At 37.6% G+C, this 72,089-nt stretch overlaps 1 protein-coding gene and 1 long non-coding RNA gene across 4 annotated transcripts; both read left to right on the top strand.

Moving 5' to 3' along the window:
- The first annotated feature begins 47,009 nt into the window (after positions 1–47,009).
- LOC110928366 lies at positions 47,010–49,538 on the top strand. The gene is made up of 3 exons (XR_002586320.1): positions 47,010–47,129; positions 47,700–47,786; positions 49,348–49,538. It is a non-coding gene; the product is annotated as an uncharacterized LOC110928366 (long non-coding RNA).
- An 8,280-nt stretch (positions 49,539–57,818) lies between these two features.
- LOC110930968 lies at positions 57,819–65,506 on the top strand. 3 transcript variants are annotated; one of them, XM_035987791.1, is made up of 7 exons: positions 57,819–58,317; positions 59,603–59,713; positions 61,476–61,635; positions 62,391–62,567; positions 62,669–62,758; positions 62,839–62,920; positions 64,935–65,506. In XM_035987791.1, the coding sequence occupies exons 1-7, from the start codon at positions 58,031–58,033 to the stop codon at positions 65,357–65,359; spliced, it is 1,332 nt and encodes a 443-aa protein (XP_035843684.1). In that variant the 5' UTR covers positions 57,819–58,030; the 3' UTR covers positions 65,360–65,506. The 3 variants fall into 3 exon arrangements, with proteins under 3 accessions (XP_035843684.1, XP_035843685.1, XP_022030047.1); XM_035987792.1 differs by having other exon boundaries at positions 57,821–58,317; positions 61,482–61,635; XM_022174355.2 differs by lacking the exon at positions 59,603–59,713 and having other exon boundaries at positions 57,824–58,428; positions 61,482–61,635.
- The last annotated feature ends 6,583 nt before the right edge of the window (positions 65,507–72,089 follow it).

The following is a 72,089-nucleotide window of genomic DNA, read 5'->3' as shown; positions in this document are numbered from 1 at the left end:
GAAGTAACTCGAGAACCAAACGTAGATGTTACGCGTGTTTGGCTTTCGACCTGGAATAGATCAAGACATCGTCGATGAACACAATGACGAAACGGTTTAGAAATGGCTTACACACGCGATTCATCAGATCCATGAAAACCGCGGGTGCGTTGGTTAAACCAAAGGGCATAACAACGAACTCATAGTGGCCATATCGAGTACGAAATGTAGTTTTAGGGATGTCCTCCTCTTGAATCCGCAATTGATGATAGCCTGAACGTAGATCGATCTTTGAGAAACACTTGGCACCTTGCAATTGATCAAATAAGTCGTCGATTCGAGGCAAAGGGTATCGGTTCTTGATGGTTAACTTATTCAACTCCCGATAGTCGATGCACATCCTGAACGACCCATCCTTCTTTTTGACGAAAAGGACTGGTGCGCCCCAAGGAGAGGTGCTCGGGCGAATAAAACCTTTTTCAAGTAATTCCTGGAGTTGGTTTGAGAGTTCCCGCATTTCGGATGGAGCGAGTCGATATGGGGCTTTGGCAACAGGGTTGGCTCCCGGAATAAGGTCGATACGAAAGTCGATATCACGACTTGGCGGGAGTCCTGGAAGATCATCAGGGAACACCTGAGGAAATTCACGAACCACTGGAACGTCTTTGACCTCGACCTTCCTTTTCTTTTCCTTCTCTGCTACTACAATGTTAGCCAAGAAAGCCCTGTATTCCTTGCGGAGATACTTACTGGCTTGAACACATGACATTAGCTTGAGACATTTTGAAGCAATTTCACTGTACACACATAACAAATCACCGTTCGCGAGAGAGAATCGAATCATCTTTTCAAAGCATACAACTTCAGCATGGTTTTCGCGAAGAAAGTCCATGCCTACTATGACGTCAAAACTTCCAAGTTGCATTGGAATAAGGTCGATAGGGAAGATATGATTGTTGAGCTCGAGAGTACAATCATGAAGAACAGAGTTAACGGCGACAGTTCTTCCAGTAGCGACTTCAACTTCGAATGACGAGGGGAGATAAGAGCGCTTACGACTAAGAAGCTTCTCGAATTCAAATGATACAAAGCAGTTATCGGCTCCAGTATCAAACAAACATGATGCATAAATACCATTCACAAGGAACGTACCATTAACCACGTTGTTGTCAGCCTGAGCCTGACGGGCATTGATGTTAAAAGTTCGGGCACGGGCTGCTTGCTGTTGTTGCTGGGGCTGCCGCTGCTGCTGGGGTTCTTGTTTCACTACCCTGTTTGGGCACATGTTCGCGAAGTGGCTAGGGTCACCACATGCAAAACAGACCCTGGCATTGACCGCAGGTGCTTGAGCTGCTGGCTGGCCTTGAGGGGCTGGAAGTAGAGCTTGATGAGCGGCGGCTTGAACTGGGGCTTGACGGGGACCATAGCGACAGTTCGCAGTGAAATGACTGTAAAGATTGCAGTGAGCGCAAAAACGACAGGCTAGTCCCACCGGATGATGATATGAGCATGTCGGGCAGAGCGGGTGGGGACCTGTGTAAGCGCGCTTTGCTGGCGGCGCATTAACCACTGGAGCTTGTCGGTGGTGAGTCTGCTGCTGAGCCGGTATGGCTTGCAGAGGAGCAGAAGTGGTTGTCACAGCACAGTTCTTGCCGCTGGAGTTGTTTTTGTTGTGCTTCTTTCTTCTTCTGGATGACTTGGAGGGTTGAGTAGTGGCGGTGTCGGTGGATGCTGCTGTAGTGGCTTGGTGTAGAGACTTTGATGGCTTATCCCAAAAACCAGACTTTACCCGCTTGTCATTCATCTCAGCGGCAAGTAGGTAAGTCTCTTCGATTGATGCTGGCTTGGCGGCTTGAAAAAATGGGCTACACAATCTGGCAAAGCCCGAATGTACTTCTTGATGGTCTGTTCTGGAGTCTTGACCTGATCGGGACAAATGATGCTAAGCTGCTTGAAACGAGCGGTTAAAGCAGCGTTGTCTCCATCTTTCTGCTTGATGGTCCAAAACTCGTCCTCCGGCTTTTGGCGTTCATGGGGAGGGCAGAATTCGTCGATCATGATTGCCTTCAATTCCTCCCATGTCAGCTCATAAGCTGCATCATTTCCGCGCTTGTTTCGTTCGGCCGTCCACCAGTCTAGAGCACGGGACTGGAAGGCGCCTGTTGCGTTAAGGGTGCGGTGATTCTCAGGACAGCCGCTTTGGCGCAGAGTGACTTCAACCGACTCAAACCAGTGAAACATGGCGGTAGGGCCATCCTCGCTTGTGAACTCTTTGGGTCTGCATGCTTTGAACTGCTTGAAGCTGAAAGCAGCCTTGCTGGCATCTTTGGGAGCGTTGGTTCGCGACTCTTCAGACGACTTGCTAGCGTTTTCATACACATCGCTTACAGCCTTTGCCACACTCTTGGCGATAAGAGTAGCGAGACGCTTGTCTCTCTTCACTTGGCGGGTCAGATGTTGTCGGGATCCAGACGACGACATGGTCTGCAATAGACATCGTCACAGGACTCAACACAACGTAATCGAATCTCACCTCACACGTTTAGATTACTAAAGCTCAGGAACACGAGTAAGGCACGAACATATAGGCACATAATCACCAAAGGCACAAATCCACATAACCATAGAAGCACATAAGCATGTAGAGCACAGATTCACAGAGGCACATAGACACATAAGCACAGAAGCACATACCACATACACATTTAGCATAGAGTCAGTCAGAATACAGAAACCTATCCTTCCAAGCTCGCGTGTCGCTCGTATAGCGATCGCGTATAGCATATCGGGTAGCATAGTATAGTATGTGTAACACCCCGAAAAATGCAAACCATTTATTTAAATAACCCAGTTAGGTGAAAGCCTTGTAGTAACCTACAAATGGGTTAAAATGCTACATTAGAACCAAAGGAAAGTCTAGGGACCAATTGTGTTCAAAATGAAACTAATATTGATATAATCAAAAAAAAATAATAAAAACACAAACATTTGTCTGTGTTCTTGGTGGAGATCGACCAGGAGCGACCCCAAGCTCCTTCAAACCCTAGTCAGCATAAAAACTCTAAATTGAAGAATCAAACTCAGTCCAAATCAAAATCCAAACATAGATTATCAATCCTCATCATAAGAAGATCACAAGGTATGTAAAATTTTGATAAATCTCTCAACTTGAAATTCTCATGAATTGGGAAAAAATCTGAAATTAGGTTTGCATGTGTATGTTATGATGATTAAGGAACAACTATAGTGTCTAGGGACAAACCCTAGACCAATAGAAGTTGAAATCATAAGAAATTTTGGTGAATCCATGAACACCATTGTAGGTGATTAATGGGTTATGTGTAAATTGATGAATACTAGGATATTGGGTGTTAATCTTATGTAATTTGACAATTTGGAAGTGATTTCAGAAATCTAGTAGCTAACAATCATGTAAAATGTGATTGAGGTGAAATTAGGGCTAAATGATAAGCTAAAAACTTGTCATATAATCATGCGAAAAATCTGCCCTTAGGGTGTTTGTGAAAATGCCTCAAAGAAGGCTTAAAATAGAAATTTAAAGATTAAACGCATAATTATGGTGTTTCGGTGTATTATGCGATGTAAGATTTAAAAAGAGTTCTAAACATGTCTTGAATTGAACTCTTTAGGCGAATAATCCAGAACGTCAAGCGGACAAGCCGGAGGTGATACACGCTTGAAAGGTGTGCTTTGAAGGTACGCAACTTCGGTTTCGTTACATTATGCATAAACTATAGTCTTAGAAATGTTAATAAGAATGTAGTGTCAATTGCGAGTTGGTATGTCATAGAAGTGACGAAGTTCACTCGACAAACAAATGGGTCAAAATAGTTAATTAGAATTGTTGGTTGATAATGTTGTTTAGTTATGCAAGTATGTAACTTGATACGTTACATTGATGAATTGTTGTTAATTTATGCGTTGTTGATAAAATTGTGTTGATGATAGCAATCATGTACGTTACTTAATTCCGCAGATTAAGAATTGGTTGTAGTCGTTTGGTAGTCATCAAAATGGAGGATTTTCCATAGATGAACCAAACGGGTCGAACAATGATACTTTGTAATGTCAATATTGTAAGTAGAAAGAAGTGGCGGTAATGGTCACAAGAGCACGAAGCCATAGGTTTGGTATTGAAGTGCCGGTGATAATAAGCCCCGGAGTTTGGGTAAAAAGCGCCTTAGGTTTACTAGTTAAATGGTAGTAAAATGGCTAAGTTAGAATGGGTCGAATAATTTTATATGGACATATAGTCTTTTGGTTCGTAAACAAACTTTTCGAAATGAAATTATAGACGCATAGGAAAAAGAATCACTTAAAACGGACTTACAAGTTAAAAGTTATGGCAAATTGAAGTTAGGATTGAAAATAATTGGAGCTGGGAACATACAGCAGCAGCAACCATAACATTCTGTGAAAAACAGGGCGTCGCGCGACGCCAAGACCCTACGCGTCACACGACGCCTCATGAAACGATTTTTTTTTTATTTTCTTGTGTGTTTAACCTTTGGAACTTGTTTATACTCATTGTAACTTCAATAAAACTAATGTTTGTTGTGGTTTCCAACCTTAGGGGATCTTGGAACTAATCGGAAAATGAGCGAACTAACTTTTGAAGAACCGAACACTATCTACAAGCTTCCGCATTAGTTTATCTTTTAATGGATTATGTTTTGGCAAATGTAAACAATTAACAATTAATTTTCGAATCTTTTAATTTAGTGCTTAGTCGACTAAACTTTTGCTACTTTTGAATTCCATGTAAGGAATCTATGTTATCTAAGTATGTTTTTACTAAAATTGTTTTAAATTGTTATTATATTAAGTATATATAAACGGGTGTTACAAGTTGGTAATCAGAGCTTAAGGTTGTCAACAAAGTGTTCGGTTCAAGCTTGATCGATCGTCCGGTAAGGATTAATTAGTTATTTCAGTAGATCTTATCCTATGTAAGTGAAAGAGATGGAAATAAATGTGCACGGGAAGAGTGCGTTAATACACTAAAACCGGAAAGTGCACTAAAAAGAGAACGGTCAAAGCAAGTTACGAACTTGGCTAAACCGAAACAAACAAAGTTATATTATAAATGAAATGTTTAATAATCGATGTAAACATTTCAGTTTCAAGACATCTGGTAAGAGTTACTTATAATTGAGATTAAACGATAAGAATTATGTGAAAAGTGTATGTGGGGAGTGTATAAATACGCTCGAACCCGGGAAAATACACTAAGTGAGAAAGGTAAGGCAAGATATATACTTGACCAAACCGAAAAAGAATAACACATTAATTATGATTGAGTGAGAATGATATAAATTTCCGTATAATAAGATGGAAATGAATTAAATAATTATTGATAAATCATGATGGATGTTTCAGTTGAAGAAATGTCTGGAGTAACCGGAGATGATTCGACATCTCAATTGACTGAACAAATGAAAGCTAAGATTTCCGAGGAGGTCGGAAAAGCTCTAGAAAATAGTCTATCACAGTATATTGATAGACTACAAACCACAATCGTGCTGGTGGTGAACGATATGATGGCTGAATTGAAAGATAGCATATTAGAAGAAATAGAAGAAAGGAGGGTGCTGGATATGAACCCAAGATCTGTAAAGAAGTCCAAATCTAATAAAGCTCCCAAGAAGAGAGTTACAAAAGGTGTGTTACATCAGTGCAAATTTTGTGGAAAATTTCACAAGGGCACATGTGGTAAGCCAAGACATAAGAAGTTTAAACGTCCAGAGAGGCTTGGAACCAAAGACGCAACTGACACAGTGTCTGATGCCCAGAATTCAAGGACAAGGTCGTTTTATATAACAGCCACAGAGGCTAAAGCTGAACCTGATGTTGTTCCAGATATGCTTATTACAAATTTAATTTCACTATGAGTTTTATACTAGCATGAACGATAGTTGCATAGGGGCATACATGAGTAGTGAAACGGGCGAATTATGTTCAAGAAATACATATACGTAAGAAAATAAACAATGGTAAGCACGTGAAACCAAGGCAAAAGTAATCATGGTCAATATTGTCGAGGGAAGGAGTGCGCGAACACTCGAACCCGGGAAATTAATGAAGTGAATAAATCTTGTGTTGGGAAGGAGTGTAATTACACTTGAACCCGGAAATTGCAATAATAATAAATGGCGAAGACAAGGTTATAGATCAGGCTGAACTAAATAAAACGTGTAGGAGCGTCATTTACATCAACAAATGATGTGGATAAATTTCATGCAACGATAAACAATAATAAAATTAAATGAATTAATTTTGTTATTATTGCAATAGGATTAAGGGTAAAGATAAGAAATTAAGACTCGGACCGAGAATATCCGCGAAAAAGAAGTTAAATGAATGATATGTATTATTCGCTATTATGAATAATAAAGTATCAACGAATGCAAATTTAGAAACTTGGGTAGGGGTAACTATCCAAGTAATACATTATTAATCAAATCCTCATGAGGAAGAAAGATGATCGCAGTGATGAATGTGATTATATAAAAGCCTAGTAAAATAAACTTTATGAAAGCATTAGAATAAGAACGAGAAAACCCTAAAAGTCGTATAACCATAACAGTGGTTTTACCAAATAAAACACAAGAAATGGGCTTTTGAAATGCTAGTAAAAGAGACAGACCTAAGGGTCGCTAACAACAGAAAGGTGGTGTTACGATCAAATAAGCAAAATGCTTAATAATGAAAGTAAACGGAATACGCTAACACTACTGAATAAATCAAAACGAAGTCTTAATACATGCCGGAATGGCTGCTTTGATAGTGACTCCGGTAAAATACCTGATAGATGGGTAGGAATATGGATCTATGCGTAAGCCAAGAGATGGTGACGCGGATTAAAGGTCAAAAGACTCGGATTAATAGTTAGGACTAAAAGACGATAAAATTTCACAAAAAAAAAACAGATATTTCGATAGTTATGTTCGACTCTTGCAATGCTGGACGGACTGAATAATGTATAGTACCTGATATTCCGAGTAAGCGTGAAACGAATAATGGAAGTGTGAACTATTACTGAACCTATGTGATAGGTCGTAAAAGAATATGGAAAGGAAAACGAAAACTAATAAACCGGAGCGTTAAAACCATTAAGATGAAGAACCCACGTAACGGGTTGAGAGGAAATAGAGGCATAAACCAAATAATAATATGAGTAAAATAAACCGACATGAAGGACACATAAGAAGTCATAGAGTCGGAAAGATAATTCGAAAGAAAATGAATGTAGCCTTAGACTATGGTCAAGGTCAAACGAATGGAATATGATCCATGGGATCACCATAACCTCCAAATTATAAACAATGTAAAGGCCTACGGGAACAAAATGACCATAGGGTCGCAAATACAAATGGAACCTACGGGTCGATAATATGAAGCGTGGGAAAACCAATTAGGATTTCTCGTGTAAAATGATAACCTAGAATAATAATCCTTGTTGTCAATTCCTTGATATGATTAAAGAGAAAACATTAAACTAAAATTCAGTTTTAGTAAGGAAATGATGTCCTAGTACCTATAAATACCGAAAGAGAGACTAGAAAATGGTTAGTACTAAAGAATATAGGTCCTAATGCCGAAAGCATTCGGAGGAAAGATTCTTAGGAATGAATAGTTAATGTAAACCTAAACACGTTGTGACATGATCACGGACACGAAAGTAATATAGAATGTAATTACGTTATAGTGTGAATGGCTAGATATGAAATTATAAGCACGCAAAAGGCCGATGACGGCAATGTTACATACTCGAATGACGAGGTATGAGGTAAAATGGTGATCGATTAGTTTAGGCAATAAAACAAGTTGTAGCCTAAATAACACTGTGACCTATAAAGAGCGCTTGTTAATATAAAATTAGCGTCAAGTAAGTATGCTCACGGACTCGGTGACTGAATGGTCTAAGGATAACCCGATCTAAAAAGCGACAAAGGATAGGAAATAGGTGATATAGTTATGCTAAAAGTCTTCCCCAAGGAAAGGTGTTATCCAATTCAGAAAAAAGAGGGAAATTAAGCCCGAGGTTATTTGGGCAATTCCAAGTTATAGGGGGATTGGTAAAGTAGCATATCGTCTCGAACTGCCTGAGGAGCTGAGTAGAATAAATAGCACGTTCCACGTATCACATCTCCGAAAATGTCTAACCGATGAAACCGCTCGTACCCACTACGGTGACATCGAGGTGGATAACAGTCTCAACTACGCGGTAAAACCAATCGCAATTTTAGACCGAAAGGCAAAAGGTTCGAGGAACAAGTGATCAACCAAGTAAAGGTCAAATGAGAACACAGAAAGGGTTCGGGTACCACCTGGGAGACCGAAGAATAGATGCAAAGGCTCAAACCTACACTATTTAGTACGTATTTCGGTTTCGGTTTCGGGGACGAAACCCTTTTAAGGGGGGTGGACTTGTAACCCCCCGAAAAATGTGTCACACCCCGACCGCGTATAACATGCAACCGCGGCGGAAAACGTCGGGGAGTGTTGTGAACAGAATTAAATTGTTTCATGACCATGGCATACAAGTTGTATTTTATTTATAAACAAAGGTGTTACATTGTCTTGGAAAGAGAGTACGGAAATCAAAACATAATTAAGCTAGTTCAAACTTCATTTTTAGGCTCTAAGGCACAGGTCCGCCCTAGAATCATGATCATCGTCCTATGGAATAGCTCCTGAAAACACATGTGAAAGTAGGTACGTCAGCATAAAAATGCCTGTGAGATACATAGGTTTTGTGAAAATAGGATTCATGACTTGAGGTTTAAAGAATGTTTAATAACAGTCAGTCATGAACCTTGTAATTTGTTTTGCTTTGTAAATCATTTGAAAAACGATAACATCAAACGATATGTATAGATAAGTGCAAGGTTAAACGAATAACCAAGTAAAATGAGTTGAACAAGATAAGTTGTTTGTGAAAATAATGTCTTGTGAAGAATATGTTATTTATGTAAAATGTAATGTGTCTAAACTGAAATGACTTAGATAACGCCACGATATGTAATATTATACAAACATTTATATATAGGAAGTACCAGCGGCGTATCCACCATGTTTGTATCATATTACATACGCCCCGTTACTTGAATCATTTACCCAAACCAATCCACCATGTAAATTGTTCATGTGTAAACCAAATGTCAAGTGTTATTGTAATCCATGTCAAGTGTTTATGTTCAAGTGTAAACCACCAAATGTATATGTCAATGTCGACGTGTTTATGTTCAATGTAAATCATGAAATGTGTAATCCCAAAATGTATCATGTATGGTAAGCGAAATGTATCAACTTAAACCATATGCACAAAACAAGTCGTTGAAGTAAAACGTGGTTTAAATCAGCGTTATGTTCTGCGGGAAATGCATGCTCTATTGATATTAACATTTATGTGGTATTGTAAACTATGCATACATCCAAGCCTTGAGACTGCGGCGATAAACCCTTAAACAAATTAAAGGTTTATCTAAGTTATGTATATCGAATTCGGTCATTCCTTCCAGTCCTATCAAACCCAGGACTTCAGGAATGGGAGTTGTCAATTCCTATGGTACCACTACCTACTAACGAACGGCGTAGCTAATGTTAATGAATGTATTGTCCCATGTTAAACAAACCAAATGTCATAACAAAATGAAGGCATGTGATGTAAACAATTGTACTAAGTATGCTAAGTAAACATACGAAGCAGAAATGTTCATGTAAATCAATGTGCCCATATGCTGAGTAAACATATGCAGCAGAAATGTTCATGTAAATTAATGTGCCCATATGCTGAGTAAACATATGCAGCAGAAATGTTCATGTAAATCAATGTGCCCATATGCTGAGTAAACATATGCAGCAGAAATGTTCATGTAAATCAATGTGCCCATATGCTGAGTAAACATATGCAGCAGTAATGTTCATGTAAATCAATGCACTAAGTACGCACACAATGGGCATACATAGCATAAAATGTAATAAAATCGTGTACTATAATGTACTAACAACATAGCAGGCATATGATGTGAAAACATGGAAAGCATGAATGTAACAGATAGGCACATGTGTTTCACCCCAAAACAGTTTGGAAAATAGTAAAAGAGGGGTTCTATGTACTCACCTGAGGTTGCTTTGTTGTTCTTGTGAAATAATCAGGAAATGCGAGAGATCACGGAATATCAACGGCACCTAATAGGTAGCTATGTTAATATACCGGACCAAATCGGAAGGATCGGACAGTACGCGGGTTCGTAAACCAAACGAGTATGGAGACTCGTGTAATATGGTTTAAACAAGCCTACATACTAAAATGAAACTTAACCTAAGTGCTTACGGTCCATCACGACCCGTTTAGGTAGCTTATGCTACCCTAACGCGTCGTTCGCGTAGAACGCGTTCGGAACGCCTAACATCGTGACTACAAGGTATAACCTCGAAAGGTTATAGCTATGGTCACCTAATGTGTTTGGTCGGATCCTAATGATCGACCAAATGGGTCGGGTTCGAAAGTATAAGCGATGGTTTAGATCGCTTACCTTACGACCCTATATAAGCACTACACTAAAAGTGACGAGCTAAGCATGTTTGAACATGCTTAACTAAGCTTAGAAAACAGGTTTGGCATCAAAACAAACGGCTTTGATGCCCACGAGTAGTTTGGTTACAAAATACGCAAGAATGCGCATTTTGGCTGAAACTACGGCTCGTCACTGAGCCTAGATAACGGGGTAATCAGTAGGTATGGTCACTACGGACCATAACCATCGTGATCACGCTCACGTTATGAAGTTCCATGAACTTCGCATCGACCATAAGCTGGTCAACGCAGAAAGTCAACTAAACGTCGACTTTCGGACTCGAAAAGCGAATAAAAGAGCGAAAGAAGACTTACGGAGGGTCCCCGAGTGCTAATCAAGATCAAATGGCTCAGGTATGAAACAATGGTTTCAACTTAGAGCTTTAGATCTGATTCTTGTGGGTTTTTACACAAATGGGGGGGGTATTTATAGGAAAAGTGGAACCGTTAGGATCGTTTTATCGAATATCGTGCCTTGATCTCGTGCGTACATGTGTCCAGGGGTTAAATACACTGAATTTGGCCCTTGGCCTTTCATTGGGTGAAAAGGCATTCGACCCTTTCGCAATCTGAAGAGCCAATCAGCATTAAATGTTGATTCTGCTGATCTGGGGACCCTTTACGGACCGTATGGGTTTTGCCTTACGGTCCGTAAGGCCCTAGTTTGGCAGAATTACAACTTTAGTCCCTGCAGCGCCAAAACTTGGTATTTGATGCGTTTTTGGCACGTTTAAGCTCCGTTAACCTCATTTCAAAGCTCTAAAATGATGTTAAAGTATAGGGAACTGAAAATGTGCTCAAAAATATGTCGGATGTCGGTTCGTTTAGCCGTACGATCGCGATGTTCGCTTAATTACGACGAAATGCGCATAAGCGTGAAAGACGATCCAAATGACGCGACGAATGGATTTTTCTCATGCCAAACACTAAGGCATAATATAAGGATGCCTACATAAATTTTTGGATGTCCGGATGTATTCAGAACGTAAGTTATGCGCGAAAGTGCAAACTTGTGCACTTTTTGACACTTTTAGTCCCTGAATGATCCAAAAGTTTGTTTTTAGCATACCAAACCCCTCAAAGCCTATTTCTAAGCTATGTAAAGGATATTTATGGTATGTTTAACTTATGGACATGTTCCGGAATGTTCGTTACAGTTCAAATTGGCATACTTTCGCAGTTTGTCAAGTTTAGTCCCTGTAAGTGAATTAACTTGTTTTTGCTATACCAAAGCCTTCAAAACTTATTTCTAAGTTATGTAAAGGTTATTTAAGGTATGTTGAGTATATGTTGATGTTCCGGAGTATTTGTCGCATTAAACTGAGTACGTTTACGCACCAGTTTGCGTATAATGCTCCAGAAAGCGATGTAGAGTTTGAAATTGAACGAAAGTCAAAACACGAAAAATGTAAAACACAATGAAACAAACATTGGGATCAAATAACATTATTTTATTGATAATTGAACTGTTCATGATGATTACAGGCACAAATGTTACAGTCTCCCCTACTTGTGGAAATTTCGTCCCGAAATTTATTTAGAGGAAACTGATTGAAAAAGATGCGGATATTTTGCCTTCATTTGATCTTCACGTTCCCAAGTAAACTCGGGTCCACGCTTAGATTCCCAACGAACTTTGACCAAAGGAATGCGCTTGCGTTTGAGCCACTTGACTTCACGTTCCATGATTTCTACCGGTTTCTCGACAAACTTCAGTGTTTTATCGACACGAATTTCGTCAAGCGGTATGTGGAGGTTTTTATCAGCTAAACACCTCTTGAGATTGGACACGTGAAAGGTTGGATGGACATTTCCAAGTTCAGGAGGTAACTCAAGTCTGTAGGCTACCTTACCGATTCTTTCGACGATCTTGAATGGTCCAACGTATCTAGGTGCAAGTTTTCCTTTCTTTCCAAATCTGATCACACCTTTCCAAGGTGAGACCTTAAGTAATACACGATCACCGACTTGAAAATCCAAGGGTTTGCGTTTTAGGTCCGCGTAACTCTTCTGACGGCTTCTAGCTGTCTGAAGGTTATCACGTACTTTCTTTACCTTTTCTGTTGTCTCTAAAATGAGGGCAGGTCCAGTAAGCTGAGCCTCGCCGATCTCATTCTAGCAGACTGGTGAACGACATTTTCGACCATAGAGAGCCTCGAAAGGAGCCATGTTGATGCTGGAGTGATAACTGTTGTTGTAGGAGAATTCAATCAACGGAAGATGTGAATCCCAACTACCACCAAAGTCGATCACACAAGCTCTAAGCATATCCTCCAGTGTCTGGATTGTTCTTTCAGATTGACCATCCGTTTGCGGATGATAAGTTGTGCTCAAATTAAGTTGAGATCCCATAGCAGACTGCATGGTTCTCCAAAAATGAGAAGTGAAACGAGCATCTCTGTCAGAAATGATGTTCAAAGGAACACCATGTCGTGCTACAATTTCATCTACGTAGATTTGAGCAAGTTTGTCAGCCGAAAAATCCTCACGGATTGGCAAGAAATGCGCTGACTTTGTAAGACGATCAACGACTACCCAGATGGCATCGTGGCCTTTCTTTGTGCGCGGGAGTTTGGTAATGAGATCCATAGTAATGTTTTCCCATTTCCAAACTGGGATCTCTGGTTGCTCTAATAATCCGGAAGGACGCTGATGTTCAGCCTTAACCTTGAGACAAGTAAGGCATTTTGATACGTATAAGGCAATGTCTTTCTTCATACCAGGCCACCAATACTGAATACGAAGGTCCTTATACATCTTATCTGAGCCAGGATGAATGGAATAACGAGATTTATGGGCTTCATCCATAAGCAAGGTACGAAGATCATCTTGGCTTGGGACCCACAAACGGTCCATGAAATAGTACGATCCATTGTCTTTCAGTTCTAGAGCAGGAGTTATGTGATAAGGAAATTCCTTATCCATCAAACCTTGTGAAACACAAGCTTGTTGAGCCTGAGAAATACGGGCTTGGATATCAGTTTGAATAACAGATTGGACACGTACACAATGAAGCTTAGTATGTTCCTTGCGACTCAATGCATCGGCTACGACATTCGCCTTACCAGGATGGTAGCGGATCTCGCAGTCGTAGTCATTCAGAAGTTCAACCCAACGTCTTTGCCTCATGTTGAGTTCCTTTTGATTGAAGATATGTTGAAGACTTTTGTGGTCAGTGAAAACCACACATTTTGTACCGTACAAATAGTGTCTCCAAATTTTGAGAGCGAAGACAACTGCACCCAACTCAAGATCATGAGTGGTGTAGTTCCTCTCATGTATCTTTAACTGCCTTGATGCGTATGCTATGACTTTGTTTCTTTGCATTAGGATGCAACCGAGACCTAATTTAGATGCGTCACAATAAACGACGAAATCATCATTGCCCTCAGGCAATGTTAGGACAGGTGCGTCGGAAAGCTTTTGTTTCAAAGTCTGAAACGCTTCCTCTTGTTTGACTCCCCAATCAAATGGCTTGTTCTTCTGAGTTAGAGCAGTTAGAGGAACTGCAATCTTTGAGAAGTTTTCAATGAAGCGGCGGTAATAACCCGCTAGACCAAGAAAAGAACGAACTTCAGTAGGGGTAGTAGGTGTATCCCAATCCTTAATCGCGCTGATCTTGGAGGGATCTACATGAATACCTTGTTCGTTGACAATATGTCCTAAGAATTAAACCTCTTTAAGCCAGAATTCACACTTGGAGAATTTAGCGAAAAGTTGTTCTTTCTTTAGGAGTTCCAATGTAAGACGAAGATGTTGCTCATGATCAGCTCGCGTCTTAGAGTATATCAAAATGTCGTCAATGAAAACGATGATGAACTTATCTAAATAAGGCTTGCAGACCCTATTCATTAAGTCCATGAAAACAGCAGGAGCATTAGTCAAACCGAATGGCATGACTGTGAACTCATAATGTCCATAACGAGTACGGAACGCTGTCTTGGGAATGTCTTCTTCATGTACACGAAGCTGATGATATCCAGATCGTAGATCAATCTTTGAAAAGTAAGATGCGCCTTGTAATTGATCGAAGAGATCATCAATGCGAGGTAGGGGATATCGATTTTTGATGGTAAGCTTGTTAAGCTCACGATAATTGTAACAACTCTCATTAAAATTAATAAATAGAATGGTAATTAGCTATTAAGAAAACCCTAATTGAGATACCCAAGTAATTTTGCACTAACCCTAAAATTTTCATAACAATCGGAATCAGGATCAGGGCCCCTAAAACTCAGAGGGGATTAAACCCCAGTTGATAAAATCCTCACAATTTTACTTGGGCAGTAAGTTTTTGTCGAAATTGACTCATCAAGGCTAGTTGGGACACGAAATAACCTAGGCTACGAAATAGACCCGTCGCGCCACGCGACGGGTAAACAGGTCGTCTTCGCATGGCGCGAGGGAGGCCAAAATCCAGATATAAATAGGGGGCAGTGGCACTTGAATTCTGCTGAAAATTCGACGTTGAACTTCGAATTATACACTGAGTTACAATAGAAATCGTTCACACACACACTAATATCGAATCGCTGCCGCAGAACAGGGTAATTACTCAATCGCTATTACGATTTAGTTTCCGGGATCAATATACCCAAAGAATGTCTAAGTGCCACCCACATTGGGCTATGCTTTATCATTGTCGATAATTCGATAATGAGCCGAAGCATTGTACTTTGTCGTTGTCGATAATTCGATATACGAGTTGAAGTACTATACTTTATCGTTTGTCATTTTGATAAATGAGCCGAAGTATTGCACTTGGACATTCATTGTCAAAATTGATCTCGGGGAATTATCGTAATCATTGTATTGATCACTAATCCTGTTTTGTGTGCTTTATTGTGAAATTAGGTTAACAGGGATTAAATCTAATTCTATCAATACTAAATCTGCAATGTGAGTTATTCTCTTTTTATAAATTCTTTTATCACAGTTTGTGACTATTTACAATACTCCAAATTATTTTCAGAATTATAACTTACAGTGATTAAGTTTATGTGAATCACCAAATTACAGCCGGTATGTGGGGTATTGTGCACATTACTTGATAATCGTCACCATTGGGGCAGCCATTGGGTGATATGACCATAATCACAGATACCATTGGACGTAAGGGCCAATGGATCGAGTGGTAAAGTACTGTGGGTAGTTGGTTGATATCAGGATACATTGTAAAAGATCTTATCACTGTGAATTATAACAAATGTGTCATTTTCAGAAAATAGAATAATTCACTCAGTATTTCCCCGCTGACAAAATCTTTTTCAAACCTATTTCAGGTGATCTGCTGTAATTCAGGAAAAATGCAGGGGAAGCATTTCAAGCTTAAGATAGTGGCTCGATATAAAATAAAGAAATGTGTTTTATTACTAAAAACTTGTTATTGTAAATTACCCGGGGTTTTAACCCGAATTGTGAAATAAAAATAATCGGGAAAAGTTTTAACTTAGCCGATCCTGTGAAATAAATTTTCCGCTGCTAAACTCACAATAAACAGATTACCGCAGAATTTCTGTTCCGCGAATCCTGAAACGGGTCAAACCGGGTCAGGGGCCGTGACAGAAACAAGGTGGTATCAGAGCCACTAAGTTAAGCTAATTAAGTATTTAAACGATACTTAATTTTTCCTGATTACTATATGTGATTATGTGTGTATATGCTTCTAACTGATTATTTGTTAGTTACAGTATGGATAAACAGAAGTTGCAAGATATCTATCTTAAATTAAATAGATCAATTTACGAAGAGAGTAGTTCTTCTAAAACTAAAATTTCAAAGCTCCCTACGATTCCTGAGGAAGGAATATTTGTGCAAAAAGCGAATTACGAAAATCCGCTTTCTCCTAGAAAAAGGAGTATGATTATTAAGAAAAGTAAGGAGCAAATCAGGGAAAGGAAAATTAAAAAGGAAACCCTGGAATTACTTAAAAAATCCCCTTGGGAGGATAAACTTGATGAAAAATGGGCTAATTTATATATGTTAGCTACTGTAGCAGAAAATGCGAATCTTTAAAAAGTATCTTGAATACAGTACTAGTAATTCTCAGTAAGTAGATAAATAAAACTGAGTATTTCCTGTATTTTGTACAAATAAGTATGCAATAAAACTTCTGTATTTATTTGGTAAACTTTGTTCCAAAGTTTTAACTTGATATTTTGTGCATTTTGCATATATGCTACACAGCATGAACGAGATCTCTGAAGCTTTTCAGAACCTCAATCTGTACCCAGTAAATATTGAAGTTTCTCATGAATTTACGGGATACGTTGCTGATGTGGATGAACCTGTAGAACTCCCTACTCCACCAGTAACCAAACCAAAAAGAAGGCCAAAGAAAAATTATGTATGGGGAAGCCGTATACGTAAGAGAAAGACAGTTACAAAAACCCCTAAAACTAGTAAACCCTTAGACAAAGGAAAAGCAATTATAATTCAGGAAAACCCTAATCCACAAGAACAGGAAACTGACGTTAATGAGGTTAGGCAAATGGAGGAGCAGTTCGAACAGTACTCTCAGGAAATAGCAATAGAAATAGGAAAAGATTCTAACCCAACTCAGGGAGAAGTCGGAGAGAGTTCTAATCAAACCAGGAGAGTTACTTTTCAGGATCAAATAGATATTTTACTAGAAAAGTGTGAAACTATGCAACCTATCAACTCAGGTATCTTTACCTATCCTGTTGAAAACCCAATACCGATGAACCTTACACCAACAATCACTGAACCAATAGTCCATGACCAACCTATAGAACCAGAAGAATGGTGGACTAACGATTGGCAATTCCAAAACATTGTCAACAGTCCTTACTCGTTTCTTCCACAATTCGACCCAGAACCCCTACCTAATCCACCGATGAGCAATGAAAACCTGGCTGAACTTCGCCACTTTGGTGAAGAGTTAATGGATGCAGGGAATAGAATTAGGGAAATAGGGGGACAGATTGTCTGGAAATACGACGAGAGGGAATTCCGTTTCTGAGATGACGAATAGGAGGGTGGTGGAATTATCCTTGTATAATAGTAAAAGTAAATAGTGAAACCAGTTGTAACATAACAAATAAAACATTATAAAATATCGGTGTGTATTGATGCATACTATACTGATATGAAATGCAATCGAGAAATCGATAATTTTGGCTTTATGTGTTATAATTTGTTTAAATGATTTATTGTTAATTGCTAATTGTTCATAATAACTTATCATCAGATGGCAAATAACGATAACGAACCAGTAAATGAAGTTAATCAATCGGAGCAACACCCAGAAGATCAATATATGACTAAACAAGATATTGAAAATATGGTTGCCCAAGGAATAGCCAACGCAATTCCAATGTTCATTGCTGCTATGAAAAATCCAAGTAATCCGCAACATATTGTACCTAGCAAACATACTACTGAAGATAATTTCAGTAATAGCATCAACGGGGGCAATGACCATATAAATCATGACAATGAATCTCAGCACACCCAGCGCCCTAAGAAGCGAAAGTCTGCAACGCCTGGTTGCACTTTCAAAGAATTTCTTGCTTGTAAACCCGCTGAATTTGCAGGCAACGAAGGAGCAACTGCAACACTGCGATGGTTAGAGAAAACCGAAGCAGTAATTGCAATAAGTAAATGTGCTGACGAAGATCAAGTCATGTATGCCTCAAACCTGTTTAAAGAAGGAGCACTAGAATGGTGGAACACAGTGCTACAGGCAAAAGGCCGACGGGTAGCATATACTATGACTTGGGACGAATTTAAAAGTCTTGTCGAAAGAAAATTCTGTCCTGAGTATGAAAAGGAACAAATGGCAAATAAATTCCTAAATCATCGAATGACCGGGGTGGATTGTCGTGGTTATACTTCAACATTCTTCGAATATGCGAGAGTGGTACCTAACTTGGCTTCGCCAGAACCGGTACTCATTTCTCGATATATTTGGGGATTAATTAGCGAAATTCGCAATATCGTTAAAACTGCGAGACCTCGCACTATTGACGACGCAGTCGAATTAGCTAACACCTTAACTGATGAACTAATCCGCACAAGAGATGAAGATAGGAAGAAAGAATTGGCTCAGAAAATTACCCAAGGATTTAAGGTGGGTAACAGTAATAATTTCAGGAAGAAAGGAGCAAGACAACCTTCCATTCCGCCATTTTGCAGAAATTGCAGAAGGAAGCATTTTGGAAAATGCAATGCAGTTTGTAACTTCTGCAAATCCATAGGACATAGTGAAGAAAACTGTAAGAAGAAAACTGTAACCTGTTTTCACTGTGGAGAAACGGGACATTACAAAACCGAATGTCCTAAACTGAACAAAATCACTGATAACAAAGGCAAACCCGTTGAAGGAACTGTTAAGAAGAATGTTAGAGCATTTCAGCTAACTACTCAAGAAGCAGAACTCATTCCGGATGTGATCGCCGGTACGTTTTTAATCCACAACGTCTATGCAAAAGTATTATTTGACTCTGGTGCAAACCAAAGTTTTATAAATACTTCATTCTGTCAAGCTCTTAAGTTACCATTAACTACAGTTAGGCAGATATTTACAGTCGAAACTGCAGATGGAAATTCCATAGAAATTAATCAGGTTTTGCAAAAAGTAGAAATAGAACTTTCAGGTCATAAGTTTGTTGCAAATCTATTACCTATGAAATTAGCTGAGTTTGATGTGGTGTTAGGAATGGATTGGTTAATAGCCAACCATGCTCAAATCATATGTGATAGAAATTCTATAGAAATTCAAGCACCTACTGGAGAGGTAATTAAGATTTCAGGAGATAAACCTAGGAAGCCATTAAAGTTCATATCAGTAATGAAAGTTGCTAATTATGAACGAAACCAAGGAATAGTATATATGATTTCCGTAATCATTTGTACTAAAGGAAAAGAACTCAAGGAAATTCCTGTAGTCTCAGAATACCCAGATGTATTTCCAGAAGATTTACCCGGGTTACCACCAGACAGAGAAGTAGAATTTAGAATTCATCTAATTCCAGGAACTACACCAATAGCCAAAGCACCTTATCGATTAGCTCCTACCGAAATGTTAGAATTGAAAAAGCAATTAGATGAATTACTAAGCAAAGGATTTATACAACCTAGTTCATCCCCTTGGGGTGCACCAGTGTTGTTTGTAAAAAAAAGAAAGATGGATCAATGAGAATGTGTATTGATTATAGAGAATTGAATAAAGTCACAATTAAGAATCGATACCCATTACCTAGGATTGATGATCTTTTCGATCAATTGCAAGGAGCTAGGTATTTCTCTAAGATAGACTTAAGGTCCGGATACCATCAATTGAAAGTTCAAGAGGAAGACATACCTAAAACTGCTTTCAGAACTAGGTATGGTCATTATGAGTTTACAGTCATGCCCTTCGGATTAACTAATGCCCCAGCTGCATTCATGGACATGATGAACAGAATCTGTAAACCATATTTGGATAAATTTGTGATCGTATTCATTGACGATATATTCATTTATTCCAAAAGTCAAGTCAAGCATTGTCAGCACTTGCATGCACTCTTAACTTTGTTAAGAAAAGAAAAGTTGTACGCGAAATTCTCGAAATGCGAATTCTGGCTACAAGAAGTGCAATTCTTAGGCCACATGGTGAATCACGAAGGTATTCACGTAGATCCTGCTAAGATCGAAGCAATTACCAACTGGAAGGTTCCACAAACTGCAATGGAAATTAGAAGTTTTATAGGTTTAGCCGGTTATTATAGACGGTTTATTAAGGATTTTTCCAAAATAGCTGTACCATTAACTAAGCTAACCTGTAAAGCCACTAAGTTTGAGTGGGGTCCAAAGCAAGAAGAAGCCTTTAGAATCTTAAAGCAGAAATTAACCAATGCACCAATCCTAGCCTTACCAGAAGGAACAGAAGATTTTGAAGTATACTGTGATGCTTCAAAATTAGGATACGGATGTGTGTTGATGCAACGCAAGAAGGTAATTGCGTATGCCTCCAGACAGTTGAAAAAGCACGAAGAAAACTATACGACTCATGATTTAGAACTAGGAGCCATAATTTTTGCCCTTAAGATTTGGAGACATTATCTGTATGGAAGTAAATTTACTGTTTATACAGATCATAAGAGTTTAAGGTATATATTCGGGCAAAAAGAATTAAACATGAGGCAAAGAAGATGGATGGAAGTTTTGAGTGATTACGACTGTGATATTCAATATCACGAAGGAAAGGCCAATGTAGTAGCAGATGCCTTAAGTCGTAAGTTCCGTGAAAAACAAAAGCGAGTCCGTGCTCTTAGAATAAATCTACAAGTAGATTTACGGGAACAAGTGAAAGAAATCCAGAAAACGGCAATCAAGGACGATGCCGAAGGAATGAAAGGTTACCTAAAAGAATTAAAACAAGGAAATGATGGAATTTGGAAATTTCATCAAAGCAGAATATGGGTACCTAAACAAGGAGATTTAAGATCGAAAATCTTAGAAGAAGCTCATAAATCTAGATATACTGTACACCCAGGAAATAATAAGATGTACCAAGATTTAAGGAAACATTTCTGGTGGATAGGAATGAAAAAGGACATAGCTGAATATGTATCTAAGTGTTTTACTTGTTCACAAGTTAAAGCAGAACACCAGAAACCCTCAGGCTTACTGCAACAATTAGAAATGCCTGTATGGAAATGGGAACTGATAACAATGGACTTTGTTACTAAGTTGCCCAAAACCAGAAAAGGTAATGATGCTATTTGGGTAATCGTGGACCGATTAACCAAATCAGCTCATTTTCTACCAATAAAAGAAACCTTTAGCATGGAAAGATTAGCCAAGCTATATGTGGATGAAATAGTATCCTTACATGGACTCCCGCTCTCCATTATATCGGATAGAGATAGTCGTTTCACTTCCCGATTTTGGACCAGTTTCCAAGAATCAATGGGAACCCGACTTAATCTCAGTACTGCATATCATCCACAGACCGACGGACAAAGTGAAAGGACAATCCAAACTCTGGAAGACATGCTCAGAGCATGTGTAATTGACTTTGGAGGTAATTGGGATAACCATTTACCATTAATTGAATTCTCCTATAACAATAGTTATCATTCAAGTATCGAAGCTGCACCATTCGAAGCACTATACGGACGTAAGTGCAGAACTCCAGTATGTTGGGCAGAAATCGGAGAAAGTCAATTATCAGGTCCTGAGATTGTACAAGAAACTACTGACAAGATAATTCAGATCAAGGAAAGACTAAAAACAGCAAGAGATCGCCAGAAGAGTTATGCAGATAATCGTCGCAAACCGCTTGAATTCCAAATAGGAGACAAGGTACTTTTAAAAGTATCTCCTTGGAAAGGTGTTGTAAGATTCGGTAAGAAAGGGAAACTGAGTCCCCGATATGTTGGACCATTTCCAGTGATTCAACGAATCGGACCAGTTGCTTATCGTTTACAGCTACCAGAAGGACTAGCTGGAGTACATGATGTATTTCATGTATCCAATCTCAAGAAATGTTTATCAGATGAATCTCTGATAGTACCTCTTCAAGACATAGAGGTAAATGAGAAGCTGAAATTCATAGAAAAACCTTTACAAATAGAAGACAGGAAAATCAAGTTTCTCAAACACAAACGACTCGTATTGGTGAAAGTCAAATGGAATTCCAAAAGAGGGCCAGAATATACTTGGGAACTGGAATCCGAGATGAAACGCAAATATCCTCATCTATTTCAGTAAATCTCGAGGACGAGATTTTTCTTAAGGTGGGGAGGATGTAACAACTCTCATTAAAATTAATAAATAGAATGGTAATTAGCTATTAAGAAAACCCTAATTGAGATACCCAAGTAATTTTGCACTAACCCTAAAATTTTCATAACAATCGGAATCAGGATCAGGGCCCCTAAAACTCAGAGGGGATTAAACCCCAGTTGATAAAATCCTCACAATTTTACTTGGGCAGTAAGTTTTTGTCGAAATTGACTCATCAAGGCTAGTTGGGACACGAAATAACCTAGGCTACGAAATAGACCCGTCGCGCCACGCGACGGGTAAACAGGTCGTCTTCGCGTGGCGCGAGGGAGGCCAAAATCCAGATATAAATAGGGGGCAGTGGCACTTGAATTCTGCTGAAAATTCGACGTTAAACTTCGAATTATACACTGAGTTACAATAGAAATCGTTCACACACACACTAATATCGAATCGCTGCCGCAGAACAGGGTAATTACTCAATCGCTATTACGATTTAGTTTCCGGGATCAATATACCCAAAGAATGTCTAAGTGCCACCCACATTGGGCTATGCTTTATCATTGTCGATAATTCGATAATGAGCCGAAGCATTGTACTTTGTCGTTGTCGATAATTCGATATACGAGTTGAAGTACTATACTTTATCGTTTGTCATTTTGATAAATGAGCCGAAGTATTGCACTTGGACATTCATTGTCAAAATTGATCTCGGGGAATTATCGTAATCATTGTATTGATCACTAATCCTGTTTTGTGTGCTTTATTGTGAAATTAGGTTAACAGGGATTAAATCTAATTCTATCAATACTAAATCTGCAATGTGAGTTATTCTCTTTTTATAAATTCTTTTATCACAGTTTGTGACTATTTACAATACTCCAAATTATTTTCAGAATTATAACTTACAGTGATTAAGTTTATGTGAATCACCAAATTACAGCCGGTATGTGGGGTATTGTGCACATTACTTGATAATCGTCACCATTGGGGCAGCCATTGGGTGATATGACCATAATCACAGATACCATTTGACGTAAGGGCCAATGGATCGAGTGGTAAAGTACTGTGGGTAGTTGGTTGATATCAGGATACATTGTAAAAGATCTTATCACTGTGAATTATAACAAATGTGTCATTTTCAGAAAATAGAATAATTCACTCAGTATTTCCCCGCTGACAAAATCTTTTTCAAACCTATTTCAGGTGATCTGCTGTAATTCAGGAAAAATGCAGGGGAAGCATTTCAAGCTTAAGATAGTGGCTCGATATAAAATAAAGAAATGTGTTTTATTACTAAAAACTTGTTATTGTAAATTACCCGGGGTTTTAACCCGAATTGTGAAATAAAAATAATCGGGAAAAGTTTTAACTTAGCCGATCCTGTGAAATAAATTTTCCGCTGCTAAACTCACAATAAACAGATTACCGCAGAATTTCTGTTCCGCGAATCCTGAAACGGGTCAAACCGGGTCAGGGGCCGTGACAATAATCGATACACATCCTAAAAGATCCATCCTTCTTCTTTACAAAGAGAACGGGAGCACCCCAAGGTGAAAAGCTAGGACGGATAAAACCTTTGTCGGAGAGTTCCTGCAGCTGTTTAGACAACTCTTGCATCTCGGACGGTGCAAGACGATATGGAGCTCTGGCAACGGGATTTGCACCAGGTACGAGGTCAATACGGAACTCGACTTGGCGTGCTGGAGGTAGACCAGGTAAGTCTTCAGGGAATACTTCGGAATAATCCCGAACGACACCTTGCCTTTATCTGCTGTAACATGTGCTAAGAAAGCCACATAGTGCTTTCGTAGATACTTCCGTGCCTTAAAACAAGACATGAGTTTGAGACCACCGGCAGGCTTCTCACCACGAACCTGTAGGATCTCGCCTGTAGACAGCGGTATACGAACAATCTTCTCAGAACATACTATCTCTGCGTGATGCTTAGATAACCAATCCATTCCCACAATAACGTCGAAGCTTCCAAGTTGCATTGGCGTGAGGTCAATAGGAAAAATGTGGTCGTTAAGGTTTAACTGGCAGTTGCATAGAACGGAATTAAGAACAATGGGTTCACCACTGGCAACCTCTACTGTCAAAGGTTTACCTAGTTTCGTTCTAGACACGCGAAGCATTGTCTCAAAAGACAATGACACAAAGCTCTTGTCGGCACCCGAATCAAAAAGAACAGATGCTGGCTGATTATTAATAAAGAACGTACCGTTCACCACCTCGTTGTCTGCTTGTGCTTCTTGTGCATTCATGTTAAAGACTCGGCCTCGAGCCGGTGCCGGATTCTGATTTGCATTCTGGTTCTGGTTGACTAGTCTTGGACACCGATTTCTGTAGTGGGTCAGATCCCCACAATTATAACATGCACCTGGTGGGTAGTTTGGTCGTGCAGCCTGACCCTGTTGCTGAGCAACCTGTTGAGCAGGGTTCTGGACTGCGTGATTCTGAGCAAACCGACAAACATTTGCAAGATGACCTGACTTCCCACAGTTAGTACAGAAACGGCATTGATATTGCGGCTGATGGTGACTGTTGCATTGATTGCACAAAGGTGCACTTCCTGAGTAGGGTTTCTTTGCTGGAGGCTGGTTGGGAGCTGCCTGGTTAGCTTGGGCAGTGACAGCAAAATTTTGGGAAGCCTTACGCTTCCTTAACCCCCTTGAGGAACCAGAGTCCTTTCCCTTCTTGTTCTGACCTTTCTTACTGTCCTCCTTGTCTGCCGACTGCTTCTTGCCCTTGTCACCCTTCCTGTGTAGTTTATTCTTTCGGATCTGCGACTCAGTCAACGTCGCCGATAACTCGATTGCCTGACGGAGGGTGGTAGGGTTGCTACCAGTAAGGATATCTTGTACTGAGTCAGGTAGGCCGTCGATGTATCTTTTGATGGCCTTATCGAGTGGGGTAACCATAGTCGGGCAAAGAAGACTCAGCTCCTCAAACCTATCTGTATAAGCCCTGTGCTCGCCACTATCTTGCTTCAACACATCAAATTCTTTCTCCAACGCTCGTTGCTCATGACGAGGACAAAACTCCCTCATCATAAGAGCTCTCAGTTCAGCCCATGTTTGAGCTAGAGCAACTTCTGCACCTTGATCTCTCATAACCCCATTCCACCATGTAAGAGCCCTCTTCTGAAACACGCTTGAAGAAAACTCGACTTTGCGATTGTCAGGACACTGCACATGACGAAAAGTGTTCTCGATGCTCTCGAACCACTGAAGAAGCCCAGTTGCTCCCTCAGAACCGCTAAACTTGAGTGGCTTAGCCTGGTTAAAATCCTTGTATTTGCATGTACCATTGTTGTTGTTGGCCTGGTTCCATTGAGCAAAGAGATTCGGAAATTGAGCAGCCATCTGCTGCGCAATAATCTCCGCCAGCTCGGCAGTAGCTATTTGGTTGTCGCGTCGAGGAGGCATTCTAGAAGAGAAAAACATGAAATGAAACGAGTGAGATGATTGGATGAAGAGAATGAGATGAAGCAAAAGCAATCAAAAGCAAAGATGGCGGTTATGCATCGCAAAGCAAATAAGCGACGTGAAATGTCTAGTCAAAGTAAATGGGTCAGAATTAGTGTATCGCGAAGACATGCTCGCCTATAAGTGAACACTCACCCCAAGAGTTCCCAGGTAAGAGTGACTGGTCCGATTATGTGGATTTGTACGAACACTCTAGCCTTAGACAGAAAACTCAGGGTACAGGCATTCACCCTTCCAGTTCGCACGTGTTCACACTATTAACCCAACACTTTGACGGGATTTTTGAAAATCCAAAGGGGTTCAAAACCTTATAATAGAGGGTTCAAAACCTAGTAATCAATCATCCTAGAACAGATGATTAATTTTCAAAGCGGATTCGGAATCGAAGTTCCCGTTGTGGTTATCACCTAAGGATAGGTGATGTGCATGTTTTAAACTCTAAACACAAGATAACTTGTGTTAGGGTCCTAAAGTTATAGTCTAGGTCAAAGCATTACTAATAACCTAGTTCCCTATAACCATTGGCTCTGATACCAACTCTTCTGTCACACCCCGACCGCGTATAACATGCAACCGCGGCGGAAAACGTCGGGGAGTGTTGTGAACAGAATTAAATTGTTTCATGACCATGGCATACAAGTTGTATTTTATTTATAAACAAAGGTGTTACATTGTCTTGGAAAGAGAGTACGGAAATCAAAACATAATTAAGCTAGTTCAAACTTCATTTTTAGGCTCTAAGGCACAGGTCCGCCCTAGAATCATGATCATCGTCCTATGGAATAGCTCCTGAAAACACATGTGAAAGTAGGTACGTCAGCATAAAAATGCCTGTGAGATACATAGGTTTTGTGAAAATAGGATTCATGACTTGAGTTTTAAAGAATGTTTAATAACAGTCAGTCATGAACCTTGTAATTTGTTTTGCTTTGTAAATCATTTGAAAAACGATAACATCAAACGATATGTATAGATAAGTGCAAGGTTAAACGAATAACCAAGTAAAATGAGTTGAACAAGATAAGTTGTTTGTGAAAATAATGTCTTGTGAAGAATATGTTATTTATGTAAAATGTAATGTGTCTAAACTGAAATGACTTAGATAACGCCACGATATGTAATATTATACAAACATTTATATATAGGAAGTACCAGCGGCGTATCCACCATGTTTGTATCATATTACATATGCCCCGTTACTTGAATCATTTACCCAAACCAATCCACCATGTAAATTGTTCATGTGTAAACCAAATGTCAAGTGTTATTGTAATCCATGTCAAGTGTTTATGTTCAAGTGTAAACCACCAAATGTATATGTCAATGTCGACGTGTTTATGTTCAATGTAAATCATGAAATGTGTAATCCCAAAATGTATCATGTATGGTAAGCGAAATGTATCAACTTAAACCATATGCACAAAACAAGTCGTTGAAGTAAAACGTGGTTTAAATCAGCGTTATGTTCTGCGGGAAATGCATGCTCTATTGATATTAACATTTATGTGGTATTGTAAACTATGCATACATCCAAGCCTTGAGACTGCGGCGATAAACCCTTAAACAAATTAAAGGTTTATCTAAGTTATGTATATCGAATTCGGTCATTCCTTCCAGTCCTATCAAACCCAGGACTTCAGGAATGGGAGTTGTCAATTCCTATGGTACCACTACCTACTAACGAACGGCGTAGCTAATGTTAATGAATGTATTGTCCCATGTTAAACAAACCAAATGTCATAACAAAATGAAGGCATGTGATGTAAACAATTGTACTAAGTATGCTAAGTAAACATACGAAGCAGAAATGTTCATGTAAATCAATGTGCCCATATGCTGAGTAAACATATGCAGCAGAAATGTTCATGTAAATTAATGTGCCCATATGCTGAGTAAACATATGCAGCAGAAATGTTCATGTAAATCAATGTGCCCATATGCTGAGTAAACATATGCAGCAGAAATGTTCATGTAAATCAATGTGCCCATATGCTGAGTAAACATATGCAGCAGTAATGTTCATGTAAATCAATGCACTAAGTACGCACACAATGGGCATACATAGCATAAAATGTAATAAAATCGTGTACTATAATGTACTAACAACATAGCAGGCATATGATGTGAAAACATGGAAAGCATGAATGTAACAGATAGGCACATGTGTTTCACCCCAAAACAGTTTGGAAAATAGTAAAAGAGGGGTTCTATGTACTCACCTGAGGTTGCTTTGTTGTTCTTGTGAAATAATCAGGAAATGCGAGAGATCACGGAATATCAACGGCACCTAATAGGTAGCTATGTTAATATACCGGACCAAATCGGAAGGATCGGACAGTACGCGGGTTCGTAAACCAAACGAGTATGGAGACTCGTGTAATATGGTTTAAACAAGCCTACATACTAAAATGAAACTTAACCTAAGTGCTTACGGTCCATCACGACCCGTTTAGGTAGCTTATGCTACCCTAACGCGTCGTTCGCGTAGAACGCGTTCGGAACGCCTAACATCGTGACTACAAGGTATAACCTCGAAAGGTTATAGCTATGGTCACCTAATGTGTTTGGTCGGATCCTAATGATCGACCAAATGGGTCGGGTTCGAAAGTATAAGCGATGGTTTAGATCGCTTACCTTACGACCCTATATAAGCACTACACTAAAAGTGACGAGCTAAGCATGTTTGAACATGCTTAACTAAGCTTAGAAAACAGGTTTGGCATCAAAATAAACGGCTTTGATGCCCACGAGTAGTTTGGTTACAAAATACGCAAGAATGCGCATTTTGGCCGAAACTACGGCTCGTCACTGAGCCTAGATAACGGGGTAATCAGTAGGTATGGTCACTACGGACCATAACCATCGTGATCACGCTCACGTTATGAAGTTCCATGAACTTCGCATCGACCATAAGCTGGTCAACGCAGAAAGTCAACTAAACGTCGACTTTCGGACTCGAAAAGCGAATAAAAGAGCGAAAGAAGACTTACGGAGGGTCCCCGAGTGCTAATCAAGATCAAATGGCTCAGGTATGAAACAATGGTTTCAACTTAGAGCTTTAGATCTGATTCTTGTGGGTTTTTACACAAATGGGGGGGGGGGTATTTATAGGAAAAGTGGAACCGTTAGGATCGTTTTATCGAATATCGTGCCTTGATCTCGTGCGTACATGTGTCCAGGGGTTAAATACACTGAATTTGGCCCTTGGCCTTTCATTGGGTGAAAAGGCATTCGACCCTTTCGCAATCTGAAGAGCCAATCAGCATTAAATGTTGATTCTGCTGATCTGGGGACCCTTTATGGACCGTATGGGTTTTGCCTTACGGTCCGTAAGGCCCTAGTTTGGCAGAATTACAACTTTAGTCCCTGCAGCGCCAAAACTTGGTATTTGATGCGTTTTTGGCACGTTTAAGCTCCGTTAACCTCATTTCAAAGCTCTAAAATGATGTTAAAGTATAGGGAACTGAAAATGTGCTCAAAAATATGTCGGATGTCGGTTCGTTTAGCCGTACGATCGCGATGTTCGCTTAATTACGACGAAATGCGCATAAGCGTGAAAGACGATCCAAATGACGCGACGAATGGATTTTTCTCATGCCAAACACTAAGGCATAATATAAGGATGCCTACATAAATTTTTGGATGTCCGGATGTATTCAGAACGTAAGTTATGCGCGAAAGTGCAAACTTGTGCACTTTTTGACACTTTTAGTCCCTGAATGATCCAAAAGTTTGTTTTTAGCATACCAAACCCCTCAAAGCCTATTTCTAAGCTATGTAAAGGATATTTATGGTATGTTTAACTTATGGACATGTTCCGGAATGTTCGTTACAGTTCAAATTGGCATACTTTCGCAGTTTGTCAAGTTTAGTCCCTGTAAGTGAATTAACTTGTTTTTGCTATACCAAAGCCTTCAAAACTTATTTCTAAGTTATGTAAAGGTTATTTAAGGTATGTTGAGTATATGTTGATGTTCCGGAGGATTTGTCGCATTAAACTGAGTACGTTTACGCACCAGTTTGCGTATAATGCTCCAGAAAGCGATGTAGAGTTTGAAATTGAACGAAAGTCAAAACACGAAAAATGTAAAACACAATGAAACAAACATTGGGATCAAATAACATTATTTTATTGATAATTGAACTGTTCATGATGATTACAGGCACAAATGTTACAAAATGCAAACCATTTATTTAAATATGAAGTTGATAAATAAACTAGTTAACTAACTAGGATTTTAAATAACCCAGTTAGGTGAAAGCCTTGTAGTAACCTACAAATGGGTTAAAATGCTACATTAGAACCAAAGGAAAGTCTAGGGACCAATTGTATTCAAAATGAAACTAATATTGATATAATAAAAAAAAATAATAAAAACACAAACATTTGTCTGTGTTCTTGGTGGAGATCGACCAGGAGTGACCCCAAGCTCCTTCAAACCCTAGTCAGCATAAAAACTCTAAATTGAAGGATAAAACTCAGTCCAAATCAAAATCCGAACATAGATTATCAATCCTCATCATAAGAAGATCACAAGGTATGTAAAATTTTGATAAATCTCTCAACTTGAAATTCTCATGAATTGGGAAAAAATCTGAAACTAGGTTTGCATGTGTATGTTATGATGATTAAGGAACAACTATAGTGTCTAGGGACAAACCCTAGACCAATAGAAGTTGAAATCATAAGAAATTTTGGTGAATCCATGAACACCATTGTAGGTGATTAATGGGTTATGTGTAAATTGATGAATACTAGGATATTGGGTGTTAATCTTATGTAATTTGACAATTTGGAAGTGATTTCAGAAATCTAGTAGCTAACAATCATGTAAAATGTGATTGAGGTGAAATTGGGGCTAAATGATAAGCTAGAAACTTGTCATATAATCATGCGAAAAATCTGCCCTTAAGGTGTTTGTGAAAATGCCTCAAAGAAGGCTTAAAATAGAAATTTAAAGATTAAACGAATAATTATGATGTTTCGGTGTATTATGCGATGCAAGGTTTAAAAAGAATTCTAAACATGTCTTGAATTGAACTCTTTAGGCGAAGAATCCGGAACGTCAAGCGGACAAGCCGGAGGTGATACACACTTGAAAGGTGTGCTTTGAAGGTACGCAACTTCGGTTTCGTTACATTATGCATAAACTATAGTCTTAGAAATGTTAATAAGAATGTAGTGTCAATTGCGAGTTGGTATGTCATAGAAGTGACGAAGTTCACTCGACAAACAAATGGGTCAAAATAGTTAATTAGAATTGTTGGTTGATAATGTTGTTTAGTTATGCAAGTATGTAACTTGATTCGTTACATTGATGAATTGTTGTTAATTTATGCGTTGTTGATAAAATTGTGTTGATGATAGCAATCATGTACGTTACTTAATTCCGTAGATTAAGAATTGGTTGTAGTCGTTTGCTAGTCATCAAAATGGAGGATTTTCCATAGATGAACCAAACGGGTCGAACAATGATACTTTGTAATGTCAACATTGTAAGTAGAAAGAAGTGGCGGTAATGGTCACAAGAGCACGAAGCCATAGGTTTGGTATTGAAGTGCCGGTGATAATAAGCACCAGAGTTTGGGTAAAAAGCGCCTTAGGTTTACTAGTTAAATGGTAGTAAAATGGCTAAGTTAGAATGGGTCGAATAATTTTATATGGACATATAGTCTTTTGGTTCGTAAACAAACTTTTCGAAATGAAATTATAGACGCATAGGAAAAAGAATCACTTAAAACGGACTTACAAGTCAAAAGTTATGGCAAATTGAAGTTAGGATTGAAAATAATTGGAGCTGGGAACATACAGCAGCAGCAACCACAACATTCTGTGAAAAACAGGGCGTCGCGCGTCGCCAAGACCCTACGCGTCACGCGACGCCTAATGAAACGAATTTTTTTTTATTTTCTTGTGTGTTTAACCTTTGGAACTTGTTTATACTCATTGTAACTTCAATAAAACTAATGTTTGTTGTGGTTTCCAACCTTAGGGGATCTTGGAACTGATCGGAAAATGATCGAGCTAACGTTTGAAGAACCGAACACTATCTACGAGCTTCCGCATTAGTTTATCTTTTAATGGATTATGTTTTGGAAAATGTAAACAATTAACAATTAATTTTCGAATCTTTTAATTTAGTGCTTAGTCGACTAAACTTTTGCTACTTTTGAATTCCATGTAAGGAATCTATGTTATCTAAGTATGTTTTTACTAAAATTGTTTTAAATTGTTATTATATTAAGTATATATAAACGGGTGTTACAGTGTGACCTAGCTTAGTCGTATAGCATAGCTTAGTATAATATCGTCTAGATTGCAACAACTTGGATATCGAATTGGGATAGAATAACGATGCGAGTCGTGTGTGTTGATTGAGATAATAGCAAAAATCGAATACCATTCAAAAATATAAACACATAAACAGGTAAAGCACACATAAACACACAAAATCAATGAGTCATCAGAGTACGCGGTTGCGGTTCTCAGAATCGAAACACATAAAATTGAGAGATAGATTGTCTGCGGCTACTAGACATCGACTACCCAAAGCAATTCGACTATTCACAATAGACTTGTCGTCACTTTCGACTCTAGGGGTCGTGTTTCTGCCTCGATTCTTGGGCATTCCACACGCACTCCCTAGGTCATACTTGTGAGTTCAGGTCGTTGGAGTCCGTCGAAGCTTTGGTGAGATGAAATAAGTCTGGAATAAACTGCCAAGGTTAGGGTTTCACCCCTGGCTTAGCAATTTCTTCCTTGTTTTTAGGAAACTTGAGGAAATTATTCATTAAAATATGGATTTCACTCCTGTTTTGGTATAATTCTCCTCGTTGTTATTGAAAGAGATGAGAAATTCATTCATTAGCCAGGCAATTTAGTCAAGAGTTTACGGTTTTCACACCTAATCCTGACCAAGTAGCTTGGCTTGAATTGGAAATTTCGAGTGTGGTGATAGTGCAGGAAATGGCAATAGAAGGCACTTAAACTTGGTCTGTAGGTTCTTAGCTATAGTCTAGGTCTCTAAGACAGCGACCCGGACTAGGTCGTGTCTAGCCTAATTCCCTATAGTTATGGCTCTGATACCAATCTGTCACACCCCAACCGATGGCGGAATCATTAGGGCAAGGCACTGAGCGAAACAGATTGTCCAGAAGTTTCCATAACAACTATTTATATAATCCAGTTAAAGATACGTCCCATACCTTATCCCGAATAAACAAATACATTATTATAGATAACATCCAAACAAGTAATTCTGTTTCGACAACTCAGATTTAAATAATACATAACTTAAATATTGTTCAAATGCTTCTAAGACCCAGCCTGACAAGATCTACAGACAACTATGCCCTAGTTGCTTGTTCTTGACAGACAACTATTTGTTGGGGGCCTCTAAAGCTTTATTCTAGCTTTGCTTCCCTAGCAAGCAAATATCTTAACCACCTGTCACATACGTTAAAATAAAGTCAATACATATAATGTAAAGGTGAGCATACAAGTTTGATAATAGCATATAGAGTTCGAATAGTTTATGCATAACCAGCACGTACACAGAGGAAAACGAAGCATGTTAATTATCGACATGGATCTATCGATACCAACGACTGCGGGTTGACTGTCCGAGACAGTTCGCAATACATGATTACCACCGTAATCCATGCAAGTAATTGTCCTTAACAACCCCCGTTGAACGGGTGCTGAGTCCAAACTAGAGTACTATGTTGCTAAGGCAGGTAGACAGCATTCCACGTGTAAAAATAACAACAAGCATTCATTTAGTCATGTAATACATGCAATCGGTTAGCGTTCAAATAGTTTGAATAGTGTGTTCGATTGTGATTTGATAAGTAACGTATGTAACACCCAAAAGTGCTAAAAGCAAAAAGGGATCGAGTATACTCATAGCGATTGGTTTAATGGATTGAAGGGAGCGCTTAAAAGTAGAATTAGCCTTAATAGTTCGATAGCATAACGATGAATATACGTAAAATGGAAAACAAGAGTAATGGATCGAATAGCCTGGTCGATCGAACAGTAGGTTCGATCGAACGGGCTGCTCGTTTGGTTTGAAAGTCTGTTTGGACAGTCCTGTTCGATCGGCCGGCAGGCTCGATCGACTGGGCTGTTCGAGTTGATTGTTTCTTCCTCTAAGGAGGATGTGTTTGTGTATGATGGTTTGAACTTTTGAAGTTTTCGTTGTAGCATGTGAGAACACTGAAGTGTTCTTACCTTTCAGGTCATCCTTGAATGCCTAGATCTTGGTGATTTCACGGTTAGAAATCAAGATTTGAAAGATGGAAAGGTGTAGAATCATGCATTGATAAAAAACGTACAAGGTTTAGAGTGAAAACTTACCGGAGTTTAGAGAAATCTGAGAAAAGGTGAAGAACAAGAGCTGGTCGGTCAGAGCTTTCCAAAAGTGGTAAAGATGACAATGACAGGGCTATTTATAGGCTCCAAATGGGGAAAGTGCTGACCAATCGGCCAGGACCCCTGATCGACTGGCCTGCTCGATCGAACAGCATGTTCGATCGGTTGGCCTGTTCGATCAGCGATGTCCTGATCGATCAGCTTCCTTTTTGAGTGTTTTGCGACGATTTTTTTTTATATTTCGATTTCGATGGAGGATGATACGAATACGATAGAGTTTCTAATCAAATTACTTTCAGTCCCAACTACTATATCTAACATACAATCATCTAATATTCACCTTATCCCTACGCTACCATTCGTCGTGATTCGGTCTTGTTTGCATTCGATTTGAGATTCGAGTTTCGATTGATTCGATTGAACACCACACCAAAACGTAAAGTAAGTACGCACAAGTAACACGTAAGGCACACACACACATAAGTATTATCACACCAATTTCGCATAGCTCGAGCCTCGAGTTTGATTGATGAGTCGATTATCTTGATTATTGATTGATTGACTTTATCGCATTGTTACTTCCTATTATTCGCAGTCGTAAGTCGGACGCATTGATTAAACATTCGATCAGTTTATTTAGACAACACTTACTCCACATAATATAAAAACAAGAAAAGACTATTTATAGTCAAAGAAATCAAAGTTGACTTGGACTTTGACTTTGACTTTGACATTCGAAAACACGGGGTGTTACACGCGTAGGCTTCCCTTAAGACTTACGCGGCCCGCGAGCGACCAAAAAAGTTGAATTTCTTGGTTTTTCTCAAGGATTAGGGTTTTAGGGGTCCGGGTTTCTACTTACGGGTCGTTTCGGGATAATTTTGCAGGTCCTTACATCCTCCCCACCTTATTTAAAATCACGTCCTCGAGATTTACTGAAACATGTGAGGATATTTTTGTTTCATTTCTGATTCCAGTTCCCACGTATACTCTGGTCCTCTTTTTGAATCCCACTTAACTTTGACTAGTACCGGTCTTTTATGCTTGAGAAACTTGATCTTTCTATCTTCTATTTGGAGTGGTTTCTCAACAAATTTCAACTTTTCATTTACCTCTATGTCTTGAAGAGGTACTAGCAGGGACTCGTCAAATAAACATTTCTTGAGGTTGGATACATGAAATATGTCATGTACCCCGGCTAGTTCTTCTGGTAGTTGTAAGCGATAGGCAACTGGTCCTATGCGTTGGGCCACTGTGAATGGTCCTATGTACCTTGGAGTTAGCTTTCCTTTCTTACCGAACCAAACTATTCCTTTCAAAGGAGAAACTTTTAAGAGTACTTTATCTCCAACTTGAAATTCTAGCGGCTTGCCGTCGATTGTCTGCATAACTCTTCTGGCGATCTCGAGCCGTTTTCAATCTTTCCTTGATTTGAGTTATTTTGTCGGTGGTTTCTTGTAGAATTTCGAGACCTCATAACTGGCTTTCTCCTATTTCTGCCCAGCAGACTGGAGTTCTACACTTTCGTCCATACAGTGCTTTGAACGGGGCAGCTTCGATGCTTGTATGATAACTATTGTTATAGGAGAATTCAATTAAGGGTAGATGGTTGTCCCAGTTTCCACCAAAATTTATCACACATGCCCTGAGCATGTCTTCCAGGGGTTTGGATTGTCCTTTCACTCTGTCCGTCTGTTTAGGGATGGTATGAAGTACTTAAATTTAGTCGGGTCCCCATTGTTTCTTGGAAACTTGTCCAGAAATGTGAAGTGAAACGACTATCCCTATCCGATATAATGGAGAGTGGAACTCCATGTAAGGATACTACCTCGTCTACGTATAAGTTTGCTAATCTTTCCATGCTAAAAGTTTCCTTCATGGGTAGAAAATGAGCTGATTTGGTTAATCGATCCACAATTACCCTATCGCGTTGTTACCTTTTCTGGTTTTTGGTAACTTAGTAACAAAGTCCATTGTTATTAGTTCCCATTTCCATACATGCATTTCTAATTGTTGAATGAAACCTGAAGGTTTCTGGTGTTCTGCCTTAACTTGCGAACAAGTTAGACACTTAGATACATATCTAGCTATATCCTTTTTCATTCCTATCCACTAGAAGTTGTTTTTTAAATCTTGGTACATCTTATTATTTCCAGGGTGTATGATATATCTAGATTTATGGGCTTCTTCTAAAATTTATTTCTTAAATTTCCTTGCTTAGGTACCCAGATTCTTTTCTTGTGGAATCTCCAAATTCCATCAGTCTCTTGCTCTAATTCTTTTATACTTCCTTTCATTCCTTCAGCATCGTCCTTGATTGTTGTTTCTTGAATGTTCTTCAGTTGTACCATTAAAGCTAACTGTATATTTAATCTAAGAGCACGAACTCGTCTTTGTTTTTCATGATACTTACGACTTAGGGCATCTGCTACTACATTTGCCTTTCCTTCGTGATATTGAATATCACAGTCGTAGTCACTTAGAATTTCCATCCATCTTCTTTGCCTCATGTTTAATTATTTTTGCCCAAATATGTACGTTAAACTTTTATGATCCGTATAGACAGTAAACTTACTTCCATACAGAATAATGTCTCCAAATCTTAAGGGCAAAAATTATTGCTCCTAATTCTAAGTCATGAGTTGTATAATTTTCTCCGTGCTTCTTCAGTTGTCTTGATGCATATGCAATTACCTTTTTGCGTTGCATTAGCACACATCCTAATCCTAGCTTAGAGGCATCAAAGTAGACTTCAAAATCTTCTCTTCCTCCTGGTAAAGCTAGAATTGGGGCGTTTGTTAACCTTTGCCTTAAAATCCTAAAGGCCTCTTCTTGCTTGGGTCCCTATTCAAACTTAACTGTTTTACAGTTTAGCTTAGTTAATGGCACAACTATTTTAGAAAAATCCTTAATGAAGCGCCTATAGTACCCAACTAATCCTAGAAAACTTCTAACTCCCGTAGTTGATTGTGGGACTTTCCGGTTCGTGATCGCTTCTATCTTGGAGGGATCTACGTGAATACCTTCATGATTCACCACGTGTCCTAAAAATTTCACCTCCTGTAGCCAAAATTCACACTTCGAAAATTTGGCGTAAAGCTTTTCTTTTCTTAAAAGAGTTAAGAGTACACGTAGATGCTCATAATGCTCGTCTTGACTTTTGGAATAAATAAGTATATCGTCGATGAGACAATTACAAATTTATCCAAGTATGGCTTACAAATTCTATTCATCATGTCCATGAATGCTGTAGGAGCATTCGTTAATCCAAAGGGCATGACTGTAAACTCGTAATGACCATACCTAGTTCTGAAAGCAGTTTTAGGTATGTCTTCCTCCTACACCTTCAACTGATGATATCCTGAGCGCAAGTCTATCTTAGAGAAGTATCTAGCTCCTTGAAGTTGATAAAAAAGATCATCAATCCTAGGTAATGGGTATCGATTCTTAATTGTAACCTTATTCAGTTCCCTATAATCGATGCACATTCGCACTGAACCATCCTTCTTTTTCACAAACAACACTGGTGCTCCCCAAGAGGATGAACTAGGCTGTATGAATCCTTTACTTAGCAACTCGTCTAATTGCTTTTTCAATTCTAACATTTCAGTGAGTGCTAACTGATAAGGTGCCTTAGCTATTGGTGTAGTTCCAGGAATTAGATTAATTCTAAATTCTACTTCCCTATTTGGTGGTAATCCTGGTAGTTCTTCTGGGAATACATCCGAGTATTCTGATACTACAGGAATTTCCTTAAGTTCCTTACTTTTAGTGTTAATGATTACCGAAATCATGTACACTATTCCTTGCTTTCGTTCATAACTAGCAACTTTCATGACTGAAATGAACTTCATTGGTTTACGTGGCTTATCTCCTGTAATCCAATTACTTTTCCTGTGGGTGTATGAATTTCTATGGAATTCTTATCCCAGAGGATTCGAGCATGGTTGGCTACCAACCAATTCATTCCTAGTACAACATCGAATCCGGCTAAATTCATAGGTAGCAGGTTTGTAGAAAATTTGTGGCCTGAAAGTTCTATTTTCCCTTTTGAAGAACCTTATCTATACTAACAGCATTACCGTCTGTTGTTTCTACCGTATAAATCTGCCTAAGTTTGGTTAAGGGTAGCTTAAGAGCTTGGCAGAATGAAGTATTTATAAAACTTTGGTTTGCACCAGAGTCAAATAATACTTTTTCATAAACCTCGTGTACCAAAAACGTACCAGCTATTTCATCGGGAATCAGATATGCTTCATGAGTAGTCAACTGGAAGGCTCTTGCATTTTTCTTATTAGTTCCTTCAGCAGGTTTGGCCTTTCTTGTCAGCTGGCTTGACCAGTTTTGGGAAGTCGGGCCTGAAGTGCCCTATTTCGCCGCAGTTGTAGCAGATTACTGATTTCTTCTTGCAATCCTCTTCGCGGTGACCTGGTCTCTTGCAAAAATTGCAATTTTCCCTACACTTTCCAAAATGTTTCTTTTTACAATTTCCACAGAATGGCGGGGTGGAAGATTGTCCAATACCCTTTTTCTTGTAATTACTAGTATTACCCCCACGGAAACCTTGGGGAATCTTTTGGGCTAATTCCTTCTTCCAGTTTTCTTCCCTCGTGCGTACCATCCTGTCGGTTAAGGTGTTGGCCAATTCCACCGCATCGTCAATGGTGTGGGGTCGCAACTTTGACGATATCACGAATCTACTAATTAAACCCCAAATGTAGTGAGAAGTAAGTACTAGTTTTGGTGAAGCGAGAGATTGTACAATTCTAGCATACTCGAAGAATTTCGAAGTATACCCTCGACATTCAACATCCACCATTCGGTGGCTCGAAAACTTATTTGCCATTTGTTTCTTTCCATACTCGGGACAGAATTTCCTTTCCACCAATTGCTTAAATTCTTCCCAATTCATAGCATAAGCCATGTCACTTCCTTTGGCTTGCAACACTGTATTCCACCATTCTAATGTCTCTTCCTTGAAAAGGTGAGAAACATACATGACCTTATCTTCCTCGGTGCATTAACTTATTTTTATTACTGCCTCGGTCTTTTCCAACCAACGCAGTGCAGCAATCGCCCCTTCATTGCCTGCAAATTCAATGGGTTTACAGGTAAGAAATTCCTTGTAAGTGCAACCAGGTATTGCAACTTTCATTTTCTTGAGTATTGGGGCTTGAACCACATTATTATCTTTGTTGCCACCTCCATTAACACTACTACTGAAATTATCATCGCGTGTGCGTTTACTATGGTTGGCATGCGAAGGTTCAACAGGGCTTTTAACAACAACGACGATTGCTGGGATAACATTGGCTATTCCCTGGGCGACGATGTTTTCTATATCTTGCCTATTAAGGAAATGATCCTCATTGTTTTGCTCATATTGGTTAACTTCGTTAACTGGTTCATTGACGGCGTTTTCCATCTGATAATTAACAATATATATAAATTATTGGTACAAAATATATAACAACCAACACAATAAAGCAATCACACATAATCACGTCAACACGTATAGCCAAAATTTTTGACTTTGCGACTTTTATATTTCTATATATTAGTATGCATCGATACACACTAGTTATATTACAAAAGTTTTATTTTGAGTTATTTTACATGATTATATTTTTTTATTTATTATTATTATTTTATTATTATTAAACACACAACCACAGTTAACCGGCCCTTCAGAAACGACGCTCCCTCTCGTCGTATTTCCACATGATTTTCTCCCCCACTTCCCGAATTTTCCCGCATCCACCAGTTCCTCGCCATAGTGTCGGAGTTCAGCCAAGTTTTATGTGCTCATAGGTGGGTTTGGTGCAGGCTCAGGGTCAAATTGGGGAAAATAGACATTGGGGTTATTCATGAAGTTCTGAAATTGCAAGTCGCTCGTCCACCATTCTTCCAGCTCTTCGGGTAGAAGTCGGGGGGTTGACAATAGGATCTGGGATAGCAGGTTCCAAATTAACTGGAAGTTTTGATTCAGCGGGGTAATTGAAAAGGTTTTCATCGGCAGGTCCGATGAGGTCACAATTTGCCAGTTTGCAATCAAGCTCCTCCCATGGTGGCATCTCCTGGGCTTGAACAGAACTTTCCCCGATCTCCTTACTTTTCCCTTTGTCTTTCGGATCCTCGGTCTTTTTAACCTTCTGTGCAGCTGGCTTCTTCCTACGCCCACGTTTCCAGTCTAAGATTCTCCTCCTCTTTTTCGGATTTGGTTTCTCCTGGGCCTGGGCTTGGAATGTTAGTGGTTCCTCAGTATCCGCCTGGTAGCCAGATGGGTTTCCTGTGGTATCCATATCGGTGGTATGGATAGTAAAGTTTCGGAATGCCTCAGACAGTTCATTCATGCTGTTAGCACACATGAAGAAACACACAAAATTTTCACAGAATCACAGAATGGCAATCAGAAAATTTAAGTATTTCTAAATACTTAATTGGCTTAAATCAGTGGCCCTATACCACATTTTTCTGTCACGGCCCCCGACCCGGTTTTACCTAGTCCAGAAGCCGTGGGATAGAAACCCGTGGTATTTGTATTTAATTTGGCAGCGGAAATATTACAGGATCGTTTAAACTGAAAACACCCATTTATTTTATTTCACATTTTTGGGATAAACCCCATAATTTACAATAAAGGAATTTCAAGGGGAAATTCCCTGGTTTACCAAAACCATGTTTATTTATTTTATTTACTGAGCCACATTCTTCAAACCGTAGTGCTACGCGGCACTCTTTCCTGGTTCACAGTAAATCACCTGAAACATGATTAAAAGATTTTTATCAGCGGGAAGTACTGGCGAGTCATTCAATTTGCACAAAACGACACCGTGTTACAAATTACAGCATTATGAGTTTTTACATTTGCCCTTATCTATTAATTATCTGGTCCAGCTGTCACTCGACCGGATCTATGACTGTGGACATATCACTAATTAGGCTCGCCCACCTAAGAGTGATAAATCATTAGTAGTAATGTGCACAAAACCCCCACATACTGCCAGTAATTAAAGATTAGCAAAGACTTAATCACTGCAAAGTATAACTGGAAAACATTTAGAGTTTTGTAAAGTAATTTGATAAAAAGAGAATGACTCACAAACGGTGAGAAAAGAGAATGGACTCACATTACAAGTTTAGTTGGACAGAATTTTGCCTACTGATTTAGCCTCGTAACCTAGTTAAATAACAATGCACACGAAACTAGGTCAGTAACTTAATACAACATTTACAATAAACTTACGAAATCAAAACCCTCACGACGAATGAAAAAGTATAGCCCGAATTCGGGCAGCACTTAAACATCCATTGGATCGGTTTCAATCGATCGGATATTGTATCGTAGCAGTGATCGAGTTAATACCATGTACTCGTAGCAGCGTTTCCCTACTTAAAATTTCAAATTTGAGCAGAATACTTCGTTTTAGAGTAAATTTTTCGAACACAGATGAAAGCCCCATGCACGAGCAATTTATAGCAAAAATTTAGGTTTTACGCGGCCCGCGTAAACCCAAGAAAGATCTTACGCGGCCCGCGAGGGCCGCCCTAGCTACGATTAAGGCTAGCGCGTCACGCGTAGGCCTGCCACGTGTGCGACACGTGGCCTAAAGCTTATCCGGTCGAATCACCTAGCTGTCGCGACCCGCGTAGGCTTCCCTTAAGGCTTACGCGGCCCGCGAGCGACCAAAAAAAAATGAATTTCTTGGTTTTTCTCAAGGATTAGGGTTTTAGGGGTCCAGGTTTCTAATTACGGGTCGTCTCGGGATAATTTTGCAGGTCCTTACGGTATGTAAATATTAACACCAAAAAAGTAACTGTTTATAAGAGGTTTATTATATAAAATTTATTAATTTATTAATAATAATTTTTTTAGTGACTAAGAGCATTCACATAATCACATCCATTCCACCATTTTTTTCACCCTAAATTACACTAAAATACACTACATTTTCTCTCTCCTTTTCAATTAAATAATATATTTTTATACCTTTATCATTATCTTTTCTCTCTCCTTCACTCACAACCACTTTCAAAATATATTAAAAAATTATAGGGGGTGAACAGTGTCTTTTCAAATATACAGATGAACAGTAACATTTTCTCTCTCCTCCACTCACAACTACTTTTTATACTCTTCATATTATAAAAACCCCACTCACACAGTTTAGTGGAATGGATGTGAATGCTCTAAGACTTTCATATATATTTTCAGACAACTTGATACGACTATGCAAGACATGTAATAATTAATATGATAGTAATAGTAATTGCTTATTGAAATTACCTTATTAAATTAATATGTAACTTTTAATTTCATGTTTAACCCTATGTAACTTTTATTTTCAAGTTTAACCCGTTTGACAAATGTGTTGTGTTTGAATGATTGATCAACAACCTAGCAAATTGCATCGGCTAGATTAGATTCGGTACATAATCAGTGTAAATACAGAAGAAAAACTATTATATATACACTTGTTTAATTCAACAAAGTGAGAAATTTTGTTCAAATAATGTTGGATGTTGTCAAACTATGTTGTATTGACGTATATGGTTTATTCTCATTTTAATATGTTTTCCAATATATTATAGTTAAAATCTTATATCAGGGGAATGTTCAAATGAAAACCACTAGTTATTGTGAAAACTAGAAAACTAACTAAAACCCACTAAAAAGGAGGGAGGGAAGACTTTTAATGAAGGAGGGGTAAAATTGAAATAAAAAATATTTAACTTTTCAAACATTTCTCATTTCTCCATACGTTATCATTTTAAAACAAAAATGGCACCATAAGATCACAAATTTTCTTATCTTTCATTCAAGTATATTCGAGCATATTTTTTATGACATAAAAAAAGATTTATGGTGTCGTCTTGTTTTCAATACTATTATTATAGTAGTGCACATGTGCAATATAACATGTACTACAATGTGCATTACATGCTTAAAATTAGTTTTTTGATTATAGTTTAGCTTTTAGGGTTAGTTTTTTTGGAGGTTTAGGATTAGGATTAGGTTTTTGGGTGTGGGGGGGAGGGGGGTTTAGGTTTTTGGGGGGTGGGGGGTTAGGTTTTTTTCGGGTTTATGTTTAGGGTTTAGTTTTAGGTTTTCGGGAGGGTGGGGGGTGGGGGGTTAGGTTTTTTTTTTTTTTTTTTTTTTTTTGGGGGGGGGGGGTTAGGCTTTTGGTGGGAGGGTGAATTTAGGTTTTGGAGGGGGGGGGGGGTGGGGGTTTAGGTTTTTGGGGGGTGTCGGTGGGGGGTGGGTTAAGTGGTTTAGGCTTTCCGTATTAGTGCACATGTGCAGTACAACCAAATTTTTTTTTTTTTTTTGAAATTTTTTTTCCATATATAAAAAGTAGCGATTTTTCTAAAAAAATTGTAAAAAAAAAAAAATTGTATGTTTTTTAGGCTTTTTTAGTTAGTTTTCGAGTTTTCACAATAAAAGTGGTTTTCATTTGAACCATCCCCTCTTATATCAATGTTATTAGAAAGAAAAGAAGACAATATGATGTGTTGGTCTCAAATTTAGGAGCCTCCTTCGTTTACAAATTACACAAAGTTTCAAGAATGGTCCCAAAGCAAGAGGAAGTTATGATGACAGTCAAAGAGATAAGGAATGAAATCCTCAAGTATTGATTAATGATTGTTTGTCGATATATATTATGGATTTACTATCTAATGAAAGTTGTGTGCAATTGAATGATTGATCCATTATAATCATACGGCTTGAAGTGAAAGCATATAAGAGCCTGTACCGATATTTACTGCGAATATAACTTTGTATTCAAAGAATTTTATACCGTCACGTCTAAATAACCAGTAGCGGATCCAGAATTTTTTTTCCTAAAAGTCAATTACTATGCCAGGTGTCGATATCATGCTGTTACTATCATAAATCAAACCGATACTGACCGAAAGCCCACCACGAAGCGTGAGGTAATCCCACTAGTTATTAATAAAGTTTGATAATGGATATAAATTGTTTTTTGGGCTGGACCAAGCCGCCATGTGCTTTGTCCGTAATAAAATTTTAGTGTTTTAACTCATGCTAAAAGTGTGTATATAATTATATTTAATAGGTTTAACATGTTACCAAACAATCATGTTTTGCCAATCTAATATTCATGTAATTAAAATTTATATCTCTTAAGAGTATCTCCATTTGATGCTTTAAAAAACACCTTCACTCTTTCATAGCTAAAAACGTTGTCTCATTCGCTCCTACTCCCCTCACATACTCCGCCTGACCCATAGTCGTACCTAAAAATGGGGCACCAAAAACGCCTAAGGATACCACATGGGTTATTGGAAGTGCTAAGCATGTAGTGAATGTACTAATTAAAGTAACTGTTTTTTTAGTTTACTATGAAGAGATTTAGAAATATTTAATATTTATTATTGAATTTGTATGCAAACAATGTTGAAAAAAAAACCTTGGAGTAGTACACACTAACAACTAACATATAGTGGTATTTATTTGACTCTCTTGAGTGATGTTGAAAAAAATTGGACTAGTACACACCAACACCTAACATACAGTGGTTAGAGATATTGTTTTGACTTAATGGCCTAGTTGATTTACTTTATATCAAATACTGAAATATTGTGTTAAATGTGTAACTAGACTTTTTAGTAAATTAATATTCAAATAGATCAAACATGGAGAATGTAACTAAGGGGCTCTTTGTTTACCTCTTAATAAGATTCTTAATGATTCAGACATTTTACTGGTTCAACACTTACTGGTTCAAATTGTTTGTTTCAAAAGCAGATGTCTGCATGGTTCAGATATTTGTCTCTGAATGGTTAAGATTTATACAGAGTCTGAATAAATAGGACCTCTAATCCGAATTTGTCAGACACTTGTCTCTGAACGGTTAAGCATTATACAGGCTCTTAGTGGTTCAGACCTTTTACTGATTCAGCACTTAATGGTTCAGACCTCTTATTGGTTCAGCACTTAATCATTCAGATGTTGCCAAACAGCCCCTAAAATGTGTACAAACTTTATAAGTCCTTTGCTTTACAAACTTTAAATTATCTGCTCATCACCATATTGAACGACTTGGATTTAAGCACACGCCTTACAGTATCAAAGTGAGTAAGTGACCCACTAATAAATAAGCTAATGAGTTTAATTCCCAACAAAAAAAAAAGAATAAAGTTTAATATTTATTATTGAATTTGTATGATGGATTCGATGATGAAGGGTGGCTCAAAGCATGTAAAAAACGCATGATTGAAAGTTTGAAAAATTCCCACGCGAAGATCCGTTTAGTCTCTTGGTCCCTGCAGGGTTTGATCTTGATAAGGTACCCCCAAAATTTCACATATTGATTTGCTTAGGTGGCAACATGAACGGGTCAGTAACGAGTCAAAAAAAGGCTTGGTTCAAAACAAATTATATTTGGAGTGAAGTATACGGATGGTCCCTGTGGTATACCAAAATTTTGGATTTGATCATTAGTTTTTCAAAAGTACATGGATGGTACATGTGGTTTGAACTTTGTAACGTATTTAGTCACCAACCGACAAATCTGAAGGTTTTAGCATATGTCCAAGTTAGATACTAAATATGTTACAAAGTGCAAAGTACAAGGACCATCCATGTACTTTTGGAAATAGCTGGGGACTAAATGCATTATAAAGTGCAAACCACAGGAACCATCTGTGTACTTTTGATAAAGCTAGAGACTAAATTCAAAATTTTTGGTAAACCACATGGGCCATTCGTGTACATTACTCTAATATTTGTCTAGGTCAAAATGTGTTACTGTCAGGTTAGAAATCAGAATAGGGATAGAGAAAGAACTCCGAAGCATTTGAAACGGGTGTCCATGTATGTGACTAGGTATGAAGTTAGTTTTAAAAATTTCGTGTACTTGGGACGGGTATGGTATTAGGTGATAACCGTCCAATTACCCAAACCCGTTGCCCGCATCAAAACCGAATACATTAATATTTTTTTTATAATCCTAAAAGATATAGTGTGTTGAAGTTGTTATTAAAATTATAAATTGTTAGAAATGTAATTGAGCATTTTATTATTTCAAGCCCAAATTGTACGCGAATTTAAGATCGGATTTCGGGTAATGGGCATCCCAACGAGGTAATTTTTATCCGTATAAGGCCATAAAATGGGTATCAATACCCGTGAATCGATAGATAATGACGGGTACACGATGGATAGGGTACTTGCCATTTTTTGTTTTAATTAGGGTTGTAAACGAACCGAACGAACAGGAACAAGACCTTGTTCGTTTTAACAAAACATTTTAGGGGTTGGTAAACACAATTTAGTAAACACTTATCTCATTCGATCCATTAGATTAAGTTATAAATGCAAAGATAACAAGAAATCCACTTCGGGCTATATCTTTATGTTAGCGGGCGGACCTATCTCATGGGAGAGTAAAAAAAAAGTTAACCTGTAACACCCCAAAAACGGGTTTGGTAATCAAACACCGTTAATACTAAAAGACGGGTAAAGTACCGTTAGTGGTAAAAGTAACCCGGTAAATATTAGGATTTAAATAAATAACCCTAATATTAATTAAAAAGTGGATAAAAACTTTCAAGAAATAAAAACAAGGCATATAAAAGGCTCGAGTTAACGGGACTTAAAATAAAATGGGTCCCGAACTCATTAAGTTAACTAAGAATAATTGACCTAGTTGGTAATATGTCATTAAGTGATAAATAATGAATTATAGCCTACTTGGTAACAAACCAAAACAAGGCTAAAGGTGGGTAATTAGGAAAGTGTTTTAATTAAACATTTATAAAAAAACTAAAACACACACACACAAGAGGTGTGTTCGATCAACAAAAGCAAGAGAAAAAGGGGATGAACCCTAATTCAACAAAACCTTCAAATTGGAGGATCAAACGAAGGCCAAATTCAGATTGGAATATATATAAACGATCACCAAGTCAAGGGGATCGTAAGGTATGTCAAATTTTGACATTCATGAAGTTGTGAAAATTAGTTAACTTTGCATGATGCGATCTATGTATGAATCGTAGAGGCGTTGGCCGAATTAATGAGGTGTGATTGCTTAGGAACAAACCCTAAGTAGAACTTAGAAGTAAAATTGTTATGATTTAAATAAATTAATGATTTACCACACTTAGACAAATGGGTTTTGATTAAGTAGTGAAGATGATGATATACACATGTTTAAAAATCATGATACTTGATAGTAAAAACAAGCACTTGAACAAATTACATGATTAAGTATTTGTTCTTGCATGATAGAAAAAGGGGTTTTGATGATTTGATGAAATTGACGTTGTATTGGTGTTTATAAACACCATACTAACTAGTATGAATGAACTACTTGAACAAAATAGGGATTTTGTTAAGAGTTCATAATTGATTAGAAGTGGGTCTTGACACAAGAATTAAACTCATGATTTATGATTTAGTTCAATAAGAAAAGTAGTCAAAGATTCATAAGATGTGAAAGTCATGATCAAGAATGACTAGTCTAACAACCTTGTGAATGATGAATGATAGTTGGCGCTTAACAAGCTAGGTGAAGCTTGGGGAGAAAGCGGGTCGATCGAATCAAGTATGAAAAGAAAAGCGTAATCTGGATGTGAGGTAAGTGGAACTTACATCTTTTGTAGAATATGTGTTTATTCTAAAAGTTTCTTATACGATTAAGATGATATCCAAGATATGGTTCCGACACGAAACGATATGGGTCGGAGCACATCTAATGATGAAAAACCATGTTTAATGATAAAAGAGGCAAAATGGTCATTTGGTCATGAAGTGACATAAAAAATGCGTTTTCGAATGGCTACTTTATAAGTAAGCCTAAACGAATAAAAGGGGTAAAAGGGGGTGATTTAGTCACGTATAAATGGATAAAAGTCGAGGCTTAAAAATGATACCCAAGTGGCTTAAGCTATGTTGAGTTAAACGCGTAAGAAACGGATTTAGTAGGCGTGACTAGATGGTAAGAAACAAGAAATGATAAATAAATTCATTTAATGATAAGCGCGAAATGTTGGTCGTCTAGACCAAATGGGTCAAATGGTAACGTTGATACCATTTGACAATTAACGAATAATAAGCGTTTGTTGAGATTTACGCTCACAGTATAAGACGGTTTATGGATTAGTGATGCAATGGATTAGCAACCTTGAGACAAGGTATTAAAATTGGTCAATATGTTGACCCGAGCAAGGTACGCATGTGTGAACTTATAGTTAAAAGTGCAAAGAGGGTCAAACATTTAGTTGAAGTCCTTCATCGCAAAAATGAAGCATTAAATATGACCAAAAAGCCCTTGATAGGTAAACCGGGTAAACGACCCTTAGAGGTTGTTTAGAAACTTATATTATGACTTTGTAACCCTTAGATGTGTATAAAAGTTCTAGGCAAAAACATTTGTGGGTCGAATGACTAGAAATAGTCGATTGCGAAAAAGGACTAGCCGAAGGGTGAAATTGGGATTTTGGGTTCCTTATGTTTAATCCACCACAAAAAATAGTTATGTGGAAGATAAGTAGTTATTTAGCAAGAAAAGACGATGTGCGAAAAGAAAATAGTGAGTTTGATGCTTAAAAGTTTCCTAAACGGGTCAAAATAGACTAAGAAGTAAATTGTGGTTAAATGCTTAGATAGATACAAATGGATCGGTGAATGTAAACGCCTACATAAACTCTATGATGGGAGCGAAAACGTTAAGGTTTGACAAGCCCGTGATGGGTAAAAATGATAGGAATTAACTAATTTTTTTTCTAGAGCATGTAGTGAGATGATAATGCCAAACGGGTCGAATAATCACCTAAAGGAATTATGAGCCAATAGTGGATAAATCAGATTTTTATGCAAACCAAGGTGATAAACGGGCCCGTAATTTAATTACGGACACGTAGGAAAAAGAATCGTGTAAAACGGATTTGTGAATTGAAAGTTATGCACGTTTTGTGTAACTAAAATTGCGAGAAGTTGCTGCAGTTCAGCAACAAACATTCTGGACAAAACATAGAGTTGCGCCACGCGACAGCAAAAGCAAGGAGCTGTCGCGCGACGCGACGGGTTCCAAAATTTGAAAAAAAATGTTTATTTTAATATTATATGCATTGTGAGCCCGTTTAAATACGTTTTAAGCTACGTATGACTAATCCAACTCATGTTTTATGAGCTGTAGGTAAAATCTAGTACTAGAGGATGGTCAAGCTCAATGAAGAACCAAACACGATCAAGAAACAAGCTTCCGCACGTCGCTACTTAGTTTTTTTTACGACAACTCAATTAGACTATGTTGTATAACTTTTAAATTATGAAAGTTTTAATAAACTCGTAGTGTCATACGTATGTGTAATTGTATAAACATGTATTTATATGGAACTTATATAAAATATTGTATAAACCAAGCAAGGGTGTTACATAACCACAACTTTCACAATGATGGCAGAATACATTGCTGTTTATAACACAACCTATCATGGAATGTTGCTTAGGAATCTTATTACTGAACTCAAAATCGTTAATTTCATTTCTAGACCATTGAAGCTTTACTGTGATAACTCAGCTGCCGTTAGTTTCTCAAACAGGAACAGTTCGACTGGAGCTAGTTTATATCTTGATACAAAGTATTTGTTCGTACGTGAACGAGTTGAGGAAAATAATCTTTGTATTGAGTATATTAGTACTAAAAATATGCTTGCGGATTCGATGACTAAAGATCTCCCACCTAAAGTTTTCGAAGAATATGTTTCGAATATGGGATTTACTAAAGACCTTATTTAATAGCATATTGTACTTACTTACATTTTAATTAATGAAATTTCCTCAGTTTTGATATTGTATGTCTCTAACATATGTTCTGCCGTTATAATGACATATAGACGAATATAAATACAAATCAAACGTTAAACGACTTATTTGCGTATTTTGATCATAACTGTTAGGTTTTAAATTGAGGTTGTAGTATGACTAATGGGGGTCCTGAGTCGAATGATGATTCAACGAGTGCTAAAATGAGTGCTAACTCCTGATCAGACTTATCTAATACTCATGATAAATGATTACTCGGCTAAGTGGCAAAATGTAAGATTAAATATATTATAATGTGATATTTAATCTTTGTAGTCATATAATCATTTATATAATATCTAGATCAAAATATATTAAACCTATTATATAATTAGTTGGTAATTGTTGATGAACAATATTACCCTTATTAACTAACTGGGTTTCCTCTTGTGTGTATATATAAGGAGATAATTAGAAAGGTTAAGGGTTACACAATTATCATAACCATAACATCATCAAAATCGTTTCATCTACATCTCTCTCTCCATACGAATTCTCTACCCTAGGATTCGGAATTACCATCAAGAACTTACACCCTAATGAGGAACTAGATCATCCCGACAACTATGTCGAACTCCATGGTTGCGTGTCTGGCTGGATTCTCTGCTGGCATATCTGCTGTCACATGTATTTCTACATGTTTTCAGTTATGTTTATACAGAACTGATCAACACCCAAAATGTTTTTAGCTAGTTGTCGAATCGCATATCTTGTTGTAGAGTTCCTATCCATATCTTATGGCCTACAACTGAAACGAAGTAAAACTTAAATGATCTCCTTATCAATTGATGTGCTTGTACGTTCATGGTCTAGCTGGTGATAATGTTGGGCCTGCTCTTGAGGACCACCACCTGTTCCACTTGTGATATCTATGAGTATTTAATGGCACTTGGTTGTATTTTCAATTGAATTAAGGAAACATTATAAAAATTATTTTCATACTCTATTCGTTCAAGCAATAATAAATACAACTTAATGAAAATTACCTAAGGATTCTAGATAAAATGAACACTCAAGTTTTAATCATCTACATAAACATTAGGCCACTCGGGGCGGTAGCGTGATGATGATCCATCACGCGTTGAAAACAAACGGAACACCGCCGCCGGTGTATCCATCACGCGTTGTATTTCTAACGCGTTAACCACACAACGCGTTGAACTTTTGAAAATGGAACGTTTTTTTTGACCGTTGTAAATTTTTTGACCGTTTAATTGATTAAATTTTTTATATAAATCCCACCATCACTAGTGATTCCACCCCTCCTACATTTCTATCACTAGTGATGGAAATTGGATTGATGACATGACATTACTTGATTGGATAGTGGGAGTGATGGAATTCCATCACTAGTGAACCACCCCTAGTCCCCTTAGGTGTAAAATGAACACCGAAGTTTTAATCGTCTACATAAACATTAGGTGTAACGATTAATCATCGTGCCTTTTGTTTGGAAGCTTTGATGTGTGGGAGATTTAGAAGTATTTAATATTTATTATTGAATTTGTATGCAAACAATGTTGAAAAAAAAACCTTGGACTAGTACACACTAACACCTAACATATATATGCATGCAAACAATGTTGAAAAAAACCTTGGACTAGTACACACGAACACCTAACATATAGTGATACTTATTTGACTCTATGTTGAGTGATATAAATCATGCTCCCAACAAAGAAAGCTAATGGGCTGGTTATGGGGCTTTATTTTGACTTTGGTTAGACGTATTGTTTTGACTTAATTGCCTAGTTAAATTACTTTATATCATATAATATATACTGGAATACAATTACCTAGTGTGTTAAATTTGTAACTATAATTTTTAGTCGATGAATATTCATATTGATCAAACATGGAGAATGTCAACTAAAATGTGTACAAACTTTACAAGTCCTTAACTTTACAAACTTTAATTATCTTCTCATAACCCTATTGATCGAGTTGCATGTGTGAGAGTATCACACATTATCGTTAAGAACACAGTTGGGATGGCAATGGGACATGTTTAGATTGAGAGTGTCAAACTGGCTCCCGAATCTGATAATCAAAATTGTCCCCAAACCTGTATCGATCCCCATGAGATACCCAATGAGGCCATGGGTTTTCTCAAACCAAACCCAAACCCAAACCCAGTTCCCACTGGCAATCTACTCTACGTACACAACCCCTTTTGCGAGTAGATTTAGGAGTCTAAATTAATCATTTAAAAAAGAAAAAGAAAAGTTAATTTCTAGCCAATATATTTTGAGTTATCTATCTACATGATGATATTACTTTTTTGTCATATGTAAAATGTTTTAAAATTCTAATGATATTACTTTTCTTTTCTTTTTTGTCATATGTAAACGTTTAAAATTCTATATATGTAAAACGTTTTAAAATTATATAGTTAAAAAACAGAAGTTGTACATTGCGGATTAGACCGGTGCGTGACTTTTAGGCGTTGATGACCCATCAATGCCGGGTGTTCCACCATGTGTTGGTGTTTTGGTGGATGTTGCCCGCTTGACGTGGGGCGCTGGCCTGGGTGACATGTCTGGCAATGGTTGGTTGGTTGTTGATGACCGTTTGGCTAGCCCCCCTCCCACAACGCCGGCCTGGTCATGCCGCTTTCACACCCCATTTTTTTTGGGTGTGGACTGGTGAAACCCACATCTGCCACGTGTCGAGCAATGCCCCTAACCTAAGCCCCTCCACACCCCATAGTCTTAGGCCATGGAGTATGGGGCTTGGGTTGGGGCGTGGGTTGGCTGAAAACACCCAAGCCACCACCCCGGGGGCTTGGGTTGGGGCGTGGGTTTAGGCGTGGCCCCATTGGCGTGGGGCGGGCTAGTAAGTGACATGGCAGGCTCTCAATGGCCAAATCAAACTCATGCCCCCAACGCAAGCCCCCAACCCAAGCCCCACCATACCCCATGGGCGTGGATTTGAGTGGTGGGAGGCTCCCATTCCACGTGTCAACAAATACCCCAACCCAAACCCCACTATACTCCATGGTCTTAAATACTGTACGATGATGTAGCTATCGGAGTTAAAGAACACCTACTACTCATATGGGGCCATTTTCCAGGTGTAAACCCTAAAGGCATATTCCTAAAAGAGTAAATTGTCATTTTAGTCCCTGAGTTTTGTCCAAATTTGTCATTTTAGTTCAAATAGTTTTTTTTTGTCTCTGGGTCCCTGACTTTTCCCTTTTATTGCCATTTTGATCACATACACTAACTCCATCCAAAAACTCCATCTTTAACCAAGGGTATTTTGGGATTTTCATTTTAAATGTTTTCAATTGCCATTTTGATCCAATTCCAAAAAATAAAATAAAAAATCCAAAAAATCAAAAAAATTCCAAAAAATTCTAAAAAATTCTACGCGAACCGTTTCGACCGTACCGTTTCGACCCGAACCGTTTCGACCCGTACTGTTTCGACCCGAACTGTTTCGATCCGTACTGTTTCGACCCGAACCGTTTCGAGCTTTCGACCCGTACCGTTTCGACCCGTACCGTTTCGACTCAAACCGTTTCCAGCTGAACCGTTTCGACGCGAACCGTTTCGACCCGTAGTGTTTGGAGCTGAACCGTTTCGACGCGAACCGTTTCGAGCTGAACCGTTTCGAGCCGAACCGTGCGAACCGTTTCGACCCGTTTCGAGCCGAACCGTGCGAACCGTTTCGAGCCGAACCGTGCGAACCGTTTCGAGCCGAACCGTGCGAACCGTTCGAACCGTTTCGAGCTGAATCGTTTCGACGCGAACTGTGCCTCGAAACGGTACGGGTCGAAACGGTTCAGCTCGAAACGGTTCAACTAGAAACGGTTCGGCTCGAAACGGTTCGGCTCGAAACGGTTCGGCTCGAAACGGTTCGGCTCGAAACGGTTCAGATCGAAACGGTATGGGTCGAAACGGTTCGGCTCGAAACGGTACGGGTCGAGAAACAGTTCGCGTCGAAACGGCTCAACTCGAAACGGTTCGGGTCGAAACGGTACGGGTCGAAACGGTTCGCATCGAAACGGTTCAGCTCAAAACGGTTCGGGTTCGAAACGGTTCGCGCCGAAACAGATCTTTTGTATTTTTTTAGAATTTTTATGATTTTTTAGAATTTTTATTATTTTTTAGAATTTTTGGAATTTTTTTGATTTTTTTGATTTTTTTTGATTTTTTGGAATTGGATCAAAATGGCAATTGAAAACATTTAAAATGAAAATCCCCAAAATACCCCTGGTTAAAGATAGAGTGTTTGGATGGAGTTAGTGTATGTGATCAAAATGACAACAAAAGGGAAAAATCAGGGACACAGAGGCAAAAAAAATCTATTTGGACTAAAATGGCAAATTTGGACAAAACTCAAGGACTAAAATGGCAATTTACTCTTCCTAAAACTTCAACTTGTGTGTAAGGCCACCGGGGGCAGTCAGTTAATATTCCGTGATGGCACTTGTTCCACGGTTTGATGATTTTGTTATTTTTTTCAACGCCGTGATGGGTTTTATTGTGAAGGTAATTGTTGCTTGGGGGGAAATTGTTGGGTGTGGTGGTGAATGATGACCATTGCCACCAAAAAGGCTGTGAGTGATGGAAAAATAGTTGATGACATGGCATGAGTTGATTGGATAATGTGAGTGATAGAATTATATCGACCACCCCCTCTCCGTAATGCACCGACAATCCAGGCGATATTTTCTCGAAGAAAGACTCCTTTATATTATCATCTAACACGTTTAAGTTTTTAAACGCATATCTCCTAGTAAATATATTTGTTAGGATTTAATTTACTTTTAGCAATGATGGATAGATTCATGTATTGTAAACATGATATGTGGATTAAATATTTTTTTTTGAACGGTCAGCTTTTATTAGATAATCGGCAACTAGCAAGACACTAAAAGCTCTAACAGTTTAAATCCACTCTCACTTTTACAAGACCTAATAACCTTGCCACTAAGACTACTTGGTGTGGAGGAGAGTAGTCCTCAAAGGATGCTCCGTCACGTATGATGGGTATGAGGATGAGCTCGAAGGTAATGGACCTAGGGAAATGAAGAATTGACCTAAATATATATATGTGTTGTATGTATATGTGTGTGAGAGAAGAAGTAGGACGGCAAGAACGTCTGTAGGCCGACGGCGACGACATCGACAGACCAGCAGAAATCGTGTGGAGGGGCGACGCCAGAGCTCGACGGAGTGGGGACGTCCCCCATACCGTCTAACGAACCCATTAGCTTACGGATAAATATAGGGTAAATTACATTTTTCGTCCTTTATGTTTGTATCGAATTGCAGTGGATAGCCTTTAACTTTAATAATTACAGTCACAATCCTTTATTTGGAAAACTCATTACACCATTCGTCCTTTAGCTCTAACTTGGTTAAATTTTTCAGTTAAATCTATTCACTTAAGGGCAATTTAGTCTTTTAATTAATTAATTATAATATTTAATAACTTATAATCAAAACAAATATAAATGCCCCTCTCTCTCCTCTGTCTCTCTCTCTCTCTAAAAGCTTAGAATCAGTTCCAAAATCTAAAATTCATCACAATCTGAATAATATTACCACTAATTGATCACAATCATATCAATTTCTTCCTCTGTGTACTTCAAAGTAGATATCAACATGTAGTTTGCCCAATTTTTATACCTCTACATACCGAGACTAACGAGCTCATCAATCGCTAAATCTAGACTGTTGATCTACTTTCTTGGCAAGTTATTTGATTTCTTGAACATGTATCCTCCAACCAGAACTCAGAACTCAGATCTGGAGATCTGAAGCATACATATGTTTAATCGACACATCTTCTCACTCTTACCAACGTTAACCTACTGATGACAGAAAAAACTCATACCAAACCAACAAAGCTTACCCTATACCGGCCAAAAACCACCCTCTTTAGGGATCGAACTCGTCGGAGCTCCGCCACCGCCGCTCGTTCTCCACCACAATAACTGTTGAGATCCGTCGATACCACCAGATCTCTCACCTTCCCTGTCGATTTTGGTTTGTTTTTCTTGCTACTCAGATCTGGCCGAAAACACCTAAGGTATCATGGCGGCGATTCAGATCTGAAACATATGGGGTCGGTGATGTGATATTAGGGGTTATCGATTCAGAAGGAAATCCTAGATGGTGCGACCATCATGAAACACCAGATCACCGTAGGTAAAGAGAGGTATGTGTGTATTGTGTTCTTGTTCTTGGGTTGAGCACAGAGAATGAACATGGGGGTACTATGAGTGTATGACCAGTGATGAGTGAGAGTCAGAGGAGAAATGTTATTATCTAGGGTAAATTACATTTTTCGTCCTTTATGTTTGTATTGGGTTGCAATGGATGACCTTTAACTTCAATAATTACAATCACGGTCCTTTATTTGAAAAACTCATTACACTCTACGTCCTTTGGCCCTAACCAGGTTATAATTTTCAGTTAAATCCAGTCATGTGCAAGGCACATGAGGGTAGATTGGTAATTTTATTAATTCATTTAAAATTCATTTAACAAATAAGATTAAAAGAAACTAAAACAAATAAAATAATCATCTCCCTCTCAACTGACTCTCTCCCTCAACTATCAGAACAACCACCGCAGCCGGCGGAAACCTACGCCGGAAAACTCATGGGAACACTAAACTCGAATGTCGCCATGAAAGATCTGTTGTGTATAATAATAACTACCTGTCATAAACTATAAACCAACCAAAATCCCAAATTTAACAACCAATTTTCGCAAAACCGTTACATATTTGAACCAAACACAAGATGAAGATACCCAAACTTATATAAATTGAAATAGAACTCAAAATCTAAAACAGACTAAAGGTGTCCCATGAGAATCCTCAATATACATACAAGTTAAGCAAAATTCATATAGTAGACAGACAAAAATAATCGATTATCATGATTTTGTACAAGAATCTTCACTATATACAAAACATTAATAAAAAATCACCAAGAATTTGACGATTATCATCATCAGTTATCATCATCATCGCTTATCATCATCGATTATCATCATCATCGATGCCTAAAAATCCATGATGAGGGAGATCCAAACGGATCTGAGTTGAAGAAGAACTTGGAGACGAAAACTTACCGGGGTTTTGTCGGAAAGAAATAGCTCCACCGCTGCCACCATGCCGTCGCCGGTAAGTAAGGTTGAGAAAGATTTAGAGGGTGGTCGTGGTGTGGTGGTGTAGCCGGAGAACCAGCCTTAACCGGCCGGTCATAGCCGCCGGAGTCTGGCTCCGGTCGCCGGTTAAGAAACGAGAGGGAGAAGGCAGGGGTCTTGGATGTTGTGTGCCCATAAGGGTTTCAAGTACTTTCAACAGGAGAGAGATAAATGGAGAGGAAAGATTTTATAGATATTTATATATAAGAATTTTAGTTTTGAAATGACCGATTTGTCCTCATATGGGAGCAGTTAACTGAATTTTTTAATCAAGTTAGGGTAAAAGGACGTAAGGTGTAATATGTTTTATAAAAAAAGGACTGTGACTGTAATTATTGAATTTTTTAATCAAGTTAGGGTAAAAGGACGTTGAAATGACCAAACTGCCCTTATATGAATAGACTTAACTGAAAATTATAACTAGGTTAGAGGCAAAGGACATAGAGTGTAACAAGTTTTGTAAAGAAAGGATTGTGACTGTAATTATTGAAGTTAAAGGCTATCCATTGCAATCCGATACAAACATAAAGGACGAAAAGTGTAATTTATCCGATAAATATACTATAATCATTACTTAGCTTATTTAATTCTTCTTCAATTATGATCCCCAAACCAAACCGAATATCCCATCTGTCAATAATTATCAAATCAAACTCAACAAACCCGCGATTGCCCTCCACGCTCCATCTCACCTACACCGGTTGCCACGTCACATTTCCCCCATTCAATTCAATATTTCAGTTACATTTCCTCTTTCGGCACCGATCCTCCGGTTCAACCCCCAAAATCAGTCACATATGTTCATCAATCACTAATCAGATCATCATCATTATTACTGTTCTTATTATGGACTATGAAAATTACTTCCACAATATAATAACTTTCATCACCAAACCAGCGGTTATGGAAACATTTGTCGACATTTTCTTCTGTGCGGTACCGATTTGGGCCGCGGTCATGATCGGAGTGTTAATCGGGTGGGCCTGGACGCCACGGTGGACCAGTTTGGTGTTTCTAGGGTTCCGGTCGAAGCTCCGAGGGTTCGCGATGACGGTTCCGCCGGGGTTCGGTGCTCGGCGGCTCTGGCTAGCGTTTACGGCTCTGTCGGCGTTTTCTGTTGGCCGCCGGATGTGGTCGAACTTCCGGGAGAAGGAGCGGAAGGATGAGGTGGCGACGCCGCGTGCGGTGGCTGGAGGAGAGGCGGTTTTGGATGGTTATGGTGATGGATGTGACGTTGATGTTAAGTAAGTATGGTTGTTTATTTGGTTATTGTGTTTTATATGTTGTGTGATGAGTTTGGTTAGGGTTTACAGTTTTTTGAAGGTTAGGTTTTGGTATTGAATGAGTGTGAATGATTATCTTCACTTGTTGATTTAGTTTTAGGTCTAACATTTAGTAGTTTCTCTTTTGACATGATAATTTGATTTTAGGTTGAACGTATATGTGTTCATTATATGTTTTGGCCTCTAGGTGTTTGATTATATTTGAGTGGGACAGGGTGTGAGGGGAGCACGTTGTAGCGGATAATTAAACGCTTAACTGGTGAAGTTAACGGGCTAGTGTACTTGAATCATGTAGTTGTAGGAAGAAAATTGAGATATTCTTTGAATGTATAATCTCTCTCTATCTTCTGAGATTTTCCTTGGTACGTTTGTTTGTTTTGAATGTATAACTAATAATCTTGGTTATGTGACTCTTATCGATCACAGGCTCACAGCATTGCATTGTTTTAGATACAAAGCATCTTTGCGTTGTTGCATATACAAATAATAGTTTTTACAAGCATTTTCTTGGTCTTTTAAAGTTAACTTTCACTTAATGAGGATTCGGTTGTTGAAAGGTAAGATTTGTTTTATATTGTGCATATGTTGAAAGTGCATTTGGACTAGTTTTGGTGGTAAAGATATGCAAAGAAAGCGTTTGGATGTTAGCATGTGACAATGATATAAATGGCAACACACCTTGATACCGTCACTCCGTTAGGCTACAATCCCTTCGGTGACAATGTTATGAATAGCAATAGCATGATCCACTAGCTTACGTGTGGGTCATATACCATGCCTCAGAGTGAGAAAAGCGTTGATTAAAGTTAGTTGTATACCCTAATTTCAAAAAGTACTAGCTCCTTTAGGTAAATATATCATTCTAGTTGTCTCTAGGCGACTTCTTTGTGATGTTAATGCATTGTATTTTCTTGATTTACATTCTGAATTATTTGTCTTCGGCCCTGCTACAAAAACTACCTGGTCTTCTGATAATTTGATTATTAGCCTTTGGATATCGGACGTGTAACTACCATGAGGAATGCTAAATCCTCCTACTTTTCTTTCTATCATCGTCCTAATGAACACGTAGCAAAAAAGAAATCATGTTTTTGATGCTATAAAATCAATCAGCTCCTACTTCCGGGAGGATGTGGTCGAACTTCCGGGAGAAGGAGCGGAAGGATGAGGTGGCGACGCCGCGTGCGGTGGCTGGAGGAGAGGCGGTTTTGGATGGTTATGGTGATGGATGTGACGTTGACGTTAAGTAAGTGTGGTTGTTTATTTGGTTATTTTGTTTTATAAGTTGTGTGATAAGTTTGTTTAGGGTTTACAGTTTTTTGAAGGTTAGGTTTTGGTATTGATTGAGTGTGAATGATTATCTTCACTTGTTGATTTAGTTTTAGGTCTAACATTTGGTAGTTTTTCTCTTTTGACATGATAATTTGATTTTAGGTTGTGTTCATTATATGTTTTGGCCTCTAGGTGTTTGATTATATATGAGTGGGACAGGGTGTGAGCGCGCTGTAACGTATAATTAAACGCTTAATTGGTGCAGATAGGGTTTGATAGGGTTTGAATTGGTAATCATGTAGCTGTAGGAAGAAAATTAATATATACTTTTAATGTGTAATCGATAATGTTGGTTATATGATTCTTGACGGTCACAACCTTGCATTGTTGCATATACAAAGCACGTCTGAAATGAAGCTTTTCTGAGTTCTTCAAATAATAGTTTTTACATGTGTTTTCTTGATCTTTTAAAGTTAACTTTCACTTAATAGGGATTCATTTATTGTATGGTAAGATTTGTTTAATATAACACATATGTTGGAACTTGGAAGTGCATTTGGACTAGTTTTGGTGGTAATGTTATCCATAGAAAGTGTTTGGATGTTAGCATGTGGGACAATATTATATTTTTTTGGGAATGGCTAATACACATACCCTCTAAGGGGGTAGGGGCGCCATCACTCACTACACACTCATCACTCACAACATCCAATCAAGTTCCGCCACGTGATCGAGCTTTATTCCATCACTAGTGGTGGATTTTAGTGGAAATGCCCATCACTCACCACACAAACATCCCCATTGAAAAACAACTCACCACCACAAACATGAAACATCACAACGCGTTAAAAAGTTCACGCGTTTTGGGTTCCACGCGTTTTGAAAAGGGGTGGCGGCGGTGTTATTTCTTGTTCCACGCGTGGTGGAGGGCCATCACGGGGGCGCCCCGTCCCCCCTAATCCTGATCCTAAATCTACACATTTGTTCACTTGGGAGTTGGGACTTGAACCCTCAACCTCATAGACTACAAGCCCTTTGGTGACAATGTTATAAATGGCAATAACATGATCCATTTGCTTACGTTTTCGTTATATACCCTAATCTTTAAATACTAGCTCCGTTATGTTAATACATGTCATTCTAATTGTATCTAGGCGACTTCTTTGTAATGTTAATGCATGGTAATCATGGCATGCTTAGAGTTTTGACAATATGAGATCGTCTTAATAAGATTCATGGATGTCATTTCCATTTTCTACAATGTGACTTGGTATATTTGTAACAAAGTATTATTACTCTTTTATCTGTACTCAGATGCTATATTCGAATAAAAAATGGCAAATGTTGTAACAAAGTATTATTACTCGTCGTCTTTCAGAGACAGATGTACATTTTGTATTCAGAAAGGATAGTAGGAGATTTAGGATTAACGTATTATAGTTTAGTAGACATTTAGGGTATTTCATAATATTAGGGAAGTAATTCATTCAAAGGGTTTTGCTCAGTCAGTTGCCAAAACTAAGGTTTGTTATCGTATTAGTTGTTCAGTCAGTCATTATCTGTCGTTTTTATCTGCTATTTATTTGGCGGTTATATACATTCGATTTTGCAACTATCTCAGAAAATCTTGCAATTGGAAGAATTCGATTTTCGATATCTGTGTTTTGATGACTGACAGTGAAGATAACTATTACCTGCTGAAATTTTAGTCGTCTGTTAATTATCTCCATTCACTGGTGCAGTAATGTAAGTTCAGGGGGGACCCACGATGTTGTCACCGAGAAGGACCTAGAGTATCTGTTGCATCTTCTAGATGGTAAGGATGCTGTTTGGCAAAGTATGATTGAACGTTCTACTTCCAACATGGCTTGTCAAGCTTGGCGTTATGAGCCTGAGGTAAATGCTGACATTCATTGTAGGTTCAGAACGAGTATGTTTTTATACGTTTCAGGGTATGTTATTTTAATAAGAGTAAAATGCCATTTTCGTTCTTGAGGTTTGGCCAGTTTTGCGACTTTCGTCCAGAGGTTTGTTTTTCCGCATCTGGATCCAAAAGGTTTGAAATCTTGCCATTTTCATCCGGCTCGTTAACTACATCCATTTTTCTCCGTGAAGTCAGAGATATCTCCGTCTTTTTTTGCCAACTTAAAAGGCAATTCGTTTTTTTTCACTTTATGTAAAAAGACCGAATACCCCTGAAAAATACAGAACTGCCCTTTAAGTTAACAAAAAAGACGGAAATACCTCTGACTTAATAGAGAAAAATGGTTGGAGTTAATGAGCCGGATGAAAATGGCAAGATTTCAAATCTTTTGGATCCGGATGCGGAAAAACAAACCTTTGGACGAAAGTCGCAAAAGTAGCCAAACCATCGGGACGAAAATGACATTTTACTCTTTTAATAATAACCTAATTGCTTGAATTGAATGTTGACATTAATGTTATTTAACGTATGTAATATTGTTCTTGCAATCAATATTAACACATTGCTTTAATAGAATATAAAAAATGAACATAAATGTTTGGGGGTCACCCCAGCATGTCGTGGCCCGTTTCAGCCCGTACCCGTTTCAACTTATTTCCCAACTGGCACACATCTAATGTTTGGTGACTGAGAACTTGTTTAATTGTTTCTTCGCCTATTTTATCAGAGTGGACCGGTCGTGTACCGTAGCAGAACCGTGTTTGAAGATGCAACACCGGAGCTGGTTAGAGATTTCTTTTGGGATGATGAATTTCGACCCAAATGGGACCCGATGCTGACATATGTAAAGATTCTGGAAGAGTGTCCTCGTACTGGGACCATGATTGTCAACTGGGTTAAAAAGGTTTCACATATGGATACATCGAAACAATTAGGTAGAAAAATTGTTGGTAATTGTAATTGTTCTAATCGCTTATCTTTATGGGTATGTGCGATTGCACGCAGTTCCCGTTTTTCTGCAGTGATAGAGAATACGTCATTGGTCGTAGGATATGGGAAGCTGGGACTGGGAAGACTTACTACTGTGTTACTAAGGTAAGGGTAAAATGGTAATTTTTTTGCTCAACATTATATATACACATACATGTTAATTACATGAAGCTGAACTGGTGCAGGGAGTGCAATATCCAGGTGTGCGGCGACGTGACAAGCCAAGGCGCGTGGACCGTTACTTCTCGAGTTGGGTAATCAGGCCTGGTATGTGTACCAAAATATTATAGTTTTTGAAATTGGTATGAATATATTGTATATTATAATTTGAGGAAAACTTAAAAATTGCGAAGGCAGGCGAGAATATAAATGTTAAATACAAAAGAAAAAGGCATTAAAACTATAGAAAAAGAAATAATCTAAACGAACCGAACGTTTAGAAACCGTTTTTATGCATTTAGTTGTGAATTAAGTGTTGTGCAACTGCTTAGGGCTGTAAACGAACCGAACGTTCAGCGAACAATTCATGAACCGTTCGATAGGAAGTTTGTTTATGTTCGTTTGTTTATTAAATGAACAAATACGAACAAGAAATTTCGTTTGATAAGTTAAACAAATGAACATGAACAGAGGTTGCGTCCGTTCGTTTATGTTCGTGAATGTGTTTGTTTATGTTCATGAATGTTCGGTAAGATCATTAATGTACGATCGTTTATCTTCATTTGTGTTCGTTCATTTAAAGGTTTTTTATGTAATATTTTTATTTTATTGGTTTTATTTTTTAAAAATTTGAAACCATAGTTATACTATAACCTCCGCCAGCATCCCTCGTTTGACCATTTCAATTTTAGTTTATGTTACAGCTTGACAAATTTCGTAATTTTTGTGTTAATTATGTTTATGATAATTATGTCAACTATGTTCGAATAGTTATGTTAATCACTTATCTATCTTTGGTGGATTCTTCGTAATCTTTATGATGAAAAATGCAGAATATATTTTAAAATGTATATAACGTTCGTTTGTGTTTTTGTTCATGAACATTTGGTTGTGTTCGTTTGCTTTCGGTAAGTGTTCATGAACATATTCTTTTCCTAAATGAGCGAACACGAACAAGAAATTTTGTTCGGTAAGCTTTTGCGAACCGTTTATGAACATGTTCATTCCGTAATGAACGAACACGAACAGGGCCTTGTTTGTGTTCGTTCTGTTCGTTTACAACCCTAGTTGTGCACTACTACTTGTGCTAATTGAAGAGGTGGCAACCTTTTTTTTTGTCCATTGTATTAAATTTTATTAAGTAATTAATGTATAACAGTTTAGGGTGTTTACTCCAACCTTTAAGCATTTCATACATGACTTTGACCCGTTTAACCCGTTCAACCATAAACACTTACAGTTATTGCTTTAAATGTGATATATAAGGAGGTTATATCTTTCTTCTTTCTAAACTAATAAATGAAAATCTTTTTTTGACACATGTCAATCTCTCGTGCATCCTTATCTTATTTTTCAATTTATTTTCCATATTAAACAATAATTTAACTAAATACAATTTAGATAAGATGATAACTTTTTTTATTAAACTTTGTATTAATAATCTCCTTATCTTATTTTTCAATTTCTTTTTCCTATTAAACAATAGTTTAATTAAATATAATTTAGATAAGGATAATAATTTTTTTTATCAAATTTTGAATTAATAATAATATGTAATTTGCATTTTTCTCCTCCATAGGAGATAGAAGAAGTTTTTTTTTTTTGGTAGAAACAGACAAATATATAATTTTTTATTCTCATTTAAATTAGATTCAGTTAAATAATTTTTTAAACTATTATTATTTAATATTTAATAGGATACAAAAATAAGAAAATAATATAAAATCACAAGTTTTGTGGATCTCTCTTATTTATTATTATTTCTTTTATTTTTTCCATTTATTAATAATCCTCTAATATTTCATTGGTTCAATCACGTGTACTACACATGCTTCGAACCTAATGAAAAAAATTAATTTTTTAATAAGTAAATAGTACATCGAATTTATCATTCAAATACATATCTTGACGACCGTATGTTTTAACCGATTACATAATATTTATTTAACTCGTGCAATACACGAAGTATTTTAAAGATATAACTATATTGCTTATTATGTAAAATTAAATTTATTCAACCCGTGTAAAACACGGGGTTCTAAACTAGTATATATCAAACCAAAATGGCCAGTTTTCACATGAATTGGGAGCTGATTTTGGTATGTGTAAAAACTGAATGCAGTGCAATCCCGAAAAGGAGATGGAGTATTATCGTCATGTGAAGTAATACTGTTACATAGCGAAGACATGGGGATTCCAAGAGACGTGGCTAAGCTAGGTGTCCGTCATGGAATGTGGGGAACCGTGAAGAAGCTACACGGCGGCTTCCGAGCTTATCAAAGTGCACGAAAACAAGACATGACACTCTCAAGATGTGCACTCATGGCGACAATCACCACTAAGATCTCCTTTGATGAGTCAGTGTCAGGAGACCAAAAGAAGGAAGATGTTACTATTGCCGCTAGAGGCGGCAATGTTGGCGGTGGAGTGGACTGGAGATGGGTGGCGATTGGCGGGGCAGTGGCGGTGGTTTTCGGAGTTCGTACGGGGACCCTAGGGAAAGTATTGTTGGCTGGGGCTGGTCAAAGATTTGGTCGAAGAAGATGAGATGCATGTTAGTTGTTTTGTGGATGAAGGATGATAGAGGTTTATAACGAGTATAATAACGAGACGGATAGTTGGGTTAATGGTTTGGATTTTGTATACATACATATATATAAATTTAATGTTTTTATATATGGATTTTACAAATCATGTTCGCTTTTATTTATTAAATTTTATATTATTAAGAAAGATATTCTCTTTACGGTAAATAACTTAAAGTTATATTTTTTAAAATTTTCTAATCAATTCATATCTATCTATACTATATAATAAAAGAAACCTGATTTTGGACACGTGTCATTCATTGAAGATGTCTACATTTGTAATTTCCTACCTTTTCATATTTAATATTATTATTTACAAAATTGACACTTTTTTTATTTAGTTTACCCTTATCTCATATTATGAAAAAAAAATATCGATTATTCTATCTCTTATTTTCATATTGCATTTTTTTTTTAAATTTAGTTTGTACTTATCTTTTCTGTTCAAATGGGACAGAAGTAAAATTATTGGGTTTCACATTTGTAATTAGTTATTTTTTTTTATTAAGATGCTATCGTTCTATTTGCTCATGTTCAAAATGATCAGAAAAAAAAAACTCCGTTATTTTTGTTTCTAGGACATCATAATCCTTTTATTTGATTAAATCATTCTAGAAGTTTTAAAACTAAAATATAATCTATCATAATCGAATTCACATTTCAAAACCCTCAAAATTCAACCATTCAATAATCACAATTACTCACACGTATAAGCCCATATATAATCTAACCTACTTTTAATAAAGGATTCCAATTAATTCTACGTGAAATTTATAAAGACTTTTTGTTATACACTTAATTTCATATATAATCTAATCTAACTTTTAATAATGTATATATGTGTGGAGCTCGGAGGGCAAAAGTGAAATTTCACTAATTTTAACGTTATTTCACTAAATTTGTGAAAATAACGTTAAAAGCGGCGGACGGTTAATCATGCATTATCATCATGTGGTGGCGTTGATAGCAGAAAGACAAAAGGAAACATGCACTAATCGGTCTTTGTCCCGATTGCTAAGTGTTATGTGCCTTATGTCCAAAGCTTGATGCAAAACTACTATCGAGTTAGGGGTCTTACTAAAAGAAGCCTCTACATCTTACTCTCCTCAGACCCTACATTAGCTTTGCTATTTGTGGGATTTACTGAGTATGATGATGATGATGATTTAGTGTATATAATTAGATTTATTCAACCCGTATAATACACAGGGTTAATAAAGATATATTTTTTTATTATTTAGTTTATAAAATTACATTTATCCAACCCGTGTAATATACAAGATTATAAAATTACATTAATTTAACCCGTGTAATACACAGTGTTTTTAAAGATATAATTTTTTTTATTATTTAGTGTATATAATAAATTTATTCAACCCGTACAATATACGTGTTTTTATTATTTGGTATATAAAATTACATTTATTCAGTATAATACATGAGGTTCTTAGAGATATAATTTTTTTATTTAATATATAAAATTACATTTGTTCAACCCGTGTAATAAACGAGATTTTTAAAGAATAATTGTTTTAATTTAGTATATAAAATTACATTTATTCAACCCGTGTAATACATGGGGTTCTAACCTAGTTATCATATATAACGGATTAGGATTATTGTAAGAAGTGTAAGAAGAATTTATAACCCCCCCCCCACCACCCCCACCCTAGTTATCATATATAACGGATTAGGATCAAATACAAAGGATCCTTATTGTAAGAAGTGTAAGAAGCATTTATAACCCCCATACTTCCAAAAAAACCAACCCCCCCCCCACCCACCATCCCTCAAAAATCTAAAAAAAAACTAAACACCCACCCCCACCACCACCCAAAAACCTAAACCCCACCCCCGGTAAAAAAAAAAAAAATTGGGGTGGGTGATGGGGTAGGGTCGGGTGGGGGTGGGGGTGGATGTTTAGATTTTGGGTGGTGATGTAGTGGGTTTAGTTTAGATTATTGGACACTTGTCACTCTATAAATTCTTTTTACACTTCTTACAATTAGAAGTCTTTGTAGAATAACTTAACCCACAGTTTATAAATAAGATATTAAAAAATATTAATGTGTAGACATGATAAATCCTAGAATAGAAAGGAGACAAAGCCTCACCACCAAAGCCTATTACCAAAATGGAAAGATAAGTTAACAAGTGGGAAGTAATGAGTGGTTGGTGTTGTAGCTTTTATGGTTGCCAAAAAAACAAAAGTTTTGAATGATAGACACCGACTTTGATGTTGCTATACAAACCGACTTTGATGCTGCTAATACAAAATGCTTTTTTTTTTGCCGTTCAAAAAAAAAAAAAAAAAAAAAAAAAACAAAATGTTTTTTCTTTCAATTCAATAAGTGTGATGTTGCTGAGTAAATTACGATCTGGCCCCTGTTTTTATATCATTTTTACACTTTTAGTCCAATTTTTTTTTTTTTTAACATCTGAGCCTTCAACATCTTTTTTTCTAACCCTTTTGGCCCCTAACACTAACCCCATCCATTAAATGTTAGGGGCCAAAAGGGTTAGAAAAAAGACGTTAGGGGCCAAAAGGGTTAGAAAAAAAGACGTTTGGGGCTCAGATATAAAAAAAATTCTTTTTTAGGCTAAAAGGGTAAAAGTGATATAATAACAAAGGCCAAATTCGTAATTTACTCAATGTTGCTATACAAAATGTTTTTTCTTTCAATTCAATAAGCGCAAGACCGTCAATCACCTCGGCAATCTCATAACTTTCTAATATGAAGGTTACGGGTTTGAGTTTCACCTGACGCAAAATTGCTCTGAGTGAGCCAAGAATTCTTCCACAGTGGACTTTCAGACTATGAATTTCCTCTGAAATGGTAGCGAACCAGGTTACCAACGTCGTCTGCGTTTGCAAGTCAGTGATATTTATCTGGGTGATTAGATTTTTATTGATCATTAAAAAAAGTAGTATCAAGACCCTAGAAGATAAAAAGGAGTATTAAGACCAAACACGACATTTAGGCGTTGTGGAAATAAATAGCATTGTCACCATAGAGACCAATCTAAACTACATTTTAGTTGCATTATACTTTTAAAGATCAAATTAACCTAAATCTCATATGTGCATATATAGTTCAAAGATATTGATAATGATGTCATGATTATTAGAATTTAAATCGTGAATATGAGATAGCCCACATTGGACCACTTATAAACTATCTATTTATTATTTGAAAAAGAGAGATAATTTTGTACTTTAGAACACATTCTCATTATGTGACCCTCAACTTCCGATTATTATTTATACATGCAATGCACTTCCTAATGTGAAATTTTATGAAATAACAAGTAATCAAAAATAACAACTGATCAACACACGAAATAGCGACAAAAACAGGTGACAAAACTCTTATTAAACCAACCCAAAATATTTGCCCCCCAAATACCCAATGATCTTACAACTGTAAGATCTAATCAACAACAAGTACAGAAGTACATAGATGATCATCCACTGATGATCATCAGAACAAGAATACAACAAATCCAGAAGAACAATCTCAACTGAGATTGTTCGTACAAACCCTAAACGAAAACAAGAACAAGAGAGAGAAGTAAATCTGATCAACTAAATCATTGAAGAGAGAGACAAAGTATATATACTCCAATCTTCCACTCAAGTCCAGAACTATCAACAGCTTACACGAACAGTCCTCCAATTTACAACCAGCCCCTTAGATATTTCTGTAACAACAACCAGGCTCAAACAACCCATAAGCCCAATAACAACCACATAAGCCCAATAACAAACTAATAACAACCAAACCAACGAATGAAAATGATAATAAGCCCAAACTGAATATGTAACAATATGTAACATATGTAACAATAGACACTTATTTTAACATCCCCCCTTCATTCGATTGGTTTAAACATGTCAATCAAACCAAGTTGATTACAAAATAATTCATGCTGATCACTGGTAAGACCTTTGGTAAGAATGTCAGCAAGCTGATTTTCTGTATCAATCTTGACAGTTCTTATAACACCATCAGCCAACTTTTCTCTCAAGAAATGAAGATCCAACTCAAATCTAAAAAATAAAACCAAGATCAACAAACAAATATCAACAATCAAATGTGCCGGTCCTCACTACCCCGACTTCAACTAATCAACCAATCAACAAAAAGAAAAAAGAGAGGGGGAGAATAGCCTCACAGTGGGTGCAACTAGATCTGAAGTATTGTAACAACAGATCTAGAATCAACAACAACCAATAAAACACTACTGGTCAGTTTGCCCTAAATCTTCAAGGATTTAGAGACCAACACAGAGTGTTTTCACCAAGAACGAGGAGAACCTTCACACTTCCAATAAAACCCTAGCTAGGGTTTCAGGCACAAGAATCGAAGCACAACTCCAAGATCAAGATGATCTATCCAGAACAATAGCCAGATCTGTAACTTCAAACAGACCTGGGCACAAATCAACAAAAAATCAGCAAATCACAGCGGAATAACGACAGATCCAGAGCCTATAGCTCTGATACCATGTGAAATTTTATGAAATAACAAGTAATCAAAAATAACAACTGATCAACACACGAAATAGCGACAAAAACAGGTGACAAAACTCTTATTAAACCAACCCAAAATATTTGCCCCCCAAATACCCAATGATCTTACAACTGTAAGATCTAATCAACAACAAGTACAGAAGTACATAGATGATCATCCACTGATGATCATCAGAACAAGAATACAACAAATCCAGAAGAACAATCTCAACTGAGATTGTTCGTACAAACCCTAAACGAAAACAAGAACAAGAGAGAGAAGTAAATCTGATCAACTAAATCATTGAAGAGAGAGACAAAGTATATATACTCCAATCTTCCACTCAAGTCCAGAACTATCAACAGCTTACACGAACAGTCCTCCAATTTACAACCAGCCCCTTAGATATTTCTGTAACAACAACCAGGCTCAAACAACCCATAAGCCCAATAACAACCACATAAGCCCAATAACAAACTAATAACAACCAAACCAACGAATGAAAATGATAATAAGCCCAAACTGAATATGTAACAATATGTAACATATGTAACAATAGACACTTATTTTAACACCTAATATTCCATTTACATGGTGAGAGAACGTACTAAATCTACATGTATCTTATCTACACAATTCACCAACTTGTAACTTCCTTTACTCAAATGTACTTATTTATGTATGTAACAATTTATACGGAGGAATTTATATGTGATAGGAAGTAGGAACCATAAGTAAGAATGTAATGAACTGATGGAGTGTTTAGTATCTCTAGATGATGTTTTGGATAGATTTCAAAAAAATGAAAAACCCGTAATGACGTTTGACGTGTTTTTGATGATTACATAAATTTTAGTTTGATGTTCTTTTGTCTTACATGACCCGGCCCGATCCGACCCGCTATGAACCAATTTTTTTATATAGCTAAGGGCCTAAAATCTTTAAAAATATTTCGCACTCTCAGGAAAAAAATTCATAGGTCCGCCATTGATGCATATACATAGACATGCATGGACAGACACCACTAAGGGGACCGGGTCTAACCACCCTAATTTTTTTTTTTTAAATATGTATGTCACATGTATAGAAATATAAATGGCAAGTCTTTTAACTTACTAGTTGACGGAAAGGGAAATTATTAATCTTGTTTTCCTTTAACCTAACCTTAGGCATTTGAACCTCGACTTGGCGTAAATTTTGTCACTTATCTTTACCTCCTAATAGAAGTCCCTAAAATACTGGCGGACACATAATGAAATGATTAATCTTGTTTCCTCTTAATCAAAGGCTAGACGTTTGAACTTCCATTTGAAACATTTTTTTTATCTGTCTGTTTTTTCTAAGTATGGTCTCTTAAGTACCTCCGTTCTTTTTTAACATATCCCAGCGGAAGCACGATTCAGTCCGGTAAAGAATTTCGACATCTAGACTTAACAAAAATCAAAACGAATAGTTATAACCAAATGGAAAGACTCATTGTATTGTATAAGTATAACATGCATATAAATATATACATGAGACTATATAAATTAAAACATGTGAAACCTTGGGTACCATAAACATAAAACAATATAAAGATAAGGGGCATATAGAATAGTAAATTTGTGTGACCATCCACAAATTTCCACGTATGCATGTGAATGGGGACGCATGTCATTAAGATAGCTTCTCTTATTGTTATATTCTGTTCAGTTGAGAAGCATCAATCGGTTTTAAAGTTTACAGGTCAGTCAACTCTCTCTCTCTCTCTCTCTCTCTCTCTCAATCTCTGAAATATGAACTTGAATGATTAATTTTTATATATAAAGTGGCCTAATTGTTGTGTTGAATTCTCATGTTTAAATGTTGTTTTACATTAAAGAATATTAATGATCCATTGCATGGCTTGATTTATGTATTGTAACTTATTTCTTCATTTTACTTGGATTCAAACATACCTCTAGGTATGATGTATTATTAGCCAATTATATATATAGGGATACAATAATGATAATTACAAAGGAAATCAAATAGGCCTCGCAGGCGGTGTGCGCACATAATGTATATGTGTGGGTGCTTTGGGGGTGAAAGCAAAATTGCATTTATTTTAACGTTATTTTACTAATTTTTTTGAAAATAACGTTAAAGTGGAGGACGGTTAATCATGCATCATGTGGTGGTATTGATAGCCAAAAG

This window comes from Helianthus annuus, chromosome 3 (genome assembly GCF_002127325.2).
Source record: "Helianthus annuus cultivar XRQ/B chromosome 3, HanXRQr2.0-SUNRISE, whole genome shotgun sequence".
NCBI classification, from domain to species: Eukaryota; Viridiplantae; Streptophyta; class Magnoliopsida; order Asterales; family Asteraceae; genus Helianthus; species Helianthus annuus.
The sequence above is the reverse complement of the archived record's forward strand: the minus strand, read 5'-3'. Positions and strand labels throughout refer to the sequence as shown.

Excerpts from the sequence above, each read along its gene's own strand:
- LOC110930968 (XM_035987791.1), top strand. The coding sequence starts at position 58,031 with ATGGACTATGAAAATTACTTCCACAATATAATAACTTTCATCACCAAA. Across the intron at positions 58,318-59,602 it reads TCTGTTGGCCGCCGGATGTG|GTCGAACTTCCGGGAGAAGG; the intron begins GTCGAACTTCCG and ends CGGGAGGATGTG. Across the intron at positions 61,636-62,390 it reads CTTGGCGTTATGAGCCTGAG|AGTGGACCGGTCGTGTACCG; the intron begins GTAAATGCTGAC and ends CTATTTTATCAG.